Source organism: Cervus elaphus, chromosome 6, assembly GCF_910594005.1.
Source record: "Cervus elaphus chromosome 6, mCerEla1.1, whole genome shotgun sequence".
NCBI classification, from domain to species: Eukaryota; Metazoa; Chordata; class Mammalia; order Artiodactyla; family Cervidae; genus Cervus; species Cervus elaphus.
In genome coordinates, this window is record NC_057820.1 from 30114888 (window position 1) to 30186976 (window position 72089).

Consider the following 72089-nt stretch of genomic DNA (forward strand, 5'->3'; position numbering starts at 1 on the left):
AAGGCAATCAAACCAGTCTATCCTAAAGGAAATCAGTCCTGAATATTCATTGGAAGGACTGATGTTGAAGCTGAAACGCCATTATTTTGGTCACCTGATGTGAAGAACTGACGCACTGGAAAAGACCCTGATGCTGGGAAAGAGTGAGAGCAGGAGAAGGGGACAACAGAGGATGGGATGGTTGGATGGCATCACCAACTTGATGTACATGAGTTTGAGCAAACTCTGGGAGCTGGTGCTGGACAGGGAGGCCTGGCATACTACAGTCCAGAGGTCACAAAGAGTCAGATGTGACTGAGTGACTGAACTGAATCATTCAATATTTGGTATTTCCTGAGGAAACATATACCTTGAGTTCAGTGTCCTTTCACTTTGGTAGATTAATCTGCAGCTTGGAGTGCACCATCATCTGTCTATTTTAAAGAAAAAATTATTTAATTTTAAATAATTAAAATTGTTTCAAATAATTTTAATGAGCCATCTTTTGCTATGTGTTGCTCTCATCATCATATTTCCTATTTTATCTAAAATTTAAATAAATTATGTGGGAAATTAAAAAGTCAAATTATTTAGAATTCAAATGCTGACCTAATCTAGACAGGATTTTGGAGAGTGATCTAGAATTAAAATTGGAAGTCATTATTAAATGCATGTGCATTTGTGTTAAGTTGCTTCAGTCATGTCTGACTCTTTGCAACAACATGGACTGTAGCCTGCCAGGTTCCTCTCTCCATGGGATTCTCCAGGTAAGAATACTGGAGTGGGTAGCCTTTTCTGACTCCAGAGGACCTTCCCGGCCTAGGGATTGAACCTGCATCTCTTATGTCTCCTGCATTGGCACATGGGATTTGCTCCCACCTGGTATTGAACCCCATGTTCCCTGCAGTGGAAGTGGGGAGACTTAACTGCTGCACCACCATGGAAGCCCTTAGCCACTCTAGACCTCATCTGTGATTTTTTAGGATCATTGAGAAATGCTACCATCCATCGGACTAGAAAGACTTGAAAGATCTCATCCATGGGTGGAAGAGAGATCTAATGGAGGTTCCTGAAGTTGGATCTCTTGACAATGGCATATAATTGTCAAGATGGAAAGGACTATGCCAATGATGGTCTCCGAATGAATGGAGTGTGCAAAGAAGAAGAAAGAGGGTTTCCTGCCTGGAAAAAAAAGCCCAAACCGCATTTCCTCTGTGATTCACCCCAGTCAGGACCAGGGGTAGAATTCAAAGGACAGTTTCCCTCATTTGGGCCCCCAATTTAGAAAATGCTCATCTCTACCAAAGACAAGCAGTAATGGCTTGGAGTGGTAGACTAACTCTCTTCTTCTCATGGGAGTGATCTTGATCTCCACATAGGTAATTATCACCTTTTTAGAATTAAACATTCAATCTCTCATTTCAACTGGATATAACTTTTGATTCACCTTTCATAATACCAAATTATGCTACTGATTGCATCATTCAAGCCATAGCCTGTCTCTTTTTGAACTTTTTAATTTAAAATCTCTTTTTTTGTTTACTAACTTTTCACCCCTGAACTATTTTATTTTTTATTATTTGAACCATGGTGAGACTCTTATTTCCAAACATTTTGTTTGTGTGCTCCTGTATTTCTCATTTTTTTCCTTCTCAGAAGTGTTTAAAGCTTTCTTAAACCTTTTCCTCCCCTTGGCTTTTATGAAATGTTTCATAGTTCTCTCACCTCTGATTGCTCTCTATCTGCTTTCCTTGTTTCTCCTTCTTCTGGTCTAAGTATGGGCTTCCCTTGTGATCCTCTCCTAATCTTCCCTCCTCCTCCTCCTGCTTTTCTCTCTCAAGTCTAACCCCATCGCACCCCTCCCACCTTTGTTATTCATCTCTCTTCATCTTTCTTACTCTTTTTTAAAAAAAAACAGTAAGGTAATAAGTATACAGGAAAATTTGTTTTGAAAATGTGCTCTGAGTTATTGCTGATGATAAGGACAATATGAACTACACTGATGTGGAGTTTGTGGACTCCAGGTTGAAAGAAACTTTATCTTATAAAACTCCAGGATAAGCAGAACACAAAGAAACTTGCCCATCACAATAGATTTTAAAATTGTTTCTCCATAAGAGTGTGCTAGGCACTTCCAGTGGGAGAAGTGAAAGTCCTGGGCTGTGTTAGCCAAGCTAGTGCCTGCTTGTTATTCACCTACCACCTTTCCTTGATTAACCCCTGTGTGCCTCTGTTTCCCCGTCTCTGTCATTCAGTCTCTAAGTCATGTCTGACTCTGTGCGACCTTCACAGACTGTAGCATGACAGGCTCCTCTGTCCTTGGGATTCTCCAGGCAAGAATACTAGAGTGGGCTGACATTTCTTTCTCCAGGTGATCTTCCTGACCCAGGGATCGAACCTGTATCTCCTGTGTCTCTTGCATTGACGCGTGGGTTCTTTACCATTGAGCCACCTGGGAAGCCTTCCCTGTCTCTAGAGTGTCAATAATAATGGGAATTATTTTATGAGGTTATGGTGAGTATTAAGTAGTTTTACGTCAAGTTCTTAGAACAGAGTTTGGCTTGTGTAAGATATCAAATCGTTTCATTATTCATAAGGTGTATTTTCTGCAATAATCTTCTGCAGTAAAACCTTCATTGATTTTTTTCCCCTTTTCTATAGAACTAAACAAATTAACAATCCTGGTCCTTGATAATATGATTATAACTTCCTGTTTTGATATCCATTTTTCTAAGTATGTCTTATGTTCATGGCTGACTTCTGGCTTGACAGTGTGGTATGCTTTTATTCCTCACAGTCCTGGGATGTTGTGTACACATAATAAATATTTGGAGGACATGAACGTAAATGTCATTTTATCTCTTAAACTTTTTTTTTTGATGTGGACCATTTTTTAAAGTCGTTTTGAATTTGTTGCAGTATTACTTTTGCTTTATGTTTTGGTTTTTTGGCCAGGAGGCATGTGGGAGCTTAGCTCCCCAACCAGGAATCAGACCCTCACCTCTTGCATTGGAAGTCAAAGTCTCAACCACTGGACCACCAAGAAAGTCCCCCATTTGCTCTCTTAACTCCATGAGCTTGTCGTGTTTTTATCCAGCTGTGATCCTCCTGCCTATTTTCTCCCGGTTAAAATTATTCCTTTCCTTTTCATGTTTATCAGGAAACTTCTTTCTTTGATCTTCTCAGTGAAACTCCATACTACATTCTGTGGATTATTGTTTGTGGCCCTAATCATAGGGCCAAAGTTAGTTAGCTGAACTTTTCTTCCTACTCCTTCAGGAGTAGGTTGTGCCTCAATAGCTACTGAAGTCACTTTCAATCCTTTGATACCAAGATTTTTTGATAATCTGTGTCTCCTGTAATTGTTTTTCCACAAATGTTTGCTCTCCTTAAAGGGGAATAAATATCTCTTCCCCTGTTTGCTCATTACTGTTTGTGCCTTTACATACAGTATTTACTACAGATTCCTTAGGTAGTTATTTAGTTATTTGTCACTTGAATCTTTGAGGAATAGTGATTGAGTTACTTATATTTGTATTTTTATTCTTCTGTTCTCTGACTTAGATCTAGGTAAATTTTTACTAAATCAGTTGAATGATTTATCAACTAGGAATTGATTTACTATGTTATCAGATGAAATGATTCACAGAATGGTACAAAGTTTCTGTTGAACAGTCTCTGGAGAAACTGCCCCTTTGGAAGAAGTAATAATGTTGGAGATTTCAGAAAAAGAATACCTGTACATCTGGAGAACTTTAACTTGTTTATTCTTTCTATGCTTTTTGAAAATATATCCTACTGGACCATGATCTCTTAGAGTGCAGGGCTATATTTACAACTCTTCTTTGTACTTTTTATCATGGTTGTAATTTTATGTATACATATATATGTATGTATAGAATTATATTTTATGTGAATTATATATATGTAATTGGTCATGGCTAAATACACTGGTATTTTATATCAAAAGTAATTTCTCAACTTTATAATATTTTAACATAGTGTTATATGGGGTGACTTCAAATTTTGTTTTTTCTGGGCACGTACTTTGGTGTTATAGAACCAACTGAAAGTGTAAAGGTGCTAGTAATACTGGTGGTGTTCTGCAGAGAAGTAAAGAAGAGACCAATACACATGTGATCAAATGCATAAATCAAGTTATCTTTGATAGTTTTTACAGTATAGTGAAACTAAAGAAAAGCAATAAGAACCCATATCCATATATTTTAGTATATTTTTCTATATTTTTGTTAACGCTAAAACAGTGAGAGATGATGATGATCATAAATACAGCAGTATTCTGTTTTTCAGGATCTGTGAAAACAAAACAATACAAAATACCACAAACCATTAATTAAAAGCACACAAGTTCTTCAATCCTCAAGTGTTTTAAAATAGCCCATTGCTGGGTGGGACATTTGAAGCTGGGACCAGGAAGTTAAATGGATGTAATTTTGAAAACTGGTCCACCATTTATACTTGTGATCTTTGGAAAGTCACATAAATTCTCATAGCCTCAATTTCCTCAGCTTTAAAAAGTAGACAATGTACATGTTTCGATGCTGTTCTCTCTAAACATCCCACCCTCGCCTTCTCCCACAGAGTCCAAAATTCTGTTCTGTACATCTGTGTCTCTTTTTCTGTTTTGCATGAGACAAGTGCTCGGGCCTGGTGCACTGGGAAGACCCAGAGGAATCGGGTGGAGAGGGAGGTGGGAGGGAGGATCGGGATGGGGAATACATGTAAATCCATGGCTGATTCATTTCAATGTATGACGAAAACCACTACAATATTGTAAAGTAATTCGCCTCCAACTAATAAAAATAAATGAAAAAAAAAAGGAGACAATGATAATCTTCCTTTATAGGGAGACTCTGATTATTAAATGAAATTCAGTACAAGGAGTATTTGATGCAGTAATAGTGTCAGAATTTTTCTAAGTGTTCTACAATTGGCATTTGTCTTTGTGATTTTTATACTATATAATTGGGATAATTCTCCTTATTTATAATTCAGAATTGGGAGTACCAATATTCAGAAATAGGAGTTATATATGATATTCTCTTACTTCTTTAATATTCTGTCTTAAGAATCATGTTATATCATGATGTGTGTTTCAGTTAATGTTTATAGCAAGAGAGGTCTTCTATGGGTTGTGGTTTAGTTTATATTTCATTCTAAATTTAATCACAATATTTACTAAAATATTTCATCCTTTTTCTTTTTTTTTTTTTTTCACTTCAGGACCAGGAGGTCCTGAAAGAGCGAGAGGAGCACTCCTCTATATCAAATACACACTTGTGGGATTTTTTAAACTTTAAAGTATACACTAACTTTTATTTACTAAGGCCCTAGTTAAAAGTGATTTTTTTTCCTGGAAAATAAAACATTTTAGCAATGGGGGAAGATGGTCGAAATACATACACATTTGGTGAAACTTTAGTTCTTTTATTTTATAGGAATCTGCTAGCTTTGGGTTATAGTTCTAACCTATCCACTCAAGGAGACCAGACTTAATTTCTGAAATAAAGAGAAATAAGAGTTTCTAATCCTATGGCAGATTTCGGAACCAGATCCTTTATCCATTACGCTACATGGCGGGCTGATGCATATGGCAGATTTTGAAACTATTTATCTTTCTCTTTGATGTGGCAAACACACACACACACCATGCACACATGCACACAAACCTGAATCACTTATTTGGTTAGAAAATATTTTGGAAAATGTGGTTTACCTTGATTTGCCTTTGTCTTCTTGTGATTGGTACATTTGTCATCTTAGTTCTAGAATTTATAGAATCTGTTGTTGCTGGTTGTCAGCATCAGGGGGAGGGGCAGAGCCGGCATCAGGGGGAGGGACAGTGCCGGCATCAGGGGCAGGGGCAGAGCCGGCATCAGGGGCAGGGGCAGAGCCGGCATCAGGGGCAGGGACAGAGCCGGCATCAGGGGGAGGGACAGAGCCGGCATCAGGGGCAGGGGCAGAGCCGGCATCAGGGGCAGGGGCAGAGCCGGCATCAGGGGGAGGGACAGTGCCGGCATCAGGGGCAGGGGCAGTGCCGGCATCAGGGGCAGGGGCAGAGCCGGCATCAGGGGCAGGGGCAGTGCCGGCATCAGGGGCAGGGGCAGTGCCGGCATCAGGGGGAGGGACAGTGCCGGCATCAGGGGCAGGGGCAGTGCCGGCATCAGGGGCAGGGGCAGTGCCGGCATCAGGGGGAGGGACAGAGCCGGCATCAGGGGCAGGGGCAGAGCCGGCATCAGGGGCAGGGGCAGAGCCGGCATCAGGGGCAGGGGCAGTGCCGGCATCAGGGGGAGAGACAGTGCCGGCATCAGGGGCAGGGGCAGAGCCGGCATCAGGGGCAGGGGCAGTGCCGGCATCAGGGGCAGGGGCAGTGCCGGCATCAGGGGCAGGGGCAGTGCCGGCATCAGGGGCAGGGGCAGAGCCGGCATCAGGGGCAGGGGCAGAGCCGGCATCAGGGGCAGGGGCAGAGCCGGCATCAGGGGCAGGGGCAGAGCCGGCATCAGGGGGAGGGACAGTGCCGGCATCAGGGGGAGGGACAGTGCCGGCATCAGGGGGAGGGACAGTGCCGGCATCAGGGGGAGGGACAGTGCCGGCATCAGGGGGAGGGACAGTGCCGGCATCAGGGGCAGGGGCAGTGCTGGCATCAGGGGGAGGGGCAGTGCCGGCATCAGGGGCAGGGGCAGAGCCGGCATCAGGGGCAGGGGCAGTGCCAGCATCAGGGGGAGCGACAGTGCTGGCATCAGGGGCAGGGGCAGTGCCGGCATCAGGGGCAGTGCCAGAGCCGGCATCAGGGGCAGTGCCAGAGCCGGCATCAGGGGCAGGGGCAGTGCCAGCATCAGGGGGAGGGACAGTGCCGGCATCAGGGGGAGGGACAGTGCCAGCATCAGGGGGAGGGACAGTGCCAGCATCAGGGGCAGTGCCAGCATCAGGGGCAGTGCCAGAGCCGGCATCAGGGGGAGGGACAGTGCTGGCATCAGGGGCAGGGGCAGTGCCGGCATCAGGGGGAGAGACAGTGCCAGCATCAGGGGCAGGGGCAGTGCCGGAATCAGGGGGAGGGACAGTGCCGGCATCAGGGGGAGGGACAGTGCCGGCATCAGGGGGAGGGACAGTGCCGGCATCAGGGGGAGGGACAGTGCCGGCATCAGGGGGAGGGACAGTGCCGGCATCAGGGGCAGGGGCAGTGCTGGCATCAGGGGGAGGGGCAGTGCCGGCATCAGGGGGAGGGACAGTGCCGGCATCAGGGGCAGGGGCAGTGCTGGCATCAGGGGGAGGGGCAGTGCCGGCATCAGGGGGAGGGACAGTGCCGGCATCAGGGGCAGGGGCAGTGCTGGCATCAGGGGGAGGGGCAGTGCCGGCATCAGGGGCAGGGGCAGAGCCGGCATCAGGGGCAGGGGCAGTGCCAGCATCAGGGGGAGCGACAGTGCTGGCATCAGGGGCAGGGGCAGTGCCGGCATCAGGGGCAGTGCCAGAGCCGGCATCAGGGGCAGTGCCAGAGCCGGCATCAGGGGCAGGGGCAGTGCCAGCATCAGGGGGAGGGACAGTGCCGGCATCAGGGGGAGGGACAGTGCCAGCATCAGGGGGAGGGACAGTGCCAGCATCAGGGGCAGTGCCAGCATCAGGGGCAGTGCCAGAGCCGGCATCAGGGGGAGGGACAGTGCTGGCATCAGGGGCAGGGGCAGTGCCGGCATCAGGGGGAGAGACAGTGCCAGCATCAGGGGCAGGGGCAGTGCCGGAATCAGGGGGAGGGACAGTGCCGGCATCAGGGGCAGGGGCAGTGCTGGCATCAGGGGCAGGGGCAGTGCCGGCATCAGGGGGAGGGACAGTGCCGGCATCAAGGGCAGGGGCAGTGCTGGCATCAGGGGCAGGGGCAGTGCTGGCATCAGGGGGAGGGGTAGTGCCAGCATCAGGGGCATGGGCAGAGCCGGCATCAGGGGGAGGGGCAGAGCCGGCATCAGGGGCAGGGGCAGTGCCGGCATCAGGGGCAGGGGTAGTGCCAGCTGCTGCAGCATATGTGGTGGTCTTGGGTTGGAGGGTGCTGGGAGCTGTGGTGCTGGATGCAAAGCCTGTAGTTTTGCTGGTAGAGGCGGCGGAAGCCTTGGTGTTTGCTGTTGGGGGAGCACTAGAAGTGGCTAGTGGAGCTTGAGAACTGGGGTTGATAACATTCTTAGATGTTGGAGTACGTCTGGGTGATGGACCATGTGGGCGGTGGGTGAAGAGGAGATTGTGGAGGTGTCTTGGGGATCCATGATGATGACGGTTACCGTGTGGATTTGCAGAAGCTTGCCCAAATTTTGCAAACTGCTCTCTTGTCTTATGAGGGTGTGGTTGTTTAGACGGTTTAAGATGCTCTTTGGAACTTTCACCAAACTTAAGATAACACAAAACAATTATTTTTATGCAAATGACATGCATTAACTAACGTAATCAGGTTTTAATATGTGTCCATGTTATTACTCAAATTTGTGTAAGTATTCTGACTTTATTTCATAAGTAATTTGATGCATGTACCCACCAAGAAGAGCGAATTATGAACTTTGGTGAAATGTAAACTGGATTTCTGCTAATCAACACCTAATAATTTTATTACAAAATTTCCCCAAATGTGTTCCACAGTAAACACTGTATTAAAAAGATTTTGGTAGTCAAATAACTATGGAAAAGTAAAATACTTTTCTTTAATACAAGACTTGTTGGAATTGTTAATGTAATATGTCAATGGCTATTTAGCATATCCAAGGGACATGCAATATTTCCCAAATTTATTTCACCACGGAAATGTTGTGTGTGTGAATATGTGTAGCATTTCTTCATTCTAGTGTTTTAGGGTTTCACGGAGAACATTTTGGGATATGCTCTTCTAATTTCCATCCTGGAAAACAGCATAGTGTATTTTACTGCTCTGAATAAATAGAATAAAGGGAAATTATAGGAGCTTTGTGTTACTCCTATTGTAGATCCTAATATGAGATTGACAGAGCATTCCATGAATCCATATGGCTGGTATTTGCACAGAATCATAGACAGTAAAAGCTAGAAATGTCTTAGATTAGTCACTGTATATCTTCCCAATGAAAGCCTTCATTTCAGCTATGCTATGGGCAATTTTACTGGCTTTAGTTACATGGATTTTTATATGGCATTCCTTAGGATTTCAGTTTCGGCCCTTGTCTCTTATTTCATCTTCAGTGGTGGAAGTTAATCACTGAGATTCTAAATATGACACTCCTATTGCCTCTTCATGCAGGATTCATTCTTAAAGTGAATAAATTCAGAGAAACAATCAAATACTGGACTTCAAGATGAAGAAGGAATAAGTTGCCAAAAACTGTCATAAACTTTCAAGGTGAGCTTGAGATTTTTTTTTTCTAAATATCAGCACAGCTTGGATCACTAAACCTAGACAACACCTATCCTATAGCATTGGAAGCAGGATAACTTTTTTGTTTTAAAGGATTCATTTAGAATTCTTGTCTTCGAATGGGGAAAAGAGAGCAGGAGGATGAAATAGGATGATGTGACAAGTATTTTCAGGTAATATGCCCTTTTGGGCAACCCACCTCCATTCTCATCTGGAGCGGAAATTGTGAGAATTACAAATGGCAGATCAAAACACATGGAAATAGGCAAGTTAGAGTTGCTGTGGCATAACAGGGACAGGTGGATAGACTTCCTCACTTTCCCTCGGGGTTTCTCTTCTGCTCACACAGTTTAAAGATTCTCTTCATTAAACACTTATCAGATTACATTAAAAAAGAAATGGCAGAGAGTAAAGACAGAAATTTGTCATTTTGAAAAGTCTTTCCTTATGTTTTTGAATTTCCTTTCTTTACCCATTGAAAATCATTGATTTTGAGAAAAGAAACTAGTTTTTGCTTTCTTTGTGGGATCATAGGAAAAAGCCATCAGTATTTATAAGGAGAAAGGCATTTACACTGACCAAACAAATGTAGATAGTTTTTGGTACTGAAGGTTGGATAAACTTTGCTTTTCATGGGCTAAATAGTCCTACTCTCATAGTAGATGAATACGTACCTACATGGTCAGCAACTGGAAGCTAGGTTGTGCTGTTCACAGAACTACTCCCATTGGATTTCTAAATTTGGTAATTGGGTGACTCTCTCTCTCTTAATATTCTCTTGGGTTGAGAATAAAAGAAAATACATGTACCTTATCAACTCCTCAGGCATAAGTAAACTTTTGACTATGAGTGAAAATGTAAAATGATAAACAGAATCGTAAATAAAACTTACTTCTTTGCGGTGTTTTTTCTTTTGTGTACCAGCTGACTAAAATGAGATAGAAATGAAAATATAGTAAAAATTAATGAGACCTAGAGCATATATGACATTTTTAAGAATACTGATTATAATTTCTTCATGAGGGTAAAATGTGGTTGAGTTAGGGCGAATAAAATGGAATGCAATTTTAGAATTTTGGGTGTCATCATTAAACATGAGGGGCCTTCTGGAAGTTCAGAGAGTACATAGTTCATGGGACAAGGATGATCAAATTTTTGGAGGTCTTTAAGCAAAAGAATTCCAAAAGAATTCCTCTCATCTCATATTCTCATAATGGTGTTGCCAAACAGTCTTCAGTGTCCAGGTAGTGCTAGGTTTGGCTTTTTTTTTTTTTAAATCAGAATGACTATCATTAACTCAGGTGCTGAAACTGGAGACCATTATGAAGTCAATGTCTTCATGAATTTAAAAGTGAAAGTGAAAGTCACTTAGTCGTGTCCAACTCTTTGAGACCCCATGGACTCTACAGTCCATGGAATTCTCAAGGCCAGAATACTGGAGTGGGTAGCTGTTCCCTTCTCCAGGGTATCTTCCCAACCCATGGATTGAACTCTGGTCTCCCGAATTGCAGGTGGATTCTTTACCGGCCACCAGGGAAACCCGGGAATCCCTCATGAATTCGATGTAAAGATAAATCAGCATTTTAGCATGGGACAAGGAGGGAAGAGGCAGTTACCATAGTTAGGAGTGCCCATAAGACTTTGATTGTTTATGATATGATACTGAATTATATTTGTTGCAATAAGCCTAAGACAAGGGGCTCATCACCTTTTAGATAATGTAACTTCGGTGCAAGCATTAGGTAAACATCTAAAAATATAAGAGGATACTAAGCCCATACTCTTGATGGGAATTTATATTTTATGTCTAGAACATTTTAATTTAGTTGATTCATGTGAAATCTCTTATATGGTTGCAGATTTATCGTTTTCCTTATAATCAGTTCTCTTCTTCTCACATCTTTCTTTTTGAGGAGACAACAAAGATTAAATGTTATCCAGGAATGATACTACAGAGGTAAATTCATAGTCAATAATTTCAAATCATGATACTACAAGGTTCTATATACACATATTGGGAATTCTAAAGACCACCAAAACAAATGAAAAATATTGATTGTATTTCAAGGTCAACAAGAGATCACAGAGGAAAGTTAAATTAAGGTCTCAGGCAAAAATAAAATTAAAACAAGGTATGTGTAGTATAAAGTTATGTTGACATTAAACAATGAAGTGAACATATACTTTATGATTAAAAACTAAATAAGAAAATTACATATGAAGATATTTGATATTTACCGAGAAGCAAGCAGTGAAAGTCAAGAGGATAGCAATCAAAATCAGAGCTTTCATCTTGTCCTAGGGTCTTCTAAAAGTGGGTAGCAAGAGACGCTTCATTGGTGGAAGGAAAACAAAACAAATACTGATTTGTTTTTGCTAAATTTTAACCAAAGAAAAAATATTTATGCATATTATGGTACATCCATGGCATATATTGTATCTATGGCATAAAAAGAACTTGTCAAATTTATAAGAAAAATATCGAATCCAACAGATACATGCAAAGATTAAAAATAATGAATTCCAATAACAATGTGAGTAGTAGATAAAAATGTGGACAGAAGTCCTTGCTTTGTTGTCAAGAAAACATATAGAACTTTCTATTTGACCTACTATTTTACAATTACTAGGGAGTTATTTTAAAAGGTTAAATCAAAATATGGTCAAGATTGAGGTAAGGTTGACATCCTTGAATGCAGCCGTTGATTCTATTACTTGAGATAACCTTTTTGAAAGCAGAATGGCAATATACAAAAGAAACATGAAAATGTCTATACCTTTAACTTAAAGAATCTCAGTCTTGAGGATTTTTATTGATAAATTAACCAATAGAAAAAAGTTTAAATGTTCATTCCAGTGCTACTTATCATTTAAAAATATGAATACTGATATTGATGACTATAGAAATTTGAAAAATGCTTATGTTATCATGATAAGTGAAAAGTTTAAATACCATACTTCGAGTAAATTATCCAAGTAGATAAGAACTGGAAAATGTAAGCAAGAATTAAATAAAGGTGGTATGATGGCTTAATTTATATGCAGATTTTCTGTTATTAAAAACTTACTGTGTTTTGTTCATTTTATAATTTAAACACAAAAAGAAATTAAGAAATTGCCATTAAAATGGTCTTCTGGCTCTGGTTTTGACCTTTACATATTTAAGACATTAGACAAAAAAGTTTAAATATTTACTTACAACTTAAAAATGTGTATCATTAGAAATATGAAATATTTATATTAATCTTGTCATATTTATTATTTTGTCATATGTAAATAACTTTTAGAAACTTGACGATTCTGTTAAACTTTTTCTTTCTTTTGATATGCTCATTATTGCTAGATTCATCCAAAAAAAAAAAATCAAGCAAAAATCTGAATTTCTGGAATTGCAGTCCTTTGAGATCTATTATAAAATCATCCTTTTCATAATTCTGCATTCATATATTATACTTCAGTAATGAATCAATTTGGGGGGATTCTCTATTCACTTAACTAACTCCTCTCCCAAAGAAAAGTAGCCATGTATAGGAATTAAAGGCTAATTACTTACACTTACAAAATCTCAATGTCAAACGTGGCTTCTTTTCTCATTTTTAAGTTGCAACATTAAAAACATGATAACTACAACTTTACTGATGTAGAATTATTATCTTTTAACAATGACTTTATTCATTAGGGCATCTCCTTGTGATTTTAACAGAACACTGGATCGATAATCACAGGAGCTGAATTTCAGTTATCAAATTATGGTCACATAACTTAACCTATCTAAGGCTTATTCTTCTAATTTTAAAGTAAAACAATTAATCTATTTGATAAAATTGTCACAGCCCAATACTCCAGGTATAGAAAGCAAAGATAAAAAGTATATCTCCATCATGTAAAAAAGTCACAATCTCAGGCAAAATATAACACATTTTATATATATATATATATATATTTCCATTTGTAATAAAAGAAATAATAAACAGAATGGAAACATTCAATTAATTTAAAAAACCAGGCCCATTGATTTCTTGTGTAATTTAGCAAAACAGATATTTCTGCACCTGAAAACATTTTCATTTTTATAGGTGCAAAACTAAAAAAAAAATTATTGGAGTATAGTTGATTTACAATGTGTGTTAGTTTTTGCTATACAGAAAAGTGATTCAGTTATACATATACATGTATCCATTCTTTTTTGGATTCTTTTCCCATATAGGTCATTCAATTTATGCCTAAAAAGGGCCACTTTAAAGCTATTTGGGATTCCAGAGGAAGCTATTTTCTTAATTATTATCAGGTTTACAGAAAGTATTAACATTTCACTAACAAAAGTACATAGAACTTATACATTGATAAATTTGTTAAAGCATTTCCATTTTTTGTATTTATGTTTTCCTTCAAATGCATTATCCACTTGAACTCTTTGAAAATAAGAGTTTGCAATCTCATAATAATTACACTAGTTAGAAACAGTATAAAGTCAAAGTCTAAAGAAAGTTGTTTTAAGTTTTTGAAATTTAAAAAATGATACCGTAATAAAGGATTCTCTCTCTGGTCATCCAGTAATGTCAGCCTTGCCTTAGCTTCTGAGGTCTGGAAGCTCAGAGAAAGAGTATAGGTGATTCATGCCTTATAAAGGATTCTTTTTCCTTAAAGGAAAACAGAATCCTTTCTATTTTGTTCCTATTGTTAAGTAAAATTTTCTTGTAATTATTATGTTAGCATTTGCTTCTGGGCTAATCCAAACTGTTTCCTGAAGCAACAAAAAAAGAGTGTTATAATTTGTAAACATTGACATCTGTCCTTTTCATTTTTCCTGAGAAAACATCATGGCTAATTATCTATGGATTAGAAAAAGCGAAGGCTTATTCTTTATAATTTAAAAATAATACTGTAAGTTGATTTCTTTCCTTTATTGTGGGTGGTTTGTTAAACAACTTGACTTTTTACCAACTAGCAATAATTAATGAAACTTGACTGCAAACCCTAGGTCTAATGCACATTTTCATAAGTAAAGATTGCTATTTACAATGTTTGCCTTGCTGCTATGTGTTAATGTTGTGGAATCTGAGGTGGCAGAAAGTATTAGAAGATGATAGCTTTTTTGTTCATCTTTAACTTTTTAAGATAAAGTAACTGAAACTCCAATATTTGGCCACCTGATGCGAAGAGCTGACTCATTTGAAAAGACTTTGATGCGGGAAAAAATTGAGGGCAGGAGGAGAAGGGGGTGATAGAGGATGAGATGGTTGGATGGCATCACCGACTCAATGGACATGAGTTTGGGTGGACTCCGGGAGTTGGTGATGGACAGGGAGGCCTGGAGTGCTGTGGTTCATGGGGTCACAAAGAGTCGGACATGACTGAGTGACTGAACTGAACTGAAACTTAGTTTTCAGAGATTATGAAGTTAGCTCAACTGAAACATTAAGTAGCTGGAGGGCAGCTGCAAATGTTACATCCATGTCTTGCTTTCTTTTGTACATAAAAATGAGAAAAAGGTGAGTAGTGAGCCATTTGATACCACTTACTATGCTTTTTACCACTAGACTAATAATCCTTCAAATTTTAACAGAAGTTATGTTGTGCATGACAGTAGTTGTCTTGCTTAGAAGAAATGTGCCAATTATTGAGCTGTTGAAAATGTGAGCATTGTAGTAGTTTGACATTTGCTTTGATGTCCATAGGTGTTACTTTCCATGAAAATGTCATTCATCACCAGAAAGATGGAAAAATAGCATATACTTACAGGTGGGAAGTTTATTGGTGCATAATTGAATTTGTGATGCTTTTCTTTCAAGTTAGCTGTTAACAATGGTGTATCTTGGTGTTGAGGAGGGCATGACAACCCACTCCAGTATTCTTGCCTGGAGAATCCCCACAGATAGAGGAATCTGGTGGGCTACAGTACATGGGGTCAGAAAGAGTCGGACATGACTGAACTACTCAGCACAGCACATCCTGGCATTAATTCCCCAGTGATGACTTGAAGATCAGATGAGGACTTCCAGACTTCTAGTGCTTAAGGTCAATTTGAGGTCACTGGACATAATATCTCCTCAGATATTGTTTTCATTGTTGTTCATGTCTTAAATTTTTTAAGATAACTTATTGCAGTGATGACAACCTAAAATCAAGATCAAGGTGCAGCCTTAGATCTCTGTGCTTTTACATAGAAAGTAACTTTGTACACAAAGAGACTGAAACTTTACAAAAGAACTAGTTCACAGATTCACATCCTAGTATTTTAACCCAGATCTATTTATCTCTATGGGCTTCCCTGATGGCTCAGATGGTCAAGAATCTGCCTGCAATACAGGAGACCTGGGTTCAATCCCTGGGTTGGGAAGATCCCCTGGAGAAGGGAATGGAAACCCACTCCAGTATCCTTGCCTGGAAAATCCTATGGACAGAGGAACCTGGCAGGCTACAGTCCATGGGGTTAGAAATAGTTGGACAATACTGAGTGATTTCACTTTATTTTTGTCTTTCCTTTGCACCAAAATATTTTTGCATGCATGCTAAGTCACTTCAGTCCTTTCCAACTCTTTGTGACCCTATGAGAGTTGGACTATAAGGAAAGCTGAACACAGAAGAATTGATGTTTTTGAGCTGTGGTGTTGAAGACTCTTGAGAGTCCCTTGGACTGCAAGGAGATCCAACCAGTCCATCCTAAAGGAAATCAGTCCTGGGTGTTCATTGGAAGGACTGATGTTGAAGCTGAAACTCCAATACTTTGACCACCTGATGTGAAGAGCTGACTCATTGGAAAAGACCCTGATGCTGGGAAAGATTGACGGCAGGAGGAGAAGGGGACAACAGAGGATGAGATGGTTGGATGGCATCATCAACTCGATGGACATGGGCTTGGGTGGACTCCAGGAGTTGGTGACGGACAGGGAGGCCTGGCGTGCTGCGATTCATGGGGTTTCGAAGAGGCAAAGATGACTGAGTGACTGAACTGAACTGAGCTGAACCGTAGCCCGCCAGGCTCCTCCGTCCATGGGATTCTTCAGGCAAGAATACTGGAGTGGGTTGCCGTTTCCTTCTCCAGGGGATCTTCTCGATCCAGGGATCCAACCTGAGTCTCCTGCATCTCCTGCATTGGCTGGTGGGTTCATTACCACTAGTGCCGCCTTTAAGTATGTCTAATTACTGTTAAGAAAATTTTTTATTAATTCTTACAGTGAACAAATTGTAGTTAGACTCTGTCTCAGGCATTTTTGTGACTATCAACTAATTGATTTCCTGGAATAAATTTAGGTGACAAATAATGCTTTTACCACATTAGTGGCTTCCCTGGCGACTCAGTTGGTAAAGAACCCGCATGTAATGCAGTGTACCGGGGTTCAATTGATGGGTCAGGAAGATCGTCTGGAGAAGGAAAGGGCAACCCACTCTAGTATTATTGCCTGAAATCCCGCTGGACTGAGGATCCTGGTGAGTTACAGTCAATGGGGTTGCAAGAGTCAGACATGACTTAGCGACTAAACCACCACCACACCACATTAATATATATGAATTCCCTTTTCTTTTCTGACTTTGTTGTAAGTTATATCTAATCTAAAACTCTATAGAATTAGAGAAAATGTGAGGATTCCAACTCACAAGATTTATTCTCATTATAAAGAAGCAGCCAACTTGGCTAGAACAACAAATGCCTGGGGCTGATACTGGAATGTTCAGATTTTTACATAAAATTTTCATGTCACATAGGCTATCTAGTTCAGCTTCTGCTTCTTACTAATTTAGTAGGGTAAATGAAATATACTGATAAATATTGGAATGTACTGAGTATTGGCATATATATTCTTATTGGTCTCTGCTATAGTTTGTCTCTCTGCCTCTTGCTTCCTCTATCATTCCCAAATCTAACTTTAACTGTTTCATCAAAATAGTCTTTCTAAAACACAATTAACATATTAATCCCTTTCTTAGAACTTTAGACACCTCTCATTTTCACATTAGCATTTCTCAAAATATTACACAGAGCATTAGTTACTAGTGCAATTTACTGGGACTCTGTGAAAAATATACCTCCCTGAACCCTTCATATATTGGGGGCTTCCCAGATGGCTCAATGGTAAGGAATCACCTGCCAATGCAGGACACGCGGGAGATGTGGGTGCAATGCCTGGGTTAGGAAGATCCCCTAGAGGAGGAAATGGCAACCCACTCCAGTATTTTTTCCTGGAAAATCCTGCTGACAGAGGAACCTGGCAGGCTATAGTTAAGGGTGGCAAAGAATTGGACACGACTGAGCAACTGAGCATGCATGCACACATGAGCACTTCATATACCTACTCTCATTTGAAGACATCAGAGCATATGACCCCACATTATTAGTGCATTTTACCGTGAAAAACTTTTTAGCTCTTGTGAAAATCCCTATTAATTTTGGTGAAACTAACTCAGAAAATATAAGCTGTTAGTTATATGAAATTTTAACCCTAAATAGCTATACACATGGTGTGATGCGTAATGTTATCTGTTAATTTGGTTAGACTGTGACGCCTTGTTGTTTAGTCAAACACTAGTCTAGAGGTTGCTGTGAAGGTGTTTTGTAGATGTGATTAACAGTAAGTTAACTTTAGATAAAACGTATTTTCATAATGTGAATTAGCCTCATCTAATCAATGAAAGCAAAGACTGAAATTTCTTTAAAAATTAGAAATTTTGCCTTAAGACTGAAACATAGAAACTGTCTGAGTTTCTAGCATGGGGACTTGCCCTGTGGGTTTTGGATTCAAAATGGCAATATCAACTCTTAATTTTCAGACTATCGACTTATGCCATAGATTTCAAACTTGTCAGTCTCTGCAATAATAATAGTCCAATTTCTTAAAATTCTCTATCATCTATCATCATCGGTTCTGTTTCTTTGGGGAACTCTGACATATTAATGATCTGACAGTTAGATTATTTTCCCCTTTAAAAGGATATGTCGATCATTTGATGCATCTGTTCCATTCTCTCTCAGATCCACTGTGCTTTAAATTTTCTTCAATGGTATTGAGCACACTAAGTATTTTTATGCTTCTGGATCTTTGTTCTTGCCTTTCCCTCAGTGATACCCTTTCAGTACCAGTAAACTCATATTCATCCATAAGGATTCATTTTATACCATCCTTCCTCTGAGAGCATTCATCACCTAGTACATCATCATTCACTATTTAATTTCATTCATTCATTTAACAGATGTTTATTGAGGTTCTACTGTGTTCAAAACTCTCAGAATCGAGCAATAGACAAGGGGGATATGATCTCTTCTCTTAGGGTGGGGCGACTAGCTCTGTTTACTTAGGAAACTCTAGTTTATGGCCCTGGTTTTGGAGTCATTATTAATAATGCCTTCTTTCAGTCTCAAAAGTGTTCTGGTATTGATCATGTATTATGTGATCATCTTAATTACCCAACGTATAAACTGGTAGGGAAGATAACATTATATCACAGGGGTTACGTGTTGGATTGTGTCTTCCCTCCCACTCACAAGTATGATGGAGTTCTAACTCCCAGAACCTGTGAATGTGACCTTATTCAGACTTGAGATCTTTGCAGATGTAACCCCGATGAGGTCACGCAGGATTGAGGGGCCTAATCCAATGACCTGTGTCCATATGAGAAGGGGAAATCCAGACATGGAGACACACACAGAGAGCATTGTGTGGTGAAGGGGTAGGGATTATAGTGACTGTCTGTCAGCCAAAGAATGTAAACGATTGCTAGCAACCAACTAGGAAGGAGCAAGGAAAGACCCTCCTTCCTAAGCAAAGTTCCTGGAAGAAACTGTAGTTGGATTTTGAAAATAATGATGCTTTTCAGCTTGCTTCCTAGTTCAGTACTAAGGTTGATATGAGGATAAAGTGATTAAAACCTTTAATGGCTCTCAAATATATTCTGGATAAAATCCAGAATGTTCAACAAACACCACATAATTTTTCTCCTGCCTACTTTCCCATTTCAATTTGTGTCATTTTCCAACCAATGACATGTTTTCAACCACATGCTCAGTTCATTTTCTTGAATAATTTGAGGTATTTCTTGCCTCAGGGCTTTGGACAGGTTATACCCCCAATTCTCTACATTTTTCAATCTTTAGTTTAAATCTCACTTTTTCAGACACAACTTCCCTGGACCTGAATTTGTGTGAAGTTGAAGCTGTAGTCTCTTATTATATTTGCTTATATATCCCACATAATCTGTAGTTAGGCATTAACATTATTCTGGGCTTCCCTGGTGGCTCAGAGGTTAAAGCGTCTGCCTGCAATGCGGGAGACCCAGGTTTGATCCCTGGGTCAGGAAGATCCCCTGGAGAAGGAAATGGCAACCCACTCCAGTGTTCTTGCTTGGAGAATCCCTTGGAGGGACAAGTCTGGTAGGCTACAGTCCACGGGGTCTCAAAGAGTCGGACACGACTGAGCTACTTCACTTCACTAACATTATTCTAGTCTGTAGTCTGGGCTTTCTTGGTGACTCAGCAGTAAAGAATCCTCCTGCCAGTGCAGGAGACATGGGTTTAATCCCTAGGTTGGGAAGATTCCCTGGAGAAGGAACTGGCAACCCACTCTAGTATTCTTGCCTGGAAAGCCCCATGGACAGAGGAGGCTGATAGACTACATACAGTCCATGGGGTCACAAAAGAGATATGATTTAGCAACTAAACAACAAAGTCTATAATCTATCTAGTGGTGTAAATTCCTATCCCTCTTCACCCACCTCCCATATAGGTACCTTTAACTTTCAACTAGTGCTTTGTTTGGCTTTGTTTTTCTTTATAAAATATAATAAAATTATGAGTCCTTATAGGATAATTCTACTTGATATCTAGAGCTAAGTTATTCTTTAAACAATGAATTTTCATTTTTTTCACTCATATCTCTCCTAATTTGAGAATTCTGGTCTAGAATATCAATCACACTTACACACAGTAAATCAGTTGCTGTCAAAAAGATTTATTGAAGAGAATTCAGCAAAGTGAAAACAAGCCCATTTTAACAGTTGGTGTCAAAAAAGAATGAAGATGTATGTCCTTGAATTGCTAACCCAAAGCATAAGAGTGCAGTATCAATGCTTAAGACCTGAAAAAAATTAACAAAAATTCAGGAAAGAGATTTTAAAGAAAAAAATTAAATTAATTCATATGTTTACATACAATATTGTTTTTGACAGATGTACACATTTGTAAAATATCATTTTGCCTTAGTTTGTATTCAGCATGAGCCAGGAACCCTGTAATATTTTTTATATTTCATACATGTGCTAAAAATTACTAAACAGCCTTATTTTTCTATGAGTGTGGGTTTCAAATATATTTTTCAGTAGTGAATCATTGGTTGCATACTAATATAATATCTGTTTAGAATAATCACTTAAGGTCTTTTAACACTACAGTTGTTTTTGAGATATGTTGTTAATTTGATTCTCTTTGTCTCTAACTCACATTAAAATATGCTATTGAGGATTAACTAAAATGATGTATATGATTAGACACAGTGGGGAGTGAGCTTGCTTTACTGCTCTCTCTTAATATCCCTGAAGGCTGGGATTAAAGATCTTATATTAAAATAAGTAATTATTGAATAACTCAATTAAACTTTGTGATAGTAGGGGAACTCTTGTATTGCTGACTTTTTAAAGTTTCCCCAAATCTATTCTGCTGCATGACCACTATTCTTAAACCCGTGCATTTTCTAAGTTTTGTACTTGCCTTGAATGCTCACATTCTTTCATTTATTAAGATTTATTGCTTGCTGGACAAACTCCTTAGATGTTAAAACTAGCTGCCTAGGCTACTGCACAAGACTTTGTGGCATTTCTGTTGTTGCTTTCAAATCAGGAACTCATCTGGTTCTTCTTTCAGTAGTTTAAAGACACCCGTTTCAGTTGTGAAATTGTCTTCTTTATGGTTGAATGTATCTAGATCAGGAGTAGTTCCTAACAACTCGTCAGTATTCTTAGTTACAGATTCCATTCTATTATTTTCAGGCAAATCTTCTTCTGTAAGTGAATCTTCCATGAGGTTCATAGCTACTGATGCAGGGATGACGAAGTCATATCTGGATTCTACAGCAGTAAGCAAAACAGAATGGCTCTCTTCTTCATTTGCCATATCCCTCTCCATCCAAACACTGACTCCATCTGTAGACTCTTCATCAGTTAGCAGAGTATCTTCTGGGTTATCTTTGTCTCTTTCAGCAGTGGTAGTGAGTTCAAACACGGTGATAAACTTTTCCTCATCAGAATCAGTTAGTTTAGGCACAACATTGGGGTCATTTTCTGGAAGAATTAAGTCAATTTCTGTTATTTTCTCTTCTGTAAGGTCACTTATGTCTGGAATAGTGGTGAGGTTTTTTTCAGTAGCTGGAGTGATTTCAGCCTCAGGGACAGAGGACTCAGTAATATGGGCATTCCCATCAGCAGCGACTTTGAACTCAGCTGAGGAACTATAATTGCTTACATCAGATTTACCCATTGTAGTTGGAAGGACTGGGGTGTCAGCAATGCCAGCTGTGCTTTCCTTTGGTGTGCCAGAGGCTTCAGAAGTTAGTGACACATCTTCATCCCCTGGGTCAATGGTATCCAAGAGAATATCTGCTTTTGCTATGTCAGTGGAAAAATCTATTAAGGAAACGGCATCTGTTGATGAGATATTACCAATTTTCACTGGCAAGAAGTTTTCAGTGATAGACTCATTAGCCACTGGGTTTTTAGTGTCCATCAGAGTGGCAAATTCTTTCTCCAGGTGGGATTCAACATCATCTTCTGATTTCAGTCTTTCCTTTGGTGGTACAAGCTTGTTGCCTGTCGTTGTTGAAAAATCATTTTCTAGCATATAGTCGTTTACTGAAGTAATGTGGTCTCCTTCTGATGTGATAGTTGTTTCTGATTTAGGAATAGTGTTGTCAGCTCCAAAGAAGATGGTTGCCTCAGTTGCTGTCTTGGTGCTTTCTGCTGGAGGATGAGAATAAATTTTTGGCAAACCATCTTCAGCCATGGGACAAAGTGGCACCCACTCAAAGGTCTTTCCCTGGGTGCAGTGGCATCCCTAGGCAGGAGAGTGGTGTTCATTATAGTGACTGAAGCATTTGTCATCATGGTGATTGTTGCATCAACCACAGGGCCAGTGGCCCTGGCTCTCCTTGGAGGCTGTTTCTGTGCTCTGATTGGGCACTGAGTTATGAGTACTGACATTAGATGAAAGAACTTCCCAGGTGGACCTAGTGGTAAAGAATCTGCCTGCCAGTGCAGCAGACAAAAGAGACTTGGGTTGGGAAGATACACTGGAGAAGGAAATGGCAACCCACTCCAGTAGTCTAGCCTGGGAAAATCCCATGGACAGAGGAGCCTGGCAGGCTGCAGTCCATGTGGTTGCAGAGTTGGACATGACTGAACACTTGTCAGCAGCACTAAATGAAGAGATAATAGAGCCCTCTCTGTTTATGAAATCAACATTAACAGCCAAATAATATAATTGCAGGGAACTTGAGATTTACCATGTCTCTTTATAAGTGCTATACCTTCCAACATGTGTCTTGTGTCACTTGAAACAGATATAGCAGAGTCTGCCGTGTACTTAATCGGTTTGGTGTCAATGAGGGAAATTCCAGGAGCCATGGATTGTCAGCATCAGCTTCAGGTTACCTGTTTCTCAAGTAAGTAGCGGTGTCTTTTGGAAATAAAGCATCTTCTCTTCAGATTCATAGTATTTAAATGTCTAAAACAAATTAGTGACATTTTTGGGAGTGAATGTAGCTGCAGAAGGTAATTAATTAGGTAGTAGAGATTTCAGTTAATCCTGAACAGTAAAAAAAAAACAGTAAAAATAAGTTACTGGTCTGTTAGGGTCTTGCTAGTTTTCTTCTTCATTGTAGTTGATTTTATTGCATTAACTTGAATAACAGTGAGATTGTCAGATCTTGTAGGTCAAATTATTTAGGAATGTTTTTCTGTAGACAGTGTTATTTCAACCCCAAACATACAAAGACTTTTCTGGCAGAGAGTTGACATTATACATCAAAATTCACCCAGAAACAAGATCAGCGTGTGAATAACTTTTCAGCCTTAATGATTATATCCTCAATTTCAGAGGGAGTATCTTTTTTTTTTTTTTAAATGATGTTAGTCATCATTACTTTGTATCATCCTTAAGCTTTAGCTAGTTAGGTGAAAAGGGATTGTAGTCTGATGTTAATTTTTCTTAATGTTGTTAAAAGAAGGAGAACTTTCAGACTCAGGCAGAACTAAATCTGAAAAAAAGGTAGTGGCATCAGCCAGCCCAGTAGTTTCCATCTCAAAGACAAATGCTTATTCTTCATTAAATATGGACTCAGCCTCAGAGTTTGGGCTTCCCTGGTGGCTCAATGGTAAAGAATCTGCCTGTAATGCAGGAGATGCAGGTTTGATCCCTGAATCAGGAAGATCCCCTGGAGAAGGGAATGGCTACCCACTCCAGTATTCTTACCTGGGAATCCCATGGAAAGAGATGCCGAGCAGTCCATAGGGTCACAGAGTTGGGCATGAGTCAGTGACTAAGCATGCATCACTCAACCTCAAAGTTTACAGTGTTTTCTCTTAGTTGATTGGTTGGGACAAATATATCACTACTTTCTGTGGAAATATCAGATAGGTTTTAAGATGGACAATTTTCACTTCAAATATATAGGCAGCTTTCCAGAAATGTTTTTGCTTCAGGGTGATACCATTACTATTGAGGGCTCCAATATCTTTATTGACATAGGGAATGCTGTCAGCATCAAGGACAAAGAAGGAAGTCTCAGGTTAGTTATAGGCACATTAAAAAAAAAGTTCTAAATAAAAATAATGTAAGTGTTAGGTCTATAACTGCTAGAAGTTATCTTAGAGTATTTGGTATTTGTTATGTTGAATAGAGTAAAAACTAAGGCACAAAATATTCATTCTTATGAGCATTTATTCCCTGGTTAGAAAGGTCAGGTAAAATGATAACAGCTTCACAAATAATAATAGTCAAATAGTCTTTCATTTGAGAGATTACTTCCATGATCATATCTACTCTCCCAGCATGAGGTGGAATCACATTGATTTTAGCATAAAAATGCTTTTCTCTCTATGGAGAATAATTTTATTATTATATGTGTATTTTATATTGTTGATCTCAAAAAGGACACTTTGGATTGAGAGTGTGTGTCATCCATCAAAAACTAGGAAGCATATGGAGAAAGTCCTGGTGGGACTGTTGGAATGTTAGCAATCTTGAGAATGGAACTGGATTCATCTGCTACAAGGAACATAATTTATTTGACCAACGGAGCATTCCTACCAAAGGTATTATCTGACATAAGAACAGAGGATCAGACTGTAAGTTTCATTTTATCTGAACAGTAGTTTCTTCCATTGTTTTGACATATATCACACTAATGAGAACATTTTGTCTTTTTCCAGAAAAATTTCAAATTTATATCTACTCACATGTCTCCTGGGGTATATATCTTCCTTATTTGGGCAGCTGCAGCAAGTTTGCTTGGGTAACATTTTTTTATGTTTCATTTGCTCATAGTGTTTGGCTTGGTGATTATGTATCCTTTAAGATAGCAATTTTTTTGAAGCCTATTTCTCTTTTTAGTGAAAAAGTAGGAACTGCTAACCAAAGGGATAGACTTTACAGTAAATCTCCAGGAAGGTCATTTTCCACCTTTATGATTTTCAGGAATACATAACTAGGAAGAATCCTCAGGTATAGACTTTGAAAAGGCTGATGCCATAGTGATGTCCACCATTGAGACTTTCTTTGTATCAAGAATATCTTGCTATTTATCAGAAGAAATGTCATGTGAAGTTTTAAAAGAATCAACTGAGGCAGAATTCTCATTTTAGAAAAAGTCTATATATCTTTAGATTTTACAAATTTACTGGAAAAAATAGAGTTCTTAACCTTGATCGACAGGATTATAATCAGAATGTAGCTACTGTGGTCATAGAATCTTCATTAACAAAAGAATTCCCACCTTCAGAAACAGTGAAGGAACTGAGAGGAGCAGTTACATTTTGAGATTTGATGGTATCAGGGTCCACTTTTTTCTCTTTCCTTCAGTGATCGGAATGTTGGGTACTTGAGTAGGGAACTTGTAACTGAAGGATGTGTTGTCCTGTGGGATCACTGTTTCTCTGTCTCCTGAGAAGATGGTATGTACAGCAGGGGCAGTCATGACCCTCATATCTGCTTTGTTGCTTTGTTTGTAGGTTTTTCATGGATATACATTGGGTTAATAGTTTCTATCTGTGACTGAAGAATGTCAGTCTTAAAGTATCTATTTTAGCCTCCTTGTTAGATTGTGGTACAGTAGAAATTCTTTCAAATTTGGTAATATTTTTTCTATCTCAACAATAGATCCATGTGTAGTATTTCTTCTTCCTTAAGTTTGAAATTCAATATCTGTTGCCTTGAGATTAGCTACATTAAATTCCAACTGAGAATTTCCTTTTACCGTGGAAATTATATATCCATGTTAAATGAAGATTCTTCATCATTAGGAATAGTGATAATTACTTCTGTGGGTAGATATGAGTTCTCAGCCATGAAATGGGTTTCCTGAGGAACAGATCCATCTAGAAGTGAATCCTTGGGTATGTGAAAGCTTGAGTAAGCTGCTCCAGGGGCACTATAATAATTCTTATTGACTAGTTTATTATCAGTGATGACATTTTTATTCACAAGATAATGCCTCAGATATGCATCTTTTAGAAAGTTTGCTCCCACCTGAATAGCTGGATTATTCCCTCTTTTATTTGCATCTGTAAGGTGATTTTCGTTAAATTCAGTAGCTACATCTTTCACCGCAGAAGCTTCAGTTATCTCCCTCATGGAATAGGAATTTGGTTTACTGTATTTGTTAGGCAAAAGAGTAGAAAACTTGATGGCCGTTTCCTTGCATTCTGAATTTTGATCACCAGAAGCATCAATAGCAAAAATTTTGTTCTTAGTGACGATAGTAGCAGATGTCTTTGGCTTGACATCTACCATATTGTCTGAAGAACCAGTGACATCAGCTGGGAGAACAGCATAGAATATGTGTACAGCCTTTGGGATCCTTTGACCTTTAATACTTTGCCCTTCTGAGACAATGCCTTCATTAAAGTAAGCGGTGTCCGTAGACACAGGCTTCAATGTCTCTGATGTTAGCACTGTTGGGTGATACAAGTTTGCATCTTTTGTAAGTCTGGGGGCTGAAGTTTCTTTAGTAGGAGCATTAGAAGTTAGGATGAGAGTTTCAGGTAATCCTGTAGATGAAAGTCTTAGAGACATGGTACTATCTGATGATGGAAGACTATAATGGCCAATGGTATTTTTGTTTGCAGTAGAGGTAGGGACATTTGGCATATTGGTGGACAGCTTTTTCAAAAGATAAAAGAAATTAAGAGCTGTGTTAATTGTACTTTCTGTGTCTTCATCCACATTGGAGATGTCTCTACTAGAATGATGAGCTAAAGGAAAATTACTAAACCTTGAGTCATGCACTGCAGCTGTACCTGATCTACCTTCAGTAAAATCGGGTTTCCTGGATGTGGTGGTGTCTCCTCTCCTGGGTGTAGCTACCTTATAAATGGTAGGTGATATGTTTTTCCTGAGGAAATCATCACTGTTTTTTAAAGCAGGGTTAGTATCAGTTGTGAATGTTCTGCTGTCAGTTATGGGTCTTGTGTCTAGAAAAAGAGAGTAATCAATTATTTTATTTCCCATGTCAGAGCCTTCAGAGAGAATTACAGGACCATCAATACCATTTATGGTGCTTTTTTGCACAGATGATTTGTCAGAAAAACTAGAAGGAAAAGTTTTACTTGAATCAGTTAGGAAATGAGTTATGGGCTTGTTGGTATTGACATTGACATTAGAATCTTTGAGAACAACGGGATCAAAGTTCTTGTTTTCCTGTCTAGGAATTATAGCTTGATAATTTTCTCCAGCTTTGAACTCCGAGGATGTTGCCTTAGATAGACTGTCTAAAGCAGCAACTGTGGGGTGTGGTACATGAGGCACATGTGTCTTTGGAGCTTACATGGCTAAACTTGTTTTTATAAGAGAATTAGTTGCTCTGTCCTCTAATTCAAAGCCATAGTTATCTGAGACATATTCAGAACCACTGTCATCAGATACAATAGTTATAGAGTTCTCATATGCTGGAGTGATTTTGCCTGCAGAAAAAATGTCCTCAACCGTTTCTGGAATGTCTTCTGTAAAATAGATGTTTTCATATTCAGCAGTTGGTTCTCTCTCTATAAAATCTTTGGGGTCAAATATATTCCCTTTAAAGGTACTTGCCATATCCTTTTCAGAGGTAATGGTATTAGGGAAAATGATAACTTCTTCGGATGGGATAATTATCTCGTCAAATGGAATGTTATAATCAGTCTTTTTGTTGGTATATTCTCCCACAGTAGTAACAGGAACAAGTTCAGAATATTTGGAAGTTTCCAGGAATGTTGTGAAATAAGGAGGAAAAGTTGACCTATATCGTAGGCCATCTATTTCAAGTGGAGAGCTTGTGATGGCTCCTCCGGTGTCAGTGAATTTATCAGGAGAGGCAGGCCTAGATACTTCTGGAAGAGTTAATGTAGAATCAGCTAAAAATATCTTTTTAAAATTAGACTGTGTTTGAGGTCTGAAGGATGTAGCATCAAATTTAACAGTGAAAAGATCTTCCCTATTCTTGTTGCTCTTGGAGAGAGGATTGGGCTTGATTCCAGATGGAAGGATTTCCCCCACAGCTGGGATGAGAACTGTTGTATTTCTAAAGTGACTTAATTCAGATTTAGCAGCTGGATCTTCTTGATAAAAGAGATTAGTTATTTTCCTTCTCTCATGGACACTATTTTGAGAGTCTTCTCTGGGGGAAAAGGCTTTCATCATAGTTCTTTGAGACTTGGAATATAGTGTGTCTGTCTTAGTCTTATAATTGTCAGGAGTATCTCTACCCAGAGAGAAAAATGAGTCAATTTCACCATTAGTGGGAATATCTGAAAAAATAGGTGATTCAGTTAGAAGAACATTTGATGCCAATGGATGGGAATGAATGTCCGCTTGCGTGATTATGGCCTGCCCCTCTGGAACATCACTTTCATTAATGGCGTCACCATATTCAGTTGATCTCTTTAACATTTCCAACCCAGGTAGTAAAGATTCAGACAAGGAGTTATCTGTCATTAGGCCAGAAATTTCAGAATTTTCAGCTAAGGAAGTAGGAATGAACATGGCAGATGTTAATAGAGATGAGAGTCCTCTAGACTCAACTTTATCTTCTCCAGTTAATGTGGAATCATCTCCTTCATAACTATCTTCAGTGGAAAGAACAATGTAGTCAGCCACAGTGCTGGATGCCTTATTCAGAGACGAGGAAAAGGTTGAAGCTTTGTTTGCGTCCTCAGTATTTTTACTGATGAAGGGAAGGTCATCATCAGGAGTGACACTGAACTCAGCTAAAGGAATAATGTTGTTCTGTGAATGGGGCATATCCTCCAAGTTTGAGTTATGTCTATTTACATCGAATCTGGCTGATATAGAGGGTTTTGCACCATCTGGGGCAACATTATTATTCAAAACAGATGAGACACCTTTCCTATTGAATTGGTCTGTATATTCTACAGGCTTGCTGATCACAGCAGGATCTATGGAGTCAGCTGTGATTATTCTGTCCTTTTCCATTCTTGTCATGAGTTCTGGGTCTGAAACAAATGGGTATTCCATTATTTTGCCTTTAGGGAGAGTGATAATTGTGTTATCTCTAGTTGGAGAACTATATTCTATAACTGTTTCAACTGGAAACTTGGGTGAGGAGGTCCAATTTGAGTCAGTTGGAGAATAAGTCATGGACCTGGGAGACTTTGTATTAAAATGGACAATAGAACTTTTGAGAGCAGTAAGATCATTGTCAGAATTACGAATGTCCTCTCTGGGGACCAAGTTTTGCTGTTTCCTGTCAGATTTGATATCAACTGGATATCCTCGGGTTAAATATTCAGAGATTGCTGCACTGGAAGAGGGTGCATAAGACTCAGATACATTGAAGTCATTAGTATATGTGCCCTTTCCTATAAGGGGACCGTTTTCTTCCTTCACTAGTTCAAGGATGTAGTTATTTGTAGCATATTCAAGAGCATTGTCAACAGGTATAATAGTTACTATATCATTACTATTTAGAAGATTTTGACCTGCCAAAAAGGTATCATGTGTCTCTTCTGAAATATTTTCTGTAAAAGAAGCTTCTTCCATGAAGGCTGTGTCTTTCTCCATAAAAGTGTTTTCTCCAAATTTATTGTTATCAATAACGTTTTCAGTGCCTTTTGTTGAAATAATGGTAGTGGGGGAAATATTGGCTTTAACAGAGGGGGTATTGCTTTCTCCAGATGGAATATTATTATTAGCCTTTGTTATGATGCCTTTTTTCATTTTGACAACTGGAGCAGCTTTGTAATACTTAGAAGAACTACTGAATGTTGTGAGATCAGAAGGACGAGGAGTTGGTTTCCATGATGATAATCTGTATGTTCCAGTGGGAGAGTTTACAATGGTCCCTCCTCCAATAGCTAATTTAGTAGAAGAACTTGGATCATTAGACCTAGATGCTTCTGGAAGAGTTAATGTGGAGTCAACTGAAGAGATTCCTTTTACACTGGAGTGTGCTTGAGGGTTAGTAGAAGAAACATCAGATTTAACAGTGAAAGAATTCTCTTTCAGTGTATTTGCATCTCTTAGAAGAAAATTGCCCATTTCAGAAATATTGACTTCCTCTTCCATATTGTTGTCACTCTTGGGCAGAGAATTAGACCCAGTTACTGAGGAAAGAATTTTCTCTCCAGTTGGACTGAGAACAATTGCATTTGTAATGTGACCTGCATTAAATTTAGTAGCTGGATCTTCTTGATCAGGAAAATTAGCTATTTTTCCTTCTTCATAGACTCTATTTTGAGAGACTTTTATAGGATAAGTGGCTTTTATGATTGTTCTATGAGGTTCTGAATATATTTCATCTGGTTTAATTTTAGAAATGTCAATAGTTCCTCTGTTTATTGAGGGAAGTGAATCAGACTCCTTGTATATAGGATTGTCTGCAAAAGCAGTGGAACCAATGGGAAGCTTAGTGGAGGTCGAAGAGTAGGGCTTCACATCAGTTTTATTAGTAATGGGATCATCACCATCATTAGCAGAATTAGGGTATTCCACCATTGTCTCAAACATATTTGACCATGCAGTTGAAGTAGCCAAAGGGTTATTTATCACTGGGTCAAAGGTTTCAAGATTTTTAGTTGGGGCATTAGAAATGAATATGGGCTTTCCTGGAATTTGTAGAGCTAAGAATTCTTTAGACCTAATATTTTCCTCTGGAGACATGGAATCACCTCTGTCATCAGTATTTTCAATGGAGAGAGTAGTGGTATCATCCACAGTGTGGCCTGTATTTGTAGGTGAGGAAGAGATTGATGCCTCACTGTTTAAAATTTTAATCTCTTCATTGATAAAAGAAAGTTTGCCATCAGTGATGACACTGAAATCAGCTGAAGGAATAATACTGTCCCATGAGTGTGGCATCTCTGCCATATTAGTTTTTTCTTTAACATTGGGTAGTAAAATATTTTCTGCTTTACCTTGGAAATCAGTGTTATAAGTAGCAGATGGAATGACTTTACTGTAGAATTGATTCTTATTTTCTAATGGAGAGTTGATCACCAAGGAATCAATGGGTCCATCTAGGAACTTCCTTCCATTCACCATATTGACTGTTATTTCTGAATTTGAAGCAAGGGTATGGTCCATTCTTTTGTCTTCAGGGAAGATAATGCTGGTGTCATCCTCTTTTAAAGTGCCTCCTTTTAGAGGTATTTTACCTAGAAACTTGTGAAGATTCTCACTTGTGTGAGTTGGTGGGTAAGTCATTGATCTGGGAACTTTATAATTCAAATTGTCAGTGGAGTTGAGAATATTATCAAGGCCAGAACTGAAGTGTTCCTCTCTCGATATCAAATTTTGCAGCATTTCCTTAGCTTTTGATTCTGTTGGGGCTCCTTGAAATAAATGTTTGTATGCATCAGCACTGGCGTAGAGTGGGTGAGACCCAACTACTTTGGGATCATAAATGAGAGCAGGTTCTTTAGTAACTGGATTGTTATTCTCCTCCTGTGGTTCAAGGACATATTTCTTTATAACATCCTCAAAAACTGTGTCATCAAACACAGTACTTATTACATCCTCATCATTGGGAACCTTTTCACCATCTGAAGTAATGTTTGAGATGTTTTCTGTAATAAAAGCTACTTCACTTTCAGTGTTTATATCTTTCCCTACAAAATTTCTTTGCACAGATCTGTTAGTAAAAATAATGTTTAACATGTCTTTTGTTGAAGTATTAGTACTAGGGGAAATGATGTCTTTGTTAGACGGAGAATTTCTTTGCTGAAATGGAGTATTAGTCTTTGTTGTAGTATCTTTTTTCATTTTGAAAGCTGGATCAAGTTCAGAATATCTTGATGAACTCACAGCAGTTGTAAAATCAAAAGGAAAAAGAGTTGATTTCCACAGTTGCTCATAGGATCCAGCAGGAGCATTATGAAACAAACCTATAGGATCTGCATCAGACAGAGCAGAACTTTTCTCCTTAGGCTTTAAAGTCTTTTCATGAGACAGGGTGGAATCAGCTGAAAGTATTCCTTTTAAACTGGGAGGAGCTTGAGGTCTAGCAGAAATATTAAATCTACCAATGAAAGGGTTCTCTCTCAATGTTCTTGAATCTCCTAAGGTGAAATTGCCTGCTTTGGAAACAATGAGTTCCTCCTCCTTGTTACTATTGCTCTTGGAGAGAGTACTGGGCTCGGGGGCTGAGAGAAGTGTTTTCTCCAAAGTTGGAATGAGAACTGTTGCATTTGTAATGTGACTTAAATCAAATTTAGCGTTGGTGTCTTCCTCAACAGAGAGTCTGGCCATTTTCCTTATTTCAGAAGGGAAAAAACTTATTTGTGTAGGTGAAAGGACTTCCATTGTTGTATCCAAAGGTCGAATATCTGTTTTAATTTTAGAAATGTTAACAGTGTTTCTCTCCACAGTGGATGGCAAATCAGGTCCATCATCTATGGAATTCCTGGTAAAAGTTACTGAATTAGCAGGGGGAATAACTGAGTCCAAGGAATGGGGCTGAAGGTCTGTTTGGGTTTTAATGATCTGATTTTCTGAAATATCAGTTCCATGAATAAGATCAAGGTATTTAGTCACTCTCTCTGGTATTAATGATACTGTCTTTGAAGAGTCAGTCAAAGACCCATCACTTATTAGAGCAGAATCCTCAGTTAGGGCTTGAGGCATGAGAATGATACCTTCTCTTGTTTGTAGAGTTGGGGATTCTTTAGATCTAATGTTATTTTCATTGGGTTGTGTAGACTCGCCTCCTTCATAACTGTTCTCAAGGGAAATAGCAGTGGTATCAGCCATAGTGTGAGGTGTCTTCATAGGTGAAAAATAAGGTGGAACCCTGTTTTTTTTATTCTCAGAATCTTCAACGACAAAGGAAAGTTCAGTATCAGGGTTGACACTAACTGAAGGAGCAGTGGTATCCTGTGACTGGTAACTCTCTGCCTTGGAAGCTGTGTCTTGATTATATTTCAACTTGAGTGACATACTGGGTACCCTCTGGTCATACAGTGCTGTGTGAGGGACTGTGTGTATCTTGTGAAGCCAGTCTTTGCTCATTATTGGATTTGTGCTCCTGGTGGGATCAGTGACTCCATCTGAGAAGGCCCTGCTTTCTTCTGCAATTTCCACTGATTCTGTGTCTGGAGTATTGATAGGCTCAATCCATTTGTCTTCTGGAAGATTGATAATGATGTCATTTTCACTCTGGATGCCTCTTTCCAGAGAGAAATCATCTGGAGATTCTGGAGAAAAAATTCTGTCTTCATCTGTTAGGGAGTAAGTCATGGTTCTGGGTAACTTACTTTTGAAATTGATAGTATAATCTTTGAGAAAGGAGCCAACTTTGTCAGAATCAGGGTTTCCTTTTCGGGAGGTCAACAGTTGATATTTTTTAGTTTTGAGTTCTGCAGGATTTTCATTTGATAGACTCTCAGTGACATGTGTGGGGAAAGGAGCATGAGTTCCAAATTTATAGAGCCTTTGGGTGAGGGCAGGCATTTTTGTTGTGGGACTCTTTTCTTCTCCGATATAAAAGGAATTTTCTCTGATAAATACTTATGATCATTGTCATCAAGCCTCATGGTCATTAGATTCTTATTGTCTAGATGATCTTCTTCTGTCGGAAAAACCACATCTGACTCTGTTGAAAAGTCCTTTCTAATAGGAATTACTTCATATTGAGTTGCACTATCTTTTTCTTCAGAATTTAAATATCTTTTCCCATTTATCATGTTCCTATTGTCATAAGTAAAGCTAACGTTGTCAGGTGAAATGACTTTTTTGTCAGTTAGGACAATTCTATCATTAGATGTAATAGACTCATCAGTTATTTTTAGGTCACTCCCTCTGATAATGGGTGCAGGATCAAGTTCAGAATTATTGATTTTGACAAAATCAGCAACAAAAGCAGTAAGAGGAATAGTTGGTTTCTGGGGTAGATGATGTAACTGGCCATAAGAGGTTGTGATAGACCTCTCTAAGTTATCATTATCAAGAGAACTTGAGCCCCCAGCCCTGGCCTTTGCCAGCTGTATTGTTCTTATTGTGGAAACAGGGTTAGTTTCTTTGAAAGTTCCAGGCACTTTCTGTTTAGCAGAAGCAACATCCAGCTTAAGAAGGAATGGATTAACATTTGCTGAATTTACCTTTCTTAAATTCACTGGAATTTTGGCTTCAGAAATAAAGGGTTCATCCTCTACAATAGCTTTATCTTTACTGAAAGATGCATTAGCCTCTGTTCCTGAAGTGGTAGTTTCTTTTTCCATGGTATCAGTTTTATCATTAAGGACTCCATTTTCAGTGCTAAGTATGTCAGTAACAACATTGATAGAATTCTCTGAAAAAGCAGTGGGATCTTTGAGAGGAACAGAGGAGACCATGGAGAGGGGATGAAATTCACTTTGTACCTTGGTAATCTTCCAGTTCGGGTCCTTGATAAGAGAGTGTTCACCCAATGGCTCTGATAACTCTACTGTCACAGGTTTATTTGAAAAAGAATCATCATTTTTATTAAGGGCTACTGCAGTTCCAGGTCTTTTCCAATTGGGGATTAATAGTGAATTTAATTTTATGGATAGAACACCATCTACCTCAGGCATGATGGAGTCACCATTTTCATTGCTTTCCTTAGAGTCAAAGGTAGAGACATTAGGTGAAATGGTGGTAGCATTTGTTGGCATTTTGGTGACATTAATGTGATTAATAGAAGCTATTGAGGCAGTTTTGATTGTGCTTTTGCTGATTTCACCACCAGAGATGTTCTCAGACTTGGAGGCAGTACCTTTAACCAAGGGATTACTGTGATCCTCTGAAGGCTTCACTTCAGCTAAGTCCACTTTATTTTCATTGATTTTAGAGTTTCCTGATGTGCTTGTGTCTGTCAACTCTGGAGCAGCTATGTTACTAACATTGGATGAAATGCCTTTCCTGTAGAAATGACTTTGACTTTTTATGGACTTGATGACTGCAGCATGATCAACAGGGAGAGTGTCAAATGTTCTTTTCTCTCCCATAGTAGCAGTTTTTCTGTGGGTAGTAGAAAGAAATCTTTGCTTTCTGTATTTCCCAAACCAGAAACTTGAGGGAGAATGATGACATCATCATCTTCAGGCCAAGTGCCCTTTTCTGCAGATGATCTTTTTAGAAACTGAGGGGAAAAAGTCTTGCCTGCCTCAATTAGGGAGGGCACCACAGTTTTCAGATGCTGAGTGTTAAAATCTTGGGTGTAATCTTTGAAAGAAGTGGCAGCAGAATCAAAGTCAGTATTTCCTTCTTTGAGAAAAGTGGCTTGGTATTTGTCTTTAGCACTAAACTCAGGGTAAATTATTCTATATAGAAGACTCTTTGAGACCTCACCTTTAGAAGATGGTGTTTGAGATACAAATCCATTTGATCCACGTGTGTATTCACTAGGTTTTGTACTAAGGTGATTTTCTCCCTTCTCTAGTTCAGAGGCATGCTTATTTGAAATATATTCTGAATCACTTTTATCAGATTCAGTGACGATCAAGTCCATAGCATTTAGATCATTTTCCTTTGCCGCAGTAGTCCCATGCCAAAGAATAATGGACTCATCACCTCTCAATGTATTTGAATATTCCAGTGATAGAGGAGTTCCTATTCCAGGCACTTGATGATAATTCCCCGCGTTCATATTTTCAGAGGAGACAGTAGTGGAGAAGGTCATAGGTACAATGCCTGTATGAGAATTGGTTATGCTACCTATAGCAGTTTGGTCTTTTTCTGTTCCTGAATCAGTTTGCTCATCAGTATAGGGTGTAAAATGTTTTCTAGAAGTTCCTTTTCTTAATAAGAGACTGCCTTCTGGAGCAGGGGCTATATTATCTTTCATTGGAATCCTAAAACTTGGTGTTGTAACTGTAGATCTTCTTTCAGGGGGAGAAGTATATCCTTTTGGGACATTTTCTTTCAACACTGGATAACGAATATCGCCACCAAAGAATTCACCATTGTCATCTCCACTATTACTATTTGCTACAATCACTTTTCCTTGAGACTCGGAAGTAAATTCTTCAAGGAGAGGTTTTGAGACTTCAGTCATATAGGTTGATGCAGGGTTCTCAAATTCAAGTTGGTCAGCTGTGGTTTGGGTTTTTCCTTTGAATCTGATGGAGCTATACACATCAGAATTAGAATAATGTTTATCTGCCAGGTTGTTGCCTGCAGGAGCATTATCATCTGAAACAGGTATAACATAAATATGATCCTTCACATTGTCTTCTTTCTGTGTGTTTTCTTCCTCTACTGCAATGTGTATGTCTTCTGGAGGGTCTGCTTCATAGTTCAGTGTTATATCTTCCTTGAAAGAGTTTTCAGGTTCATATCTTGAGATATAAAACTTGGTGTCAACACTTCCTTCAGCATCAGTCAAAGCTGCTGAAGTAAAGTTATGAAAAGTTTTAGGTATTATAATATCTCCCAAAGAGATCTTTTTTGAAGGGTTTGTCGCTTGAGGATGATTGAAGTGGGCAACAGACTTCGTAACAGTAGAGGGATCAGCTATTAACAGAATGGCATCATCTCCAGACACATTGGGATCTACTCTGGAAATGGTTAAGTCATCTCCCAGTTTATTAGGCTTATTATTAAGAGTGTTAACTTCACTCGTGGTAAGAATGTCTTTCTTTACTGGTGAGGCGGCAGCTATTGAAGCCAAGTCTGTTATAACTTCAGTGTTTTTATTCACATAGGAAATATCATCAGATATGGTACTAATGCCAAGAGGAATATTAGTTGTTTGAGCCCCTGCCATTTTGCCCTTATTGGCAAGTCTGTTGGCATTGCTTGAAGGGATGGCAGCAGGGGCTTGGTAGCCATCAATGTAATCAACAATGTCTGCATTATCCAATGTGGAGAGTGGTAGTTCATGTTTCATGATGCTCTGAACAACATTTGGGTTCTCTTTGGTGATAATAAGTGGATTATCACTGATTACATCATAGTATGAATTATGGAGTATGGGTTTATCCATTCTTCCAATTTGGGAGATAGAATTGCTAGGTAGAAGGAATTCAGTGCCATCTGCTGCTTCCACATTCTGTTTCACAACTGCAGTTTTACCCAGACCATTAGCTATTGTTTTGGTGGCCAATGTCTGAAAATGCATTCTGTCATTTTCAGGTTTTATGACATATAGAACATAATTTTCTCCTCTAGGAGAAGTAAAGTCTCTGTCACTTATTGCTACTTCAGTAGTAGGCATACTACTACTTAATGGGGAAAGAGATTTTGTGGTATCCACAGACACAAATCCATTCCTTTCAAAGCCCCTGTCTCCTGATTCAAAGTACTTAGAATTATGTGCAGGTGGAAGACTTTCTATCTGAAAACCAGAATCTTCTTCCACTACAGACTTTACTTCCACATCGGGAGTTGATTCTTCTTCATTAGCTATTTCCTTGTCTATCAAACTTCCAAATCTTGTTCTTAGTGTAAGAACACCAGCTGTCTTTGCAGGCAGGGAGGTCATGGCTACAGTGGGCCTTCCTTCTGGTGTGGTGGCCTTATTAATCATCAGTTCAGAGCTCTTAATCATATTTGTGGTCCCTTTACTTGCATGAGCAGTGACACTGTATGCATTGTTTGGAGAACTGAAATCAACTTCCAGTGGAATGTTCAAAGGATCTATTGATAATTTATTGATTTGCCATTTTTGTGTCATGGTATCATTAGTGAGATGAGGATTTTCAGCCACAGGATCTGATATCCAAGGACTAGTCAAAAGATCATCATAAATTGGCAGGGAGTTCTGCGCTAGATTATTTTGGGCATTGGGCATTGGAGTAGATGACTCAGCTACTGACAGAAGAGTATATCTTTTGTACATAGGAAAGTCTGTTTCAAGGTTGGGAACTGCAGCACCACCAGCCTGGTTGTAATTAGCAGGGAGATGAATGCTTTCATCCACAGAGTCAGTAGATTGATCTGAAAGAGTGATGTTGACCTTTGAATCTGAGGTCATGTCAGCTACACTGTTTTCACTAAAATAAGCAGATCCAACAGTGCCAGGATGAGTGACAGAGACCACAGGACAGATATTGCTCTGGAAATTGGCTGTTTTAAACACAGTAGATCTTTCAATATCTGTCTTGGCTTTGGCGTCATTTGCAGTAGTTGTGATGGGAGTTCTTGGGTTACCTCTGTTGATGGGGTTTGTGTTGTCCACTGTAAAAGGCTTTATTTTATATTTGACGAGGGGGTTGAACATATCAGTGATGCCAGAAGGGAGGATGATTTTGTTTCCTGCTGTTTGGGCATAATCTATATCAGGGTTGAAAGAGTAACCTTTTCTTCTAATATATGTTGTGGAAGTGTCCAGATGAAAGAAGATGACTTCCTTTATACCTCCATCATCTTGGTCCAGATTTTCAATTCCTTGGAGCATAATAATAACATTCTCAATTCCATCAGTGCTCACAGACTTAAAATTGTTTCTATCAGTTTGGAGACTTACATTTGCAAGAATATTAGAATGATACTTAATTCTTGAATTGTCTACATTAGATTCAATTGTTTTAGCAATATTATTATTGACAGGTGTTGTGATATTTTCCATCTGAACAGGTTGGATGCCTTCTATCATACCTTCCTTTAAAGGCCAAGTTATTTTAAAGTTCATGTTGGTGTTGGCCTTTGGTTCCATTGAGATATCATTAGCATAATGCTTTGTAGAAGTGATATCACTTGTGTTGGAGGCAATTAAGTCCCCCCCAAAATGCATAGTATTTTTAGCTTCATCTAACATTGTTTTGGTATCATTCAAATTGCTAATAACATTATTGATTTTCTTATATATTCTATAATTAAGAAAAGAATTTTTAGTATTAATGGGATTAATATTGGAAATGGTTTCATCAATGTCTGTGTCAGTTGTGATGGATTTGGTATCAGCATTGTCGTACTTACTCAGAATTGGAATAGGTTCAAAGTCATTGCCATCATTTGCAGACAAAATGCTAGGTGTTTGAGCATTAACTGTAGATGTACCCAGATTCTTCATGTCTGTGGCATCAATTACAATAAAATCATCTTTCTGTGTAATTTTAGGATAGTTGCTCATAGTTTTGTCATATCTTTCCAGGTAGCTGGCATCAATTATGTTTTTGTCCTTCATGTCAGGAACATCAAACAAAGGCATGTAATCTCCTAAAATGTCTACAGCATAAATATTTGCTGTATTGCCTTCTTTCATAGGCCTTCTTTCAGGGGTCGTGGTACCAACAATGTATGTACTGTCTGGTCTTGCTTCTTCCAGGTGGAAGTTGTTGGCCTTTGACACAACAGTTGTATTCTCATCTGTAGAGGCATTGAACTCATTCTTAGCATTTGGGACGAAGGCAGCAGGATTAGGGGCAAAGAGCAGTTTCACCTTCCAGTGGATGGGAAGAAAGGCTCAAGGCTCAGATTCATTTTGGCATCTGTCTGAAAGTAGGGAGCAACAGTGGAATTGGACTTATACTGGGGAGTGGTCGTGGATACAGATACTGGGATGCTATTTTCTTCAGAAACAGTCATCCTGTTGTGTGTTATTCTGGAGTCGGGTGAAAGTCTGGAAAGTGTGGTCTTGATAGCAGAAGTGTCCTGCATGGCAGCAGGTGAAGGTGAAGCAATGTCCTCTGGGGCCTTTGCCAGAGTAGAGTTGTCTACGGTACCCTCGACATAAGCAGAGTTACTTGGTAAGTCATTCCCAAATGAGGAAAGGTTATATATACTCGTTTGAAGAGTCTCTGAGTGGTTTCTCTTTGAAAGAGATCCAGAGAGCCTTGTTCCATTATTAGTAGACTTAGAGTAGCTATTAGAATTGTATGTAGGTGGAGAATTTTCTTTTGTTCTTAGAATGGATGAGAATTGACTTGCTGAGTGATTGTCTGATGAGGACCAAGGCAGACTGGCGTATAGGTGGTGATTTGTCTGATTGTTTATTTCCTGACTCCCATTATACTATAGAGAAAGAAGTACAATATTCTTGTGAGGTTTCCCTTGCAGATTATATTTTACTGAAAACCTGAAATCAATTGTCATGGCACTAAATTGTTCAAATAAAGCAACATTCTCAAGATCTCTTCTCTTCATTCATTTAATCAATTTAGAAATATACAATGTCAATGTGAAAAGGAACAGCTAATATGCTAAGGTTATGTACCTTCTGCAAATATTAATCCAGGAATTCCAAGGCAAACTTTCAGTAACTAATCTCTTATAGTATTAAAAAGTACAGAGAAGCTCTTCAAAATCCCATGCTATCATGCATTATAACTTCTATTATCTTTCCTTCATTGTATATATGATTAATTTTAAAAGAAGAAAATTTATAAATAGAAAATAGAATACTAAAAATACAATGATGATTTGTTTAGCAAGATATTCTTTCTTGCATTAAACATATGCTGAAAATCTAAATCCATTTTTTACCACCATATAATTTTTAGTTCCATAGAAATACTGTTATCCAAAATACTGAAACTTACCAGGAAGCAGGTCACAACATTCAAGATGGTCAGTGTTGGGACTAGAATCTTCATTTTGTCTTGTTATTCTGGGCTGCTAAGGTAAAAGATTGTTCTATGTTATGTTAATTCATTGACAGTTTACATAACAATTAAAAAATAGAAATCATCATTATTATGCTTTCTAAAATGCTGACTTAATTAATAAGATGAAGACAGTGCCCAAGTGATTCTAGTGCATTATTAGAAATGATAATAGTAAGAAAGACTACTCTGTTTGCTAAGATCAATACCATTTTAACTAAGTAATGACAATAGGAAGAGTTTTAGTTTTTTTCTAAAGCTTATAGAGAATCAAGGCGTAAACACTCGAATTAGTACTTACATTTGGACAGAGTACTTCAGTGAGGACTTCATCATAAAAATTCATCCTTAGTCTCTTGTTAATCGTATATATACAATCAATTTATTACAGTTTTTGAGGACCTTTTAGACAAAAGCTAACTTACTGAATCTATATTCAGCCAGAGTTTAAAGTATATCTTACCTTGCTAAGGAATCTTCCTTTCATCTGCCTTCTAGTTTTAACTCTTGACTAAATGAGCCTGGTTCAGCAATATGTAAGTATGAAATCCATGTTGAAAAAGTGTAAATCTAGGAGATAATTGCGAGTTCCTTGTTCTTCCTCCTTTACTTAAGTGGAGGAGAGAAAAAGCTTCATATATAAGGGATTGCTTCTGAGCTAATCCCCAAACAAAAGAAAGGAGAAGAAATGTCTGTTGGCTTTTGTGCACGCATCTCTCAGGCACAGAGTGACCTATTAGCTTATCTTCAAATTGAAAGGGGCAAGATTCATATTTTAAATATTATGAAATCTTTAAAAATTAACTCTCTAGCTTCTTGTGCCATTCTTGTTTCCCTGCTTTCTTGGTTTTTCTTAATTGTTCCTTTCTCTTCTTACACAGCAGAATTTTGATTCATTATAACAGCATTTAATAACTTACATTGGAATTCACCTTAAAGACTGTGGTTTTCATAAGGACAGAATTGGGTTTGGTTTTAAGTATCTGAAAAATATGATTATAATATGGAAGAAAAAATTAAAAAATCACATGTCTATGACAGTCTTTTTTCCTTTTTTGCATGATTTACATAGATATTACGTTGATCTTTCAGACATCCACTTCATTCAGTAAACAACACTGGCTAATATTGCTGTTCAGTTTCTGAGCTAATTGTCTATTTGATGGAATCCAGCAAAGTACATTATCCCTGTTACGTCACCTGCTGAGGTGATTCTTTGGTATATAATCTAAAACCACCATAAAAATTCTGAAATTATGTTGTTACTCTCAGTTTATACTATACAAGGCATGGTATTAGTGATACTTTTATTGAATGGTATAGACACTCAGTCTACACTTAATTGGCTTGCATTCTCTTCTCATTTTAAGACACCTAAAATTTTGCTTAATGGTAACAATTTTTTTTTATCCTGCATACTTCTTTCATATCATATAACCCAGAAAATCAATAATGATTGTGACATATGTTTCTAACTAGATGGAAAGACAAAGTCAAATCTCTTGTCATTTTTTTTCCCATCAGGATTGTCAATTTTCCCTATCATCTGGCTTAATACTTTTCTGTAGCTGATATTGTTTTATTATGTATTGGAACAAATATTGAGTCCCCAAAGTTATGTCCAAGGCTGTCATTAGATTGTTTTTTTAATCAGGCAGAGCATGATGCACTAAGCATCTACATACATAATAATTACCTTCAGATCAAAAGCAATGTGTCATGAGTTGAGCAATTATAATCTTATCACTTCAGTAGCTTGGAAATATCATTCCCAAGATCCTAAACATTGCTCTTTGAGTTAAAGTAATTGTTGGAAAGCTAGTGAAGTAATACATACTTAAAGATGAAATGTTCATTCAGTTAGAGATTATATTTGCAGGTCTTTTCGTTTCATGTAAGCTGCCAGACTCAGACTCAGAATGCTTTGCTGGCACTAATTCAACTTTATAAGATCTAAGATTTTCACCTAGTGGTTTCCAAAGTTGAACCTGAGACAATAAAATAAAATCTTTGTCTGTTAAGAAATGTCATCTTTGAAATTTTTTTTCCTTTGTAGTCTAAGAAGTCCTAATCCATTGCCACCTTTCATCAAGGTGAAAAGTTCATCTATTTTTCCACATGCTTTTCAGTTTATGATCTACTTAATATTTCTGGGAGCTGTCCTCTGTAGTGTGAAAGTGGGCCAACATCAGTGCTTTTCTATATGCTAAAATAATAATATTGAAGGAGGAGCTACATATTGAAAAATGGATTATTGGTGTCCACATTCTTTCATGACAAAAGTGAAGCCTACTGGCTTGGCGCTAATTGATTTTCACAGAATGCTTGTTTTATTTTACTGAATCTTCAAGCATATTAATACCACATACTTAATAACTGAGAATATCAACACCTACTTACTGGGTGTCCATGAAAACTACTGGTGGAAAAACAGAAGTAGAAGATATAATACATTCAAGAGTCTAAATAATTTATAATCCATTCTAGGAGGAAAGGAATATACATGACAACTATGTTTATTGCCATTTATTTATTCATTTATTTATTCAAGTATTGACTGAGTACCTGAAAACTTTAAGCTCCAGCTCCAGGCCCTGAGTGACACAATGGGGAGGAGATAGGTAAAATCCGCCCAATGAGTTACACAGTCAAAGGACTATAATTTGGGTGTTCAGCAGAGGAGAAATGTCTTTGGAAAGTTTCTTGGCTTTGAAGTTTAGGTAAGTTTTGAGACTGAAGTTGGGTTAGCAGAGATTTGTTAGGTGTAGGAAAAGGAATGAACAATGGCATAGAAATGAGAATTCTCAGGGTTGATTGGGAAGAGAAAATGTCTGATCTCATACTTCTTGCATCCACAGCCTGGGACAAGAGGAGATCAGTGGAGATCTAGAGGAGCCCTAGAACTCTGAAGTGAGTAAATTCCCTTCTTTTCATGTCACTATACTCCCTGGAGTCAGGGTGGACTCTCATATACCTGTGGTAAGATTGACCCTTTTTGGATCTTCAAATTTCAATATATAGGAATGAATCCAAGGCTCCAAGACATTTAAACCCCTTTCTAGTCTGAAACTCAACACCATGAAGAAAACTAATCTTATTATGCCCTTTATTTCTCAAGATATGCAAAACATCTAAAACCTAGTTCTTCTAACCTGAAGACATACCTGTACTGCTATAAGAAGATTTAGAAAATGAATGTATTAGAGAACTTTATTATGATTGCCATTCAGCATTAACAGGCACCTAGAAGTCGTAATCAAGTGTGGTTTTTCTCCAGGTGCAAGAACAAAGTGGATGAAGGATTATATATTTACTCCAAATTGATGTTTTTCCAAAGCAAGTGCAGGATAAGGGAGTTAATGGTGTCTAAAAGGGAGGGATTATAGTAATTGTTTATGGACTGCTAGTTGGATAAGAGGATAGTAAGGATTCAGAGAGAGGAAGGAAGAGTTAAAAGTTGATGGGATCTGTAGGTATTTTTGAGGTTAAAGAATTGTTAAAATCAGGGTAGCAGATGGGGAGTTTTGTAATATTAGTATTGGTATTTTTAGTTACAGCCATGGGAATGAGTGGTTAAAACAGAGTACAAGATAAACATATAGGTAAATGGAGTCAAGGAACTGAGAGAACAAAACATTGAAGAAATTTTCTTTGTGGACACTGAAATCACCAAAATTGAAAATGGAGTGATATGAAATAAGCTATAGCGAACCAGGAGATAAAATCTGTCATGGTTAATTTTGTGTGTCAGTTTGTCTGGGCCAAGGATTGCAGATTAAATAATATTTCTGGGTGTGTGCATGAGGCTTCTTTTGGATGAGATTAGCATTTAAATTCATGAAGTCAGTAAAGCAACATCCAATCCTTTGGGAATCTGAATAGAAGAAAAAAGGTAGAGAAAGGAGGAATTTGCCCCCATTTCCTTTCTACCTCCCTGCTTGAGCTTGGATATCAATTTTCTCCTGCTTTTGGACAACATACAACCTTAGCAACCCTTGTTCACAGGCCTTGAACTAGACTTGGTCTGGAATTACACCACCAGTTGTCCTGGGTCCCCAGATTACAGATGTCCTATCATGAGACTTCTCAGTCTCCATAATCATGTAAACCATTTCATCATGAGAAATCTCTCCATTCATGTATATATTTATATATATATCTTTTTATAATAGCTTCTTCCCCTTCAAAATTATAATATCTCCTGCTCATCCTCACTCTTAGTAAGTGGCCCTATTCCTTATTTCATTAAAACAAAATGAAATCAAAAGAGGACATTCACAAGTTGGACCACCGTATTTCTTTATCCCCTATAATTTGAGTCCATACATTCTGTCTTCCCTTGCAATTACTATGGATCAGTTTTCCAAAGCTAAGCTTAAGGCCAACTCCTCCATTTTAGACTAGATCTTACCCCTCTTGCCTAGCCAAAGATTTTATTCCATTAATCTTCTCTCTCCTATATTATTATTTTCTCCCTTTGTTTGCTCATTATCAATATACAATATGTTTGTTGGCTCATTATCATCAATATGCAATATACAAAGACATGATGTTTTTTATCTAAAAAAATAGTTTCCAAAAAAATTTCCTCAAGCATGCAAGGTTTTATTATGAGTAAATCCTTGCCTTTAGTGTATAGCAGAAATAATAGATTTATAGAATGAGTCTTTAAGTAATGTAGGACAAGTTACCCAATGAGCTACCTTATATATGCATGCTGCTCCAGGGGATCTTCCCAAGCCAGGGATTGAACCCAGGTCTTCTATATGGCTAGTGAGTACAGCACATTGTTTCTCACTTCCTTTTACTAGTGGTCAAAATTGTTTGAATCCACTTGAAGGATGTGGCTTTCTGATTCATGTGAAGAGACTTGGTTGGAATTATTTGTCTGGAATGGGCTCAATGTCCGTTCCTTTGTCCTCATCTGGGTTTTAAAATTCAAGCTCCTAGATTAACAAGAAGAACCACATCCTTCAGGGCTGCCTCAGAGTTCAGTTACATCTTTTCCTCCCTGGATTCATTTCCATTTTGTTTTTCTATTGGGAGATTTCCCTTCGTACGGGGCTTCCCTGGTGCCTCAGATGGCAAAGAATCTGCCTGAAATGAAGGAGAAGTGGGTTTGATCCCTGAGTCAGGAAGATCACCTGGAGAAGGGAATGGCTACCTATTCCAATGTTCTTGCCTGGATAGAGGCAATTTCAGGATAGAGGAGCCTGGCAGGCTACAGTCCATGGGGTTGCAGAGTCGGACATGACTGAGTGACTAACATGTTCCCTTACTGTTATTTTGTTCCAAAGTCAGCTATACATTTAGAAGCATATTTATTACATTTAATTCAGAATTTCTGTCTCAAAATGTTAATATATACTGAATATTTTCCATGGTCTTAAAAATAGGCAAAATGGTGAGGACATGTGAGATTATGTTAGTGAGCATGACCCTCTGTTTTTCGCCCCTTAGATGTCTTCTTGTAGAGCTTGGCTCATAGGAGTTTTAACCCACACATTATTCGTTTGTATTTCCTATAGTCCACATATTTACCTTGAGAAAGCAAAAATTGCAGGACAAAGTTAAACAGGCAAGGGAGACTTCATTCAAGACTACTGCAATAGTTGATTCTACTGAACAGAAGGTGAGACGTCTGTAAGCACCAGGTTGAGCTAGTACTGCAGGGTGTTATGACATGCTGACCAATGGGATGTGTCAAGCACATTGTATGATTCTCGAGTCTGCAAATGTCTTCCACTGTGATTAGGCCATCTGTGTTTGCTAACTGGGGCTTGATCAAGTTAGGCTGTTACCCTCCCACAGAGACTAAGAGATAGAGGCACTGTCTCCTTTGGCTCCTAGGTCCTTAAGAAGAACTTTCCTCAGTTGTAAACTTGGAGAGAGGCTTAAAAAAGATTAATATCTCGAACGGACAGGAAAAGATTAAAATTGAAATTTTTCTAAGGAAATGCTCTAAGACTCCAGGGATCTAGCGCCAGGGAAAAACCTGTCTAAAGTTTAGTCAAACTGAGGCTAACATTAAGATCTCAGTCAAAGTAAAAGTGTTGGTTGCTCGGTCGTGTCCGACTCTGAGATCCCATGGACTGTAACCCACCAGGCTCCTCTGTTCATGAAATTCTCTAGGCAAGAATACTGGCGTAGGTAGCCATTCCCTTCTCCAGAGGATCTTCCCAACCCAAGGACTGAACCTGGGTCTCCTGCATTTCAGGCAGATTCTTTACCATCTGAGCCACCAGAAGCCCAGTCAACCTTCTATTTAAGTACTGCTCATTATTTGGAGCTTTTCAGTGAGACAAGCTGTTAGGTTTTTAATTCATATCCAAACATGTGAGAGTGATGCAAATAAAACAGGGACAAATGGTTTTCAAAATGATTTATTGAATAAAAGCTGAAGAAGTGAAAATGAATGCATTCAAGAGGAGAGAGGGTGAAAGAAGCAGAATTTCTAGAACGGTCTCATGTCTGAAGTATGATGACAGTCAATTCTTGAGCCAGTATTGGTGAAAGTTAAGGTGAGAAATTTAATATTCAGGTAGAATAGGACCTAAAAAAATGTAGAGAAATATAAAATTAATTCCTACTGTCCTACAAATAACATCTTGCTGTTTTGAAATTGCTATTTTCTATTTCTTATGTGAAATTAATTCCATTTAAATGACCTACCTACACCTGCCCCCAGTATTACTCTCTTATTTTCCTATCATCTCATAATTCAACCTCAGAGTAAAACATATCTAATTAGATGTTCTAAGTTTACAGTAAAGTATAGCTAGCTAGCTGCTGTGTTTAAGGCCTAATCCATCATTACTACTACCTAGAATGTCTCATCCACCTTAAAAAAGCCCTTATATAAATTTTGATAAATCATTATGTTCCAACAATCTTTTCTCTGAAATTATCCTAGATGTGCTTCTTCTCAAAAATGATACAGATGCTTATTTACAAAACAGAAATATACTCACAGACACAGAAAACAAACTTGTGGTTACTTTTCTGTATACCTGAAAATAATGCAACATTTTAAATCAACTATACTTCTATTAAAAAAAAAGTCTTTGGACTAATGCTGAATCAAGAAAAGAAAGTTTTATATCATGGTTCTACAATCTAGATGAGTTTTTTGGTGTATTATATCTTCATGAATATAATTTTTTCTAGATTTATTTTCTTCTCCAAGGATTTTCTTTTTTAATTATGGCATCATGCCTTCATTACTAAGAACTTAATTGAGGTTTCACTCTTCCTGATTTCGGTCAAGCACAGCTGCTAACAGTTTCTTGGTTGTGATACTCATTCTCATGTTTGAACATTTATACCTGCCAATTTCCCTTTCTGAAATACTGTCTGGGTGTTTTCATACCCATAACCTTATCAGACTTTATCAGAATAAAGTCCCCAAAGATTTTATTATATATATAGATAGTATTTAGAGACTTCCAGTGGTTCAGATGATAAAGGATCTGCCTGCAATGCAGGAGACCCAGGTTTGATCCCTGGGTTGGGAAGATCCCTGGAGAAGGGAATGGCAGCCCACTCCAGTATTCTTGCGTGCCTGGAGAATTCCATGGACAGAGGAGCCTGACAGGCCTACAGTCCATGGGATCACAAATAATTGGACACAACTGAGGGACTAACATAGTATCTATAATGGCAGAACTTAGAAATCTTTAGTTTGAAAAGATGCTAAGTGATTGTGATTCAGCTGTCTACTGAATGTGAGATCACCATTTTAGAATTCTAAGTTTTCTGACTGTTGGCTTAAATATTAAGACATTTGGATTCTAGCCTTGGCTTTACCATTGTGTGGTCTGAATGTGTCCAAATCCCAAAACTCTGTATCCTATATATAAAATGGGAGAAGATCTACTCTTTTTCATAGGATTGCAAAAAATTGGGGCAGATCAGGTGTAACTAGCCATAATGTAAGTTATTTGGAACTACATAGAGCTCTACTGAATTTCCTCATTTCATTCTTTGCATGCATTATTTACCTGTTACTGATATGCTTGATATGTGCTGCTGCATTGCTTTTATGTTGGGGAAGAAGGGTTACTGCTGGTTATAGCTGTATTTGCTGAGGTTGGAGTAACAGGTGGTGATTGTATGCCACTATCCACAGCAGAGGTGGTTCCAGTGGAGGCCGTATTGGTGGGACTGGAGGTTACCCCAGGGGTAGTGGAAGTTGTGCCTGGGGTAGTAGTGATGGCATTAGCTTCAGGTGTGTTGGTTGTTGCTGTGGTTGTGATGGTTGAAGGAGGTGTAGAGGTAATGACATCTGTGGACTCTGAAGAACTCGTGGCAGGAGTGACCTCATCATCAGTGGCAGTTGTTTCCATTTCTTCGTTGGTAGAGTAGTCCAATTCAGTGGTTGTATCTTCAGATACAGCGGTAATGATGGAAATCGATGTGGTGGCAGCTTCAGCGGTAGTGTCCTCTATAGGTTCAGTAGTTTCCTTATTCTCTGGAGTTGTATTCGTAGTTTCAGGGGTTGGAAAATATGTTTCTTCAGTAGAGGCAGAAGTAAGCGGGGTGGGATTCACGGTACCTAGTATACTTGTACTGGGAACAGTTGTGGCACCTGAGGCTGAGGGTGAGGGTGTGGTTGCAACACTTGTGGAGGCTGCTACTGGTGCAGTGGTGGCTGTTACGGGGATTGTGGTTGCAGCTGAAGCAGCTTTTCCTGTTGTAGCCACAGACATGGTGCTTGCTCCTAAAGCTGTGGAGTCAGATGAAGGGGTTGTGGCATCGGGGGGTGTAGTCGTGGCATCTTCAGTTGGACTTGTGGCATTGAGGGTTGGGTTTGTGGTTCCACTGTTGATGGTCAAGGTACTAGATTCAATAGCAGAGGTACAAATACCTTGTGTGGTGATGGCAGCACTTAGCGAGGTGGTGGTGGCCTCGAGACATGTGGGGCCAGTGACTGAAGGTACAGTGCTAACACTTGGGGTGGCACCAACCCCTGGAGTTGTAGAGGCTGCTGTAGTGACAGTGGCAGGTCCTCCAGCTACTGTGGTTGTAGCTGAAACCGTTGTACTTACAGCTGGAGATGTGGAATCTGCTACTGAGGATGTAGGCTTTTCAGCCGTGGGGGTTGTGGCATCTGCAGGTACTGTGGTAGCTTCAGTGGTTATGTCATCTGCTGATGGAGTGATAACTTCTTTCCCTGGCGCTGGAGCCACAGAAGCCTGGACAGTGGTTTTACCCACACTGGTCAACACACTGGGTTTAGCAGTAGAGGCTGAAGTCACAGGGGTTGAAGCAGTAGCACTTGCTACCGTTGTGCCAGCAAAAGCAGTAGTCATGCCGATGGCTGAGGTTGTGACGACACCAATGGTGGCTGTATTTACCTGTAGGTTTGAGGAGGCTGTTGCTGTTGTGATTGTTCCCACAGGTCCTGGGGTTGAGGATCCAGCTGTCGTAGCAACCGTGGATGTGAAGTCTGTTTCCAAGGTTGTGGAATCTGTTGCACCAGTTGTGACCTCATCGAGTGAAGTTGTGGCAACTGCAGTGGTTGTGACTTTGTTATGTGGACATTTTTTCCTTGGAGCTTGAATTGATTTAGATCCTTTTGGTTTAGATGGTTTGAACCTTTTTTTGACAACTGTAGATTTCCCTTTTTTAGATTGTTTTACAGTTTTGCTGGCTAAGGGAGGTTGTCTTTTTATTCCTTGAGGGAATGTAAGCTGATTTGAAACTTTCTTAAGAGGTTTAGATGGTCTCTTTTCGGACTCCCTTGGCCTTTTCTTTGCTGTTAGAGTTGTGGGCTGTCTTTGTTTAGATGGTTTTATAGATTTACTCTTTGCAAGAACTGTTTTTGCAGTCTTTTTACCTGCTGTGGGCTGTTGCTTTGTAGTTTTTTTTTGAATTTTTTTCTTAGCTAGAGATGTTTTTGGTCCTACTTGAGCAGATTTAGACAGCTTTTTGGCAGTAAGGTTTGATTTTTTTAGATTTTTCTTCTCAGCCAGAGTTTGTTTGAGAGCTGGAGATATGCTTTCTTTTGCTTGAGTTGAATGCTTCCTGGTGGTTTTAGACAAGGAGCTTTTAAATGTATTTGGTCTTTTCTTTGAGGCTGATTGTGTTTTTAGTGCCAATCTAAGTGCTTTAGGCTGATTCACTTGTTTCTTGGCAGGTGAGGTACAGGGTTTTTCGGCTATAGAGGTTTTCCTTTTTGTTGCAACTTCTTTTGGTTGATTGAGCTTTTTCTTGGCAGATGGAGATGCTGCCTTTTTAAATTTAGTCAGATTTTTCTTTTTGGTTTCAGAAGCTGCTCTTATTCCTGTTGTCTTAGTTGGTCTTTTTTTGACCAGAGTTGACAGTTTGGTATCTTGTTTCTTTAGAGTTTTCTTTTTGGCTACACTTTTTGGGGAAGTGGTTTTAATTGCTTTTGCTTGCTTCTGGTTTTTCTTGGTGCGTGAAGACAGAGCTCTGTGAGATTTAGCTGGTGTGTTCTGGGGAGTTGATGAAGTTTTGGGGGAAGCTTTATTGCTGTGGAGTTAGATGATTGTTTTTTGGATAACATAGACAAGGCTTTAGATTTCTTCTTAAGTAGAGATGTTTTTGGAGCTGTTCCTATTGTGGTTTTTTAAAACTGTTTCTTAGCAGGTGTAGACTGGATTTTCTTGGACTTTTGTGAACTCTTTTTAGCTGAAGTTCTTTCTGAAGCTGCTTTAGCCACTCTTGGCAAATTCAACGGCTTCTTGCTAGAGGAGGACAGGGGCTTTTTGAATACATTTCGATTGTTCTTTATAGTCAAAGATGATTTTGGTGCTGCTGAAGTCCTTTTTGACTGTTTCTTGCCAGTGGTCTTTTGACCTTTTTTAGGCTGTTCCAGAGTTTTGCTTGACCTCAGTAGAATATTTTGTTCTGTTAGACCAGAGTAGTAGGGGGTCAGCCCTTTCTTGGCAGAGGCCAATGTGCTTTTTTTAAGGCTTGCTCTGGTTTTGTCTTTGTGATGGCTTTTTCTTTGTACTTAGTGTCTTCAGATTTGAAGATGATTGACTGGCTGCTTTGTTAATCAGTGGAGGTAGGACAGAGGCACGAGAAGGGGCTTGAGGTTTCCTAACGACCTGGGTGGATGAAGGTCTGCTCCTTGATGACCTGGGGAAACTTTGCCCGGGTTGACTGTTGTCTGTCTTTCCTGTTGCCTGGTGCCGTGGTTGCTGACTCTCACTGAACTATGGGGGGAGAGAATAGAAGATATCTCCAAATGAAACAGTCAGTTAATTGTTGCTTTATATCCTCCCTTTCATTTTAGAAACTGGTCTGCTCTTTCAGTTAGGAGGTGCTTTGATTTTGAGTGTCAGACAAATTTAGAATAAATTGTACTATAACCTTAAAATGCATGCACACTCTGACTCTGCAACCCCATGGGCTGTAACCCGCCAGGCTCCTCTGTCCTTGATTCTCCAGGCAAGAATACTGGAATGGGTTGCCATTTCCTTCTCCAGGGGATCTTCCCCACCCAGGGTTTGAACCTGAGTCTCCTGCATTGCAGGTGGATTTTGTACCACTGAGCCACCAGGGAAACCCTATAACTTTAAAATACCACGGCACATTATATGGATGATTAGAGAAAGCACCTGGGTATTACTTTCAGTGCTAGTGTATTTACTTGGAAAATTGAACAAAATAGAGAAATGTAATTTGGAGGAAATCCAATTAGTTGGTTTTGTAAAATACTACCACTAAATATGAAAATTTGTTTTTCCCTTAAAAACTGCTGAGTAAAAATCATCATCATGTCCTTTAGGAATGAATGAAAGAACCACATAGGCAGCTGTGTTACATGAATCTCAGTGAAAGTATTAGAGCTATATTCCAGTTTTGAAATTATATAAGGGAACAGTATTTGGTGTTGAGCTAAAAAATTGGATATTAAAAAATGCAGTAAAAACCTGTTTTTCTTGCCTGCCAAAGCTTTGTCTGAGGCATTGAATGTTGTGGGAAGAATTTTACAAGGAAATAATAATGATAACAGAAAAGGAAGGACTCCCTGGAATGAAGTGTGGTTAGTTAAATAAAATTGAACAGACATTTGAAGATCACATGTAATTCTAAAAATAGTGGATTCTTCCCTGGTGGCTCAGAGGTTAAAGCGTCTGCCTGCAGTGCAGGAGACCTGGGTTCGATCTCTGAGTCGGGAAGATCCCTTGGAGAAGGAAATGGCAACCCACTCCAGTATTCTTGCCTGGAGAATCCCATGGAGGGAGGAGCCTGGTAGGCTACAGTCCGTGGATTCGCAAAGAGTCAGACACGACTGAGCGACTTCACTTCACTTCACTTCACTTCATACTCTCTGATCAAAGAGAGATATAAGAAACTAGTGAACAGCACGTAATTGAACCAGAAGAGCAAAGTTTGCTTTTTTTCCCTCTCTCTCTGCAAGAGATATAAAAAGGAAAATCTAAAGCCATACAGTTCAAGAGAACCAGGCTCTTATAAATAAGAAATACATATGCACAGTCATGGATAAGACAAATCAAATATATGAAATTTAATTGTTTATTTTAGATGTCAGTAGGAGACCATCTTACCCTCTTCCTTTTCACTGTAGTTATGTCTTGAGTGGAGGAACATTTTACAACTTTTGATCATGAGAATGTAATAATAGACCCAGAGAATTACTGAAAAACAAACTTGAGAGATGGGAAACTCCTTAAAAGGGAAGTGGTGGGTGAATGTAGACATTAAAGACAAGTGGGAGTCTTGCTGATTTATTTGCCAGTCTAGTTCTATTCCTTCAAATTTATTTGGAGATTTTCTCATCCTTCACCCTTTTCAACAAATAGCCATTCCTTCCTCTGCTCTCTCCCCCTCTTTTTCTCTACTTCCCTTCTACTTTTCCTTCTGTTTTGCCCCTCCTCAGATTCCAAGTGATTTTGAATTGATCTATTTACAAAGATGTTAGAAGTAGAAGGTAATTTCCTGTTTCTTTCCATCTCATGTGACCCTGTTCTGTTTTTAAAAATACATACTCTCACTCTGACCCCCATCTTAGCATTATATAACTTTCAATTTTAGGTGGTTATTTTAGTTTTCAAGTATATAAAATCTTACTGGGAAACAAATAGCAAAGACCAGGATGAGCCCAGTCAGGGTTAAAGTCTTCATCTCGTCCTTTTAACCCCTATAAGTAGAGAAATAAGAGAAAAGATTTGTTATGTGCTTGAAAATGAAGAAATGATTACTAAACTGCTCAGCAATAAAAAATTAAAGTTTTATTAGTAGCAATTTTAAGAATAAAAAATTCTTTTCCTAAAATTAAACTTAAAATGTGGATATAAATTTAAAATATGTATGTATGTATGTACACATATATATTGAAGACACTATCATTATTTTGAAACCACTGAAAAACTAGTTTTTTTCTACTTGATTTGCCAATGAGACTGCTATTTAAAAAATTTGCACTTATAAGAGGAGCTTCATTTTCTATCAAGAATTATACAAAATAAATTCTTCACCTACTCATTTTTCAGTCACTGCGTGTGCACTCACATATAAGCATGCATGCACACACACACACCCCTTCCTTCCTAATTCCATAATCATTTAGGAAAATTATATGAGCTGTGGCATAAAAAGAGTTCTGGGAAGGTACATGGAGAGCTATTAAGTTGAGATATAAACTTTATGGGACTCAGTTTCTGTACATCTGACATTTCTGTACATCTGATGGGTGATGTGGTGTTCTATGTATTACTGTGTTTCAAGGACAGGTTCCAGGAAATCCTGAGAGTCTATAAAGCTATTTGACTTTTGCTCTCCTCTCTCTGATATGTGTGTGTGTGTATGAATATATATATATATATATATATATATATATTAGTCTACAGAGTTTTAGTCTACTAATATATATATTAGTCTACAGAGTTTTATACCTGTTCTGAAATTATTTTGTAAAATGTTATATACTTTCCCTGTTAATAAATGATATTCAGATGAGGTACACTTGACAATTAAAGTTACTGAATAATGAAATCCAGTTCTGACCTACGTTACTCTAACTGTAAAGAATATTATGTTGTTCTTCCTAATATAGACAGTTGTGTGGTTAGAGTGTGTACCATGTGTCCGCCATTCTAGATTATTAAGATGAATATACAGAAAAACAGACTTCTGATAGCAGAATTTTGTGGAAGGAAATGGAAAAGACAGCCTGTACATATCTTAGGCATTACCTTAGGGAAACTCAGTGTAAATGAACTAGTCTAGTAGCATGTGGCCTTTGAGAATGATAGTGGGCTTCTCAGCTTCATTAGCCATTAAGCCAACAGATCAACTTCTAGAATTACCTTCAGATTCTGAAACCATTTGGTGTTTCAGTCTGAGTCTGAACTGAATCAGTTGGAATCATTGTCTTTCCCAGTGGGACAGTCTCATCCAATTGTTCACCATTTCAGTGAGTGATGCATTATCATCCGGAAGTTAATATAAGCCAGAGTCCTGAGTTAGTTTGAACTTGCCCTCTCATTCTCTCATGCCCATCAGTCACTAAATCCTCTCTATATTTCACTTCATAGACAATGTTTTGAATAAGCTCACCTCTCTTCATCTTCACCAACAGCATCCTATCCAAGTTAGCATCACATCTTACTTGGGCCTCACCTTGACTCAACACAGGGTTACTGACTTCTCATTTTGTAGTATGCATTGTTCTAGGAGATGGAGACATAGGGAAGAGCAGTACAATGTTTCCTGACCTGTTGGAATTTTCATGATCTCCAAGACAGTCTGTTAACTACCCCATTGCCCTGCTTTTATTTAAGTACAGTTATCATAATATTTTTCATAAAATACAAGTCTAATCGCCCTAGTTCCCTGGTTAGAACTTTTCACTGGGTTCTCATTGCTCTTTATCCTAAAGACAAAACAAACAAACAAACAAAAAATTCTTCAAGTGGCTTACAAGGTCCTTTGCAACCCCACCTGTTACTGTTCTTCAGTCACATCTCTGTGAGTCTCACTCACATTGTGTGTGTGTGTATTGCTTATGATACTCCTTTCTTCCTCAAAGGCCTTTATATATTCTTTAACACAATCCACTGCAGTAAGTCTTTTTATTCTATCTAGAAATTGGAACACTGCCAGTTAAGTTAGTTAATGATGTGTTCATTTCAGTGTAATTCTTATCTTACAAGATGGAATTCTATCTAATGTTTGACATGAGTCCTTCCTTCTTCTCTTGGTTTTTATGAAACCAGCCTACCCTGGCTTTCTTCATACCTCTCTGAAGTTCTTTTTAAGAGGTTTGTTCATGGATTTTCTTTCTTCTCTACCCAAACATGGGTTCTGGCATCAATCTTATTTTTTCCTCGCTTGATAGCAGTGCCCCTGTAGGAGTTCCTGCAGGTACTTGGAAATAGCATCTGTTAATATCTGTAGACTGACTTCTAAGTTTGTTGAGTGAACCATGTGCATACAACTCCTTCATGAACATCTCCTTTTGGTAGTATCACTGCACCTTTAACACAGCCTGCCCAAAACTGAACTAACTCATCAGTGCCCCCAGCCTCTTTCTGATTAAGAAACTAGGCTTTAGTTAATGCAGAAGAGAAGAATCTGGAGAAGAGTAGCCTGGGAGCATTGGTATTATCCACACAGTTACCTTGAGAGGGGTGTCTCTTTTGGATCTTGGTCAGAACTTGCTTCTTATTGATCCAGTCAATGCCTCCAAGACTTGATACCTTCAGATGTTAAAGAACTAACTGAATGGTTCTTCCATCTAATAAGGTAACCATTCCCTTTGTACCTCCTACTTTTCGCCTATTGGTTGTGGTAGAGAGTGGGGGCTAGGAAAAAAATTGCATACGTGGTATCATTTCAGTTTAATCTTGAAACACTTGCCCTTTGGAATTTTTGTCCCAGGAACAATGAGAACTCTATTTTATCTTTTTCTTGGAAGGGGTAACAATAAAATCTGATATTTGACAAAATTTACAAATTAACACTATGGCTTTTATGTATATCACTCATTCTAAGAAAACTATGCTTCAGTTTCTTACTTGAAATTATAAAATTATTTGTATATTGCCAGTGTTCCCAAATTTTTGGAAGTTGATAAACTTCATTTTTGCAATTTGCTTTAATATTTAAAGTTTAATAGACATGAAGAGATAATGTCTGAAAGCATATAATAAGAGGATATAAATAACCTCTATTCCATTGAGTTAGAACACATTTATGCACATAAGCTCAAAGGGCCCACATTAGGGAGATTTGTGAAATACCTCCCCCCATTGCACCTCCACTTCATTCCTTTGAAACCTCTGTGACTTAGAATCCCTCAGTTTTTAAGAGAGCACATTAAATTAGATAGTAATCTGATTTCTGAATACTTTTTCAATTGCTGTGATCATGCAGTGAGAAATGTAGATAACTGCCATTTAGCATGCTAATAAAAATTAATTTTATACTGATTCATTTACCATTTTTATGTCTCAATCTATGTTGAGCCACATACCATAAAGTCAAATAAACTGCTTCAAAACAAATATAGCTATGAGAAATCACCAGTGTATTTGAGAAAAAGTATGCAAAAATCTTCTAAAGGCAATTCTACAGTAGTAGAGAACCTGAAATCAAAAAGGCTAGATTTAATACTTAGTTCTGTCATTTTATTACTATTTGACCTTGGTAAACTTATTTGTAAATGCCATTTTCTCATCTATTAGATGAGAATCATCCCTGTTTTATTCACCTGAATGAGTAGATATTAGAATTAAATTAGAATATTCATTTACTTTGTGAACTCTATAGTACTATATGACAATATTGTTTATAATTTAACTTATTTGTGTATTGAATTTTTATAACATTAACTATAGATATAGTTGATATAATTAAATCTCAGCATTATTGAATATGAAATGACAATTTTGATTTAATTGATTTAACTCAACATATATTTATTGGACATTATTATTGGATGTGATAGGAGCAAGACAGACTCAGTTCCTGTCTTGAAGGGCCAAGGATTTATTGGAAAGGTTGTAACACAAACAGAAAAAAGTGGCTTTGATCCACTAGTATCAGTTTAACAGAGCAATTGTGATCCCATTCAACTGTTTCCTTTAGATAAACTTTCTCCATTCACATTTTCATCCGAAAGCCTCGTGAAGATCAGAGGTCAGGGTTTGGCTGTACTTGAATGACTGGGTGCCTGGATGAAAATCAGTATCATAATAAGGACTGTGCAATAAAAACACACAGTATTGTCTTTTCTAAGACTTGAAATAATCACTTTAAATTTAATAAAAAAGTATATACATTGATTTGACTCATAATAAGGTTTGTCTCCTCTTTTATGTTTGTCCTTACTTTGGAACACTAATCAAAACACTCTTGTTTATAAGATTAATATTATTTTAGGCATTACATTTATGGTTTTCATTTTTATTGAATATTGGAATACTACGGAAAGGACTTTGGAAGCTAATGACTTTGATCTGTATATCCCGTAAATTTGAGTTTATACTTAATTTTGTAAGTAAAGTTCTTACACAGAAATTTTATTATATAACATTATAAGCTCTATGATTATGTAAAAATTAATCATGCCTTCGCCAATGAGAACTAAAGAGTATTTAGGAAGTTTTAGAAAAATAGACCAAGCTCTGTGATTATCACTATGGTGCATTACACTGTTATTAATATGTTATTGATATAAAGGAAAAAGATTACTAATCATTTAACATTTAAACACTAGTCAAGATTAAATAAAATAATAAATACCTGGCCAAATTCCTGTCAAATTATTGGGTGTTAACATGGCCTCAGACATATTTCTATTAGGTAGTTTTGAAAAAAGTGGGAGAATAATTGCTGACAATGTATGTCTTTCACATTCAATAATTAGAGAAGGGAGTTTCAGATCAGTTTGGGCATCTGTCCTCATATATAATGTATAGAAGATCAAGGCATTGTAAATGATTGCTTGGTAGAAGATTTGAAAGAAAAGGAAATACATCATATATTTTTGAAGAAAGGATAAGAATGGTTGGATAAATATTAATAGAGACTGTTGTCTTAGGTTAACTTCAAGTATTGGGAAGCAATGCAGAAACAGGAGAGAATTTGTAGTTATAGTGTCATTTGAGGAATAATGAAATGTATGAAGATGAAGATATATCTTCATTCTGATATATATGTGCACATACAAATTACAGAAAAATATAATTTTATTTCAATTAATTTCTGTGTAATTTTTTGGTATCTTTTGGATTTGTAATTCTCTTTTCTTTGCTCAGACCTTCAACACAATATTATCACCAAGATCAAACTCAAAATTATGAATGGCTTGTTCAAGACAGTTGATCAAACATGATTTCCTCCAAGTTTGTAAGTTAAGTAAGTAAATGTTGAATGAGTAAATAAGTCAAAATTCAAACATGTACAATTTAACTCTCAATATTATCATTTTCTGAAATACTAAAACGTTATACTTCCAGTCATATATGTTTTGGAACTATTTGTGCTTTTACTTCAACAGTGTTGAAGTAAATTTACTTAAGGTAAAATTTACTTGTAGAAAAATTTAAAAACCCACTATTTTTTCCAAAATCTCTATGATCTTATAATGTGGCCAGTGAAAAGAATAGTATAGAGATCTCTTTAAGACCTCCTTTAAGAAAACTTTGGAGTGCATTTTTTTGGTGTTAATTCCTGTATGGTTGTATTTCTCTTGACAGAAGAGTTGTATAGCTTCCACTGGTTCTATATTAATTGTTTTTTCAACTAATAGTCTTTTCTTATCTGCCCTCTAAAGCTGGGTATTCAACCAAACATCCATTCTTATTTCAACCTGAAACTGGTGAGATAATCAGGGAATGAGTGTCTTTCCTTTGCATACTAGTGCTTACTCATTAGCTGAATCAATAAGAAATATAAAGGCAAGGAACAAAGAGAGTCACTTTACGCAGGTGAGCCTCCTGGGGCAGAAAAAGGACTGGAGAAGATGGAGAGTGGATCTGGAGGGCAAGAAGAGGTGAGGCACAATGTTAAATTCAGGTGTGGGCCTTGCAATTTCCAGGTTATTTTTTAAAAATTATGAAAGTATTGTAACACATTTATAGGAGACTTAGGAAATACAGAACAAGGTTACATATAGTTCCACTACATATTACAATTATTTTTTAAGTAGATGAATTAAGACTTTTAGTTGGAATTTCAATATCAAACTCTCAAAAATTAATAGAATGAATGTACAGACTATATACTTTAAGAAGAATATACTTAAATATACTGGCTTAAAGCTCAACATTCAAAAAACTAAGTATATTTAAGGATATATATATATATATATATATACACTAAAAAACAGATATTAAGTATATCCTTAATTATACTTAGTTTTTTAATATTAAAACTCAACATTGAAAAAACTAAGATTATGGCATCTGGTTCCATCATTTCATGGCAAATAGATGGGGCAACAAGGGAAACAGCAATAGACTTTATTTTCCTGGGCTCCAAAATCACTACAGATGGTGACTGCAGCCATGAAATCAAAAAGATCCTTGCTCCTTGGAAGAAAAAGTTGATGGATATGAATTTGAGCAAGATCCAGGAGTTGGTGATGGACAGGGATGCCTGGCATGCTGCAGTCCATGGGGTCGCAAAGAGTTGGACATGACTGACTAAATTGAACTGAGAAGGATATAGGAGATCTGAAAAGCACTATGAGCCAATTCAACATAATTAAGATTTGCACTATTTTCACACAACAGCAGGATACAAATTCTACTCAAGTTCCCATAGACTGTAAACTAGAACACATTGGAACATATCCAGGGATATAAAATAAGGTGCAAAATTTTCATGGCCTGAAAGTATTTAAATCATTCAGAGTCTGTTCTCTTATCACTGTGGAATTGTGTTAGAAATCAGTATCAAAAGATATTTGAAAATAACCCACATATTTTCAAGTGCAATGTGATGTTTACCAAGAGAGATCTTTAACTTAGCCATTAAAGTGCAATTTTGAATGCAGGTTATTTTGATGTACATCCAATTCCATAACACAGAATGATTATTCCCAGGCTTTTATTTGAATGAAGATAAGTTTACCAAGAACAAAAAAGCCTGTGGGCCCTTTGTGGTTGAGGGGAACCTATATCCTTCCTCCTCAATGCTAGTCTAGAGAATCCAAAAACGAGATTACTCTTCTCAGTTCCAGCAATCAGCCAATGTACAGCTTGGGCAGACAAGAGAACACTTCGGATTTTAAAATAGGAGGAACCTGAGATCTGGACGAAGTTGAATTAGAAAACAGATCTAATTAACAACAGCAACAACAAACAGGTTTTGGACATCACTGAGAAAATGTAGTCTTGCTGTTCCCTAAAATTGGCCCAGGTAAATTTTGTAAAGAATAATAGTCTTTAAAAAGAGTGCTGTCTTCTCAAGATGCTCCTTTTTTTTTTTTTTTTTTTAATAATAATTAAGAGGAAGGGTGGTTAGTTTAGCTAAAATTTCAGAATTACTTAAGCAGATCTTTCTATCCTATCCTAGACCTTATAATGTGAGTTTCTCATTCATTCATCTCACTGTGACTAATAACTTAAAATTTGACTGCTATTAGTATTGCTGTTTAAAGCAGTTGCTGGCAGTTCATTCACCATTTACACCTGAACAATTGCTTTGAGAATAGAATGGGAGTCTAATTCAAGCTGATGGTGTTTTGCTGTGTAGTGTGTTAGTCATTCAGTCAAGTCTGACTCTTTGTGACTGCCTGGACTATAGCCCACTAGGCTCCTCTATCCAAGGAATTCTCCAGGCAGGAATACTGGAGTGGGTTGCCATTCCTTTCTCTAGGAGATCTTCCTGACCCAGGGATCAAACCTGGGTCTCCTGAGTTGCGGGCAGATTCTTTACCCACTGAGCCATCAGGGAAGCCCAAATGGTAGTGTAGTAGTGTATTTGCTGATATAAGTCTCTCAAAAACTTTATAAGTCTCTTGTCAACCTCATTAAGATTCACTCTTTTAGATAAAAGCATACTCACATCTCTTTAAGGTTGCCTCCAATCTTTTTTGATTTCCTGCTGAGATCACTGAGGAACCACACCCTTAAGCTTCCTAGAGGGCTTACTACCTGATTGAGAAGATCTGTGAGGCATAGGCTTAATCTTTTAAAGGGTGACTACAGCAGTGGCCACACGAGTGGATAAGGTCAGTTTTCATTCCAATCCCAAAGAAGGGCAATGCCAAAGAATGTTCAAACTACAGCACAATTCCACTGATTTCACATGCTAGCAAGGTAATGCTCAAAATCCTCCAAGCTAGGCTTCAATAGTATATGAACTGAGAACTTCCAGATGTTCAAGTTGGATTTAGAAAAGGCAGGGGAACCAGAGATCAAATTGTCAACATCCACTGAATCATAGAAAAAGCTAGAGAATTTCAGAAAAAACATCTACTTCTGCTTCATTGACTATGCTGAAGTCTTTGACTGTGTGGATCACTACAAACTGTGGAAAATTTCTTAAAGAGGTGGCAATACCAGACCACCTTACCTGCCTCCTGCAAAACCTGTATGCAGGTCAAGAAGCAACAGTTAGAACCGGACATGGAACAAGGACTGGTTCCAAATTGGGAAAGGAGTACATCAAGGCCCTATATTGTCACCCTGCTTATTTAACTTATATGCAGAGTGAAAAAAGAAAGTTAATTTTTGTGATCCCATGGACTGTAGCCTGCCAGGCTTCTCTGTCTATGGAATTCTCCAGGCAAAAGTACTGGAATGGGTTGCCATTTCCTTATCCAGGGGATCTTCTTGACCCAAGAATTTAACCCCGGTCTCCTGCATTGCAGGCAGAGTTTTTACCCTTTGAGCCAGCAGAGAAGCCCTATGTATGCAGTTTACATCATGTGGAATGCCAGACTGGATGAAGCTCAAGCTGAATTCAAGATTGTGGGGAGAAATATCAATAACCTCAGATATGCAGATAACACCACCCTTATGGTAGTAAGTGAAGAGGAACTAAAGAGCCTCTTGATGAAGGTGAAAGAGGAGAGTGAAAAAGCTGGCTTAAAACTCAACATTCAAAATTCTAAGATCATGGCATCCGGTCCCATCACTTCATGACAGATGGATAAGGAAGCAATGGACACAGTGACAGATTTTGTTTTTTTTGGCTCCAAAACCACTGCAAATGGTGACTGCAGACATGAAATTAAAAGATGCTTACTCCTAGGGAGAAAAGCTATGACAAATCTAGGCAGAGTATTAAAAAGCAGAGACATCACTTTGCCAACAAAAGTCTGTAGAGTCAAAGCTATGATTTTTTCCAGTAGTCATGTACAGATGTGAGAACTGTACAATAAAAAAAGCTGAGCATCGGAGAATTGATGCCTTCAGTCTCTGGTGCTGGAGAAGATTCTTGAGAGTCCCTTGGACTACAAGGAGATTCAATCAGTTCATCCTAAAGGAAATCAATCCTGAATATTCATTGGAAGGACTGATGCTGAAGCTGAAACTCCAAGACTTTGGACACCTGATGTGAAGAACTAACTCATTGGGAAAGACCCTGATGCTGGGAAAGATTGAAGGCAGGAGGAGAAGGGGATGACAGAGGACGAGATGGTTGGGTGGCATTACTGACCCGATGGACATGAGTTTGAGGAAACTCTGGGAAATAGTGAAGGACAGGGAAGCCTGGCGTGTACAGTTCATGGGGTCTCAAAGAGTTGGACACAACTGAGCAACTGCACAACAACTGTGTGAATTAATAGTGCCTTGCAGTACTTTTGTGCCTCCTGAGGTCTTAACAAAAAAGTTGCATCCTTGGCTTTTTAATCTCAACCATATCTTTTGACAGTTCCTTGGATTTGAACTTTGTTTGGAAGCCATTTCATAAGTTTGGAGTATCTTGCTGTCTGGAGAGGTAGAGAGTTTTTGCAAAACAATCAAATCCTTTTCGCAGTCTATCCTCACTTGATGATTTATTTCTTGTTCCTTGTGTATTATCATAAGCAGGGAGAGAAAACCAGGTATACCTTCCAGAATTTGGGGGGAAATCTTCTGAGCCAAATCATCCAGTTCACTAGGCTCATTTTTTGTTTTGCCAACAACTTCAGGAGAAAAAGATACCTCTCTCTATTCTCCAGTAATTTGCTCCTTACTTCCTTCTGTCTCATCACCAGCAGTGTCCTTAAGTGTTTATTTCTGCTAAGAGTCTGTTCAACTGTCTTAGGATTTTTTTTGTTTGTTTGTTTTAGGATTTTTTAAACATACTCCTTAATATGCTTCTAGCCCTGTCCATGGCCCTGTTCCAAAGCTACTACCACATTTTTAGGCACTGGCTACAGCAAGAGCTTCATTCTCAGGTACCCAGATCTGTCTTATTTATTTATTGCTGCATAGAAATAGAGGCCTGATCATTATTTCTACACAGTATAATACTGGAGGTCCTTGCTAGAGCAGTAAAGAATGAAAAAAAAAAAAAAAAAAGACTGGAGAGAAAATAATGAAACTCATCATTTGAAGACAACTTGTTTGCACAGGGGGCTCAGCTGGTAAAGAATCCACCTACAATTTGGGAGACCTGGGTTTGATCCCTGGGTTGGGAAGAGCCCCTGGAAAGGGAAAGGCTACCCACTGCAGTATTCTGACCTGGAGAATTCCATGGAACTGTATAGTCCGTAAAAGAGTCAGACACTCTGTGGGAGAAGGCGAGGGTGGGATGTTTCGAGAGAACAGCATCGAAACATGTATACTATCTAGGGTGAAACAGATCACCAGCCCAGGTTGGATGCATGAGACAAGTGCTCGGGCCTGGTGCACTGGGAAGACCCAGAGGGATTGGGTGGAGAGGGAGGTGGGAGGGGGGATCGGGATGCGGAATACATGTAAATCCATGGCTGATTCATGTCAATGTATGACAAAAACCACTACAATATTGTAAAGTAATTAGCCTCCAACTAATAAAAATAAATGGGAAAAAAAAAAAAAAAGACACGACTGAGTGACTTTCACTTCACTCTTTGCACAGGTGAAAAATTCAGACAAATGTACAGGAAAATGATCAGAATTACTAAGTTAAAATAGCAATGTCACTATATAAAAGATTAATGTACAAAATCAGTTGTATTTTTTATGTATCAGCAACAAAGAGAATATAAAATTTTAGAATTGTCACTTATAATAATAGAAAAACCCCAAATGCTTATTAAATCTAATGAAATATGTTCAAGCTTAACTCTGAAAACTATAAAACTTTATTGTATTAGTTTTCCATTTTGCCATAACAAATTATCATAAATTTAGCAGCTTAAAAATACCTATTTATTATATTCCATTTCTTAAAAATGTCTGATGGGTCTCACCAGACTAATACCAAGGTGTCCCTTGTCTGCATTCTTTTTTGGAGGCTCCAGGGAAAAATCTGTTTCTTATTCACTTCGTTTGTTGACAGAATTCCATTCCTTGTGGTTGTAGGGCTGAGGGGCCTATTTTCATTTGACTATAAACTGAGAGCTGTTTTATTTATTGATTTTTTTAAAGAGTTATTTACTTATTTTTTGGCTGTGCTGGGTCTTCGTTGCTACATGTGGGCTTTCTCTAGTTTCACGAGCTGAAGCGGCTCTTACTTTCTGTCTTCTCCTCGCGGTGGCGTCTCTTGCGGAGCATGGGCTCTCGGGCGCACAGGCTTCAGTGGTTGCAATCTGCGGGCTCAGTAGTTCTGGCACTCTGGGCCGAGCCGCTCCTCAGCATGTGGGCTCTTCCCCGACCGGGGATCAAACCCGTGTCCCCTGCATTGGCAGGCAGATTCCTCTCCTCTGTGCCAGCAGGGAAGCCCTGTTGCTCGCTTTGAGAGACTGGTACCTTACTTAACTCATGGCCTCCTTCCTCCGTCTTCAAAGCCATACAGTCCCTTTGGAGTCACATCTCCCTGACTCCCTCTTCTACTTTCTCTTCTACTCTTAAATGTTTATATGATTAAACTGAGCTCACCTGGATAATCTATGATACTCACCGCTTTAAGGTCTTTAATTTTAATTACATATGCAAAGTCCCTTTTGCCGTGGAGCATAGCATTCAGAGCTTCCAGCGATTAGGTCACAGACATATTTGGGGTGGGCATTACTCTGCCTATCACAATCATTAGGCAGAATTAAAGATGACCTAATAAAATAGAGGGATCTACTATGTTCCTTAATTAGAAAACAGTAGCATACAAATGTGAATTTATTTTTATTGTGAGTCAAAGCCTTGTGTGAGGCCAAAATGTTGTAAAAGTCATTCTCTAAGAAATGACAGGAAAAGAAGAAAAAATTCAGAAAAGTGGAGTTATTTAAATAAGTTTGCACAGATGGTCAAATAGGAATCTATAAAGAATGTGAAAACTGTGTCATCTTATGTAAAATTTTATGAAACCAGGGAATAATGTATAATTAAACTGGAAAAATAGAAAATTATTTGATAAATCTTTCAATAGGTATTAAAGGAAGAACAGCATTTTAAAACTAAAAGGTCATTCTTAGAGAAACAAATAATGATATGGTTATATAATCTATGTTTCTGAATAGTCCAGTTTGTGAAACAACTGTGTACTTGATATTTGAGTGGGAAAGTGTTTATGCTCTTGTTTTTAAAGACAGAATCATTGACTCAGTTAGCTGAGAACCATCAAGTCTGAGATGTAAATGCCCTCCTTACATAGACCTCAGAACACACCACCCCGCAAACACACATGGAGATGGGAAGACGTGGACACATAAGGGAAGCACCGGCTTTGTTAATCTCCCAGAAATTTAATTCCTTCTAATCCATTTAGAGAACTCAAATGTTCTCAATGTTTTCTGTCCTGCTTTTCCTTTGAATCCTTTGTTTACTTACCCTCAACCTCCTCTTTGTTTTACTTTTCTCTTCTAATTCAAAGAGACAGTAAGTAGAGATATTGTTATGGCTGTTGAATGAAGAAAAGAATTGTAACTTTTTCAGACTTCTTTTGTGGTCTAGTGGTTAAGACCCTGGGCTGCCACTGCAGGTCCCCCTGCAGTGAAAACACAGGTTAGATCCATGGCCTGAGCGGCCAACAACAACAACAAAACAATTATTACTTTTTTGTCATTTCCACGTGTTTTTTCCACAAGGTCATTGCTGAAGGACACGACAGTGTAATGAACTGTATTTATTTTTGAAACCATAGTTGCTCAAACCCACTATGCCCCTCAATTAACATCTTAACTTTTCCATGCTTCTTTTCCCTGCCTGAGGAATTGGTAGAGAAATTAATGAAGAGATTTGAAACAGGAATGCCCCAGAGCATTCTTAGGGTTATTCAACTAGATTCTTTAACAGGGGTGCTTTCCCAGGGTTCTGGTGAAAAGTTGTTCCTTTTTGAACCTGAAAAATATCCCCCAATATCCTGTTGCCTTCAGTAATTAAAGAGGACTGATTGAATGAGTCTTCATTTGATACAGTAATTCAGTTTTTCTGTTTCTCTTTTTCTGGGGTTTGGGGAAGAAAATGTTGAGGGTGGAGGAAAACATTTCATGTAGATGAGATTGCTCCAGGTTAAGTTGAAACAAAAGCAACCAAACAGATACTTCTGGCAAAGGAGGATTTTCTCTTTGCATACTCTCTCAAGACCATAAGAATCCTCACATTTGTTCAGTATGAAATGTTATGGTTAATGATTATTCTTAATAATTTATCCTGTGATTTCTAGGCTATCATTCTTTCATGAAAAATTTTAACAAGTAAAAACATCTAGTATTTTAATATTAATTGCTATTAGTTAATAATTAATTAACAATACAATATATTGTCCTATAATCCTACAGTTTTACAACTTTAATTAACTATTTTTTGCATAATTTACTCCCATGGTATTTAGGTAGAATTGAAATAATCAGTGTATGAAACATTCAATGAGAAGATGTAAATCAAAATTCTTCCAATTGCTTAAAATGTTAAAATATTTTCTTAAATAATTTTATTCAGAAAAATATAAGGAATATCTTTCTCATTAACCTGTTAGAAAGTGAATATCAAAACCATTTTTTTGCAACTACTTTAGAACTTTCTGAGTATATTCTTAATTATATGAAGTTTGTTTTGCCTAGACATTTGTTATTTTATTCTTAATCATGTACCATTTTTCACATGTAAATACATATTAAATCACAAGCCAAGGCAGATGGTAAAATTTCTGTTGCCGAGGAAATGCGGATGTGAGATTTAGAGTATTTGAAAATTCATTGAATTACTTCAATGAATATACATTTACTTTACTTAATGATAGTTCTTGTACGGTAAATAGAATTTGATCTCTGTTTAAATTCAGGCTATCATTTAGCAATTTTTCTGTAGACAGATCATTTAACCTCCTCTGTAGAAGAAGGATAATGTTTTCCTAATACACATTGTAAGATCTTGGATTTAAATGGTAGAATTTATAAATGAATAAAATATGGTATAAAATTATTTGTAAATCTGATTATAACAAGTTAAAACCTAACCACTTGTATACTGAGTTAATAGCATTTTATCTTACTTGATTTGTATGTAAAAATATGGATTATAACTTTAAATCTCATATTTAGAGCATTTGTTATAATGTGTGTGCATGCTCAGTCATGCCCGATTCTTTGCCACCCCATTGACTGTAGCCCACTAGACTCCTCTGTCCATGGAATTTTCCAGGCAAGAATACTGGATTTTTTTTCCTACTCCAGGGGATCTCCCCAACCCAGGGATCGAGCCCCCATTTCTTGTATCTCTTGTATCTTGTATCAAGCCCCCATTTCTTATATCTCCCCATCAGTGTATCTGTGTATTGGCAGGCAGATTCTTTACCACTCAGCCATCTGGGGAACCCTGTCTGTTACAATAAATCCACTTATTCATTTACTCAGAAATATTAAAAAAAATATATTTTTAGGCTTTGTAGCTGGTACTGAGAATACATCAATTAATAATAATAATAATGGCACTAATGAAAGAGCAAGCTGGCTTAAAACTCAACCTTCAGAAAACAAAGACCATGGCATCCGGTCCCATCATTTCATGGAAAATAGATGAGGAAACAGTGGGAACAGTGACAGACTTTATTTTCTTGGGCTCCAAAATCACTGTAGACGGTGACTGCAGCCATGAAATTAAAAGGCGCTTGCTCCTTGGAAGAAAAGCTATGGCCAACCTAGACAGCATATCTAAAAGCAGAGACATTAATTTACTGACAAAGGTCTTATAGTCAAGGTTATGGTTTTTCCAGTAGTCATGTATGGATGTGAGAGTTGGACCATAAAGAAGGCTAAACACCAAAGAATTGATGCTTTTGAACTGTGTTGTCAGAGAAGACTCTTGAGAGTCCCTTGGACTGCAAGGAGATCCAACCAGTCAGTCCTAAAGGAAGTCAGTCCTGCACACTCATTGGAAGGACTGATGCTGAAGCTCCAATACTTTGGCCACCTGATGAGAAGAACTGACTCATTGGAAAAGATCCTGATATTGGGAAAGACTGAAAGCAGGAGAAAGGGATGACAGAGGATGAGATGGTTGAATGGCATCACCGACTCGATGGACATGAGTTTGAGTAAGCTCTGATGATGGACAGGGAAGCCTGGAATGCTGCAGTCCATGGGGTCGCAAAGAGTGGGACATGACTGAGTGACTGAACTGAACTGAGCTGAATGAGAGAGCAAATGCAAAAGAATGCTTTCTTCTTCAAAGAACCACTTTTAGTAGATCCAGCATATTCCATTTGGGTAATTCCTTTACTATTAGAGGAACATGACTTCTAATTCACCCTTACTTCAAAGAGTCTCTTGAGTTGAATTCTTGCTGGATAATCAACAATATAGTAAATGTGCCAGTAGAAGAACAATACATAATGCTGTCTTTTCATGAGATGTGAAGTCATCAATTTCAAACCAGAAAGGCCACGTACACTTAAGACTGTTAAGCTGATTTGACTCATAATGTGATTTACTTTGGAGAAGGAAATGGCAACCCACTCCAGTATTCTTGCCTAGAGAATCCTGTGGACAGAGGAGCCTGGTGGGCTGCTGTCCATAGGGTTGCATAAAGTCAGACATGACTGAAGTGACTTAGCAGCAGCAGCAGCAGCAGTGATTTACTTTCTTTTGCATTTAAAATTTCCATTTGCTTCAGAATATTAATCACTGTATATGTCTTCATGAAGTTCAAAAATACAGTTTGTTAACCAGATATTTGTACATCTCCAAGAGGTTTTTTTGGGGGGGTGGTGGTGAAGAGATTCTTGTCTTCAGTTGACAGAAGCTATAAGTTATCTATTTAACAACTTTCTAAGGAAACCATCATGATCCTTCATTTAGCTGTACCCTCTGTGCTGAAGTTCTGCTTAACCTGGAGTCCACCTGGCCGATGATATTTGTGGGGGTGGGTGAAATATTTCATATTAACATTTTATTTATATGTTTAATTTTTAAATTATTTTTCCTAATGTTAACACAAGGAGATTCAGAAATTTAATCAAAGAGAACATACTCCATTTTGTGATTAATAAAACTTATTAGAACTTCTGATTTTATAGTGGAAACTCCCCAGTGTTGAGGTGCCCCAGGATTTGGCATTTGATCCTCTTTTCTTTTCTTTACAGTCACTTCTTTGGTGCCCTCATCTGGCTTCATGATTCTAAAAGCCACCGCCATGGCATCTACTCTTAAATATAAAACCAAAGTTGCTGGTCCTGACCACTGTCTTATACCTCAGACTTGAATATCCAACTGTTTACCTGCTATTGCCAGTTCAGTTCAGTTCAGGCACTCAGTCGTGTTTGACTTTTTTCGACCCCATGGACTGCAGCATGCCAGGCTTCCCTGTCCATTACCAACTCCCAGAGCTTGCTCAAACTCATGTCTGTTGAGTCAGTGATGCCATTCAACCATCTCATCCTCTGTCGTCCCCTTCTCCTCCTGCCTTCAATCTTCCCCAGCATCAGGGTCTTTTTTAATGAATCAGTTCTTCACATCAGGTAGCCAAAGTATTGGAGCTTCAGCTTCAGCATCAGTCTTTCTAATGAATATTCAGGACTGATTTCCTTTAGGAGCTATTGCAAATTAGATCACTAATAAACATTTCAAACTTGATGTTCTTGAAGTGGAACTCCTGATATTCCTTACAGGACAACCAACTATTATACTTTTATAGCTTTCACTGTTTTTCAGACCCAAACTTTGGAATCATTGCGACTCCCTCTTTAACCCCTCACATCTTGTCCATGAGGAGCCTTTAAGTAATGTCCAGGATCCTACCTCTTTTTATCGCCCTCATCACTATCATCTCTCATCTGGCTTTCATCTACTTTTAATAATACTTGGTCTCTGCCACACCAAAGCCCTATCCAAGGATGTGATGGTTTTATGTTAAATCAAAGCAAAGGTATGTTTTATACATTACCTTTTTATGACTTTCCTAAAAATAAGCAGTGAAATATAAAATGTTTTATAAAATATTTATAGAAAAATGTCCATGTATATAACATTCTGCTTCTGTGTTGAGTCATTCTATGTCTAAGGACAGATGTATATGTCTACATTCATAGTCATTCTATGTCCATGTATTTATTTCATAGAAATAATCGTAGATGCCAGCATGTGTATCACAGAGTTGTTTGTAAAAAAAATGTGAGGAAAATATATCTGAACCCCAAATAAGAATTGGTTATATAAATTATGATTTAATAATAACATAAAGAGTTATATACGATATATGCTTGAAGTTGTAGAATCTCCTCAAGTGATTCATCTATCAAGTTTCTTTTAAATGAGGTTGAAATCATTGTTTTGTACTACAATAGAAAATTATAGTAAATTATTTTGCATAGCTTTAAACCAATTGTTGTTGTTGTTCAGTAGCTAGGTCATGTCTGACTCTTTGTGACCCCACGTGACCCCATGACCACATGACCCCATGTGACCCCTAGTGCAGCACACCAGACTTCCCTGTCCTTCACTATCTCCTGCAGTTCGATCAAATTTATGTTCATTGAGTCAGTGATGTCAATCTAACCATCTCATCCTCTGCCACCCTCTTCTCCTTTTGCCTTCAATCTTTCCCAGCATCAGGGTCTTTTTCAATGAGTTGAATCTTTGCATCAGGTGGCAGAGAGCTTAAAATGGAAGCTTATTTCTTAAATTCTACAATGCTACACATTTAGTTCTCTAGCTTGATCCTTGGCACATACTCTTGCAAACCTTGTTTTCAAATTATGATTACAGAATTATTCAGTGCATGCTTGATGATGTGTGTGCATGTGCTCAGTCCTGTCTGACTCTTTGTGACCCCATGGATTGTACCCTGCCAGCTACTCTGCCCATAGAATTTTTCAGGCAAGAATACTGGAGTGGGTTGCCATTTCCTCCTCCAGGGGATCTTCCTGACCCAGGGATTGAACCCTAGTCTCCTGCATTGATAGGCAGATTCTTTACACTGCTCCACCTGGGGCATTATATTGGACTAAACTGTAATTATCATTGGGATTGTTGCCATTTGGAAGTGTAGCAATTGTTCCTTTTTCAAAAACGGTTTCAGTTTTGAGA

The 72089-nt window shown here is 38.2% G+C and overlaps 1 protein-coding gene and 1 long non-coding RNA gene across 2 annotated transcripts; one reads left to right on the top strand and one right to left on the bottom strand.

The window, feature by feature from the left end:
- Positions 1-21074: 21074 nt before the first annotated feature.
- On the bottom strand, positions 21075-22402 carry CABS1 (calcium binding protein, spermatid associated 1). Its single transcript, XM_043906550.1, has one exon. It carries the CDS (start codon positions 22341-22343, stop codon positions 21177-21179), a length of 1167 nt encoding a protein of 388 aa, XP_043762485.1. The 5' UTR covers positions 22344-22402; the 3' UTR covers positions 21075-21176.
- A 495-nt stretch (positions 22403-22897) lies between these two features.
- Positions 22898-58931, top strand: LOC122696491. The gene is made up of 5 exons (XR_006341764.1): positions 22898-23001; positions 24491-24652; positions 24770-24852; positions 43408-43459; positions 58807-58931. It is a non-coding gene; the product is annotated as an uncharacterized LOC122696491 (long non-coding RNA).
- Positions 58932-72089: the final 13158 nt, after the last annotated feature.

Coding starts and splice junctions, on each gene's coding strand:
- CABS1 (XM_043906550.1), bottom strand. CDS start 22,343: ATGGCTGAAGATGGTTTGCCAAAAATTTATTCTCATCCTCCAGCAGAA.